The 70,833-nt window shown below is 43.5% G+C and overlaps 3 protein-coding genes across 4 annotated transcripts in view; 2 read left to right on the top strand and 1 right to left on the bottom strand.

The window, feature by feature from the left end:
* Window positions 1-1,400, top strand: part of RPIA (ribose 5-phosphate isomerase A) — an 18,410-nt gene extending 17,010 nt beyond the window's left edge. Inside the window, exon 9 of the mRNA XM_027667159.1 lies at window positions 201-1,400. Within this exon, the coding sequence (XP_027522960.1) occupies window positions 201-298 (98 nt within the window). The 3' untranslated portion in view covers window positions 299-1,400. The remainder of the gene's footprint in view (window positions 1-200) is intronic.
* Window positions 1,401-5,516: 4,116 nt separating this feature from the next.
* Window positions 5,517-7,918, bottom strand: LOC113958681 (proline-rich protein 18-like). 2 transcript variants are annotated; one of them, XM_027667158.1, is made up of 2 exons: window positions 7,711-7,918; window positions 5,517-7,621 (listed from the first exon to the last, which is right to left on the bottom strand). In XM_027667158.1, the coding sequence occupies exons 1-2, from the start codon at window positions 7,912-7,914 to the stop codon at window positions 6,881-6,883; spliced, it is 945 nt and encodes a 314-aa protein (XP_027522959.1). In that variant the 5' UTR covers window positions 7,915-7,918; the 3' UTR covers window positions 5,517-6,880. The 2 variants fall into 2 exon arrangements, with proteins under 2 accessions (XP_027522959.1, XP_027522958.1); XM_027667157.1 differs by having other exon boundaries at window positions 7,718-7,918.
* Window positions 7,919-23,099: 15,181 nt separating this feature from the next.
* On the top strand, window positions 23,100-40,758 carry SUCLG1 (succinate-CoA ligase alpha subunit). The gene is made up of 9 exons (XM_027667160.1): window positions 23,100-23,202; window positions 31,802-31,905; window positions 32,750-32,866; window positions 33,389-33,601; window positions 33,690-33,747; window positions 36,026-36,109; window positions 36,695-36,846; window positions 37,417-37,605; window positions 38,599-40,758. Exons 1-9 carry the CDS (start codon window positions 23,154-23,156, stop codon window positions 38,623-38,625), a joined length of 993 nt encoding a protein of 330 aa, XP_027522961.1. The 5' UTR covers window positions 23,100-23,153; the 3' UTR covers window positions 38,626-40,758.
* Window positions 40,759-70,833: the final 30,075 nt, after the last annotated feature.

Here is a 70,833-nt window from a genome sequence, read left to right as displayed (position 1 = left end):
CAGCAGGCGTTGGCTGCATGGGAAAGACTTCCTGGAGGCTCCCTGTGTGGCTGGTAGAACATCCCCCGGTGTTGGACACTTCTCCAAACCTCTGATGGAGGCACTGGTGCCTTTTAATGATCAAAATGAGGGGCAGAGCAGAGGATCCAAGTGAAGGGGTGGCTCTGGCATTAACCAGCACGTGACCTCTTGTTCCCCAGGTGTGGTGGAGACGGGGCTGTTCATCGACATGGCTGAGGTGGTGTATTTTGGGATGGAGGACGGCTCGGTCAGCGTGAGGGAGAAGCAGCCTCGCTGACAGGGCTCTGCTGGCTCTGCCTTGCCTTCAGCCCAGTTGGATTCAGCTGTTGTAAAGGTGCCAACCCGATGTTTTGCCTTAACAAGCAGCGGTTATCGCAGGAGACTGATGGGAAGCTGATCAGAATCCGCTGATGTGTTACTGAATGTCTTTTTATAAAAAAAAAACAGACAAATGAAAAAAAAAATAGAATCTATTTCTATATATATATTTTTACTTTACAGGAACGTTGTCTTTTTTTAATGAATCATTTAAACAAATTGCTTTAATGTTTTTATTTTATTTTCTAAGAAATACTTACCAAAAAAAGTACTCCCTGGTTTTGTGTTTGCTTTTTTTTTTTTTTTTTTTTTTCTTTTTTCTCAAAGAGAACTTGAACCCTTCTGGTTGCTCGGAGGGCTTAATGATTGAGGTCAGAAATACAATCCTAATACATCATTCCTAACCACCCTGACTGGGAGGGTGACGTACGTAACAGGAGCACATCCAGTTGGGACCTGCTGATGCCTTATTTGGAACCTTTTTGGTTCGGTATTTTATGCCTTTTATTTTTCTATACCACTGTTTTTTAATAGTTCAGGATGTCTAGTTGTCCTCTGTGCACATGACAATTCTCTGAGCCTAGGGTGGTCTCTACATCCCCTTCTCTGGGACACTAATAAGGGCCTTTTCCTGGCCTCTGTATGGAGGAGACACTCATCCTTTGAGCCAAATTCTGCTCTCATTGATTCAGTACCTCTGATTAAAGTCTGCCCTGTAGCTGGAGATGTTTGGGACTTCATCCTTGTAAGCAGAGAGCGGAACTGGGTCCTTGATCAAGTTTACAGGAGCATATTTTAGCAGCTTAGGTTCAGTGGCAAATGGTTTGGTTTGGAATGAAGGTTAATTATCACTCCTCACAGCTGGTTGATTTGTGGAAGGACATAGCAGAACGCACAGGAAAACGGAGTCTTCCTGCCTCAATTTTCCACATGTAGCAGGAGAGAGACACTCGTTAAATATCTCTTTTTCGGTGTGTAGGTGCTTTGCATGGTTCTGATGTTGAAATGCAAGCCCTCTTTTTGTGTTTTAGACACTGAAATAAAAGAGCTGTTATACCAGACTTGGTTGTAATTTGTTTCTTAAAGTAACTTATTTTGTGGACAATGGGGCAGATCATGGTCAGAATAACTTCTGCTGTAATTTGCCCTTTACAAGAGCCCCTCCTCACCCAGGCCAAATTCACCCTTCTGCATTTGATTTCTTTTTGCTTAAGGTAAATACATTATTTACAATTAACCAGATTATTTGGTTAACACTTGTTATCTGCAGTGCATGCCTCAATAGAGAATATCTTAAGTTTGCACATCCAAAACCTGTGCATCTAAATGCAGATCCTTTTTTTTTTACAAAAAGAAGCTATTTTTACATTTTTAGATCTTCCCCTTCCCCCTCCTGCACATCTATTCTGTTAATTCTGAAGCACTTGTAGAAAGTAACTGGGCTGCCAACAACTTGCTGGAAACACTGGAATATCTCTTCCCATAAGCCTGGTGCTCCAGGAGCCATTTGCAAAGCCTCAGTTCTTGCCCTGGGCTGTATTCAGATGCCTTTGGGTTCCTAATGTAACCCTGGGTAAACAGAGAGCAACCAAGCACAGCTTTGTGCCCAAGTGCCTTTCACTCAGTGCTGCTGGAAATGGGATTAGCGGGAGCAAACAATGCTGTTGACTCTCCTCTCTCTGAAATCAAACAGGTCCTTCTCAAAAAGCCAATAAAACCATTACTGCACCATTACTTTCTGGCCCTGAACCAGCTGTGATCTCACTCAGCTTTGTGCTTAGCAGGGTCTCCTTAGATCTAAGGCTGAAAGTGGCAGGTGTGATTCTTGAGCTGCTCTGGGTGCCTTGGGAGCAGGTAGCACCTGTGGGTGCTTTTGCAAGAGATTCCCCTGCTGGAATGGGAGTTTGAGTGGGCCTTAGGCTGTGGATTATGGGTACAGTGTGCCACTGTTCCACACAGATGGAATTAAAATGTCTGTGTGGAATTAAATTGCTGGAATGCCAGAGAAAATTTAGTGTCTGAGCCAGTTCTGGAGGCTTTGTGCAGATTTCTCTTGTGCAAACTGCCCCAGCCCACACTTGCAGAGTCAGTAGATAGGTTTTTGAGTTAAGGGACTCTTAAGGATGGTCTGATCCTTTCCCTTTGGAGGCTGCCAGGCTCTCTGACCTGTCATGACCTTCATCTGCCAGCACGTGTGGGGCACACTTAGGTGTGGTGCAGGGAGTCCATCCCCTCCTGGGGTGGCTTTAGCATGCCCTGTCCCTGACACAGCCCTGCTTATGCTGATGCTTAGCTGCCTAACCATGAGCATGTTTGATGAAAATTAAATGTATAGGTAGCAGAGGTATTTCTAGTCCCTGTTTTTTGCTTTTCTAGAAATTATTACACATGTTTTTTTTGAGAGCTAACAGTTTGTAGATGAGCATGCCATGGTAGATCTCCAGATAAGGGCAGGTACTGCAGACACCCATGACTTCCTTGGGTAGGAGCAGCTCAACTGTGTCCTCAGCTGCTCCCAGGAGCTCCTGGGCTCAAGTTTACTGAATTTGATTTTGCCACCTTGGCTGTTTCACTGTGGCATTTGTTCTGGACTTTCTGTTTTTTCAAGATGCTCTTCAAGGGAACCTTCAGAAGCCTTTAGAAATGGGGCTGCCAGTTCTATCCCACCCTGCCCCCTTGCACTTTGGGAAGAAAAGCAGGGACATATTTTTAGAGGATGGCATTGGGAAAAAATGGTATCAAAAGCAGGTGGAAGGAGGTGTCCTTTTAAAGCCCAAGGCAGCTGGTCATGGCTATTTAGAGTGCATTCCTGCAGTGGGTCCTGTTACCTGATGTGATCCAGCCCCTCCATGTTGCCTTTCAGGTTGGGCACAGAGGCTAATGCACAGCTGATTTACCATTAGCATTGAATTATGGATTAACTTGGCCCTGGAGGAAACAAACATTTCAAGAAACAGCAACAGCAGCGCTAAACTTAATGAGCAAGGGAGGTAATGAAACACTAGTTCCATTAAAAAAAAAAAAAGCAATATAAATATAGTAAGAGAGTGTACCAGATTCAATTTAATTAACCTGTGGTTTATAGGTTAAATAATTAAGATGAATTAATTAAACTAACTAGAAAGAAATTATGTGTTTAGTTAAACCAAATCATCTTGTTCCATGTTACAAAGCCAGTATTACTGTCTGTCAAGTTCTTATTATTGTCAGTGTAGGATGGGATTTATGATCTGACATAATTATTGTTCTGAGAAATGTGACATAAAAAGAGGTGAAAATAATTAAGCAGGCAGCATAGAGGATGTGTGCTCTGGGTATTAAACCAAATGATTAGAGCTGAAGTAATAAAGAAAATAAGCACAGCATAACTGTAATGAGTATTAGTAAACTGTAACAAGTATTAATATTTTTTAAACATAATGCCAGATCCATTTTTTAACCATGTGGATTTAACAAAAAATTTTGTAATAACTCTGGCTTTGGTCTAGTTGCACCAGGAAAGAAGGAGGAAATGGAGAGATTTCCTCATTTTCAAAGAGATGCTTCAAAGTTATCAAGCCTTATGAATCCTCCAAAACGTTTTTGTAGTCTTATTTCACTCAGTACATCAGCAAAAAGGTGACACATTTCAGACTGAAGATGAACCTAAAGACCTATAAACTGCCAGGTTTTTGTACTGAAAACTTCTAAAGTTTACTCATTTCCCCTTCCAGTAATTTTAATGGGAGTTGTATCATCCCTGTAACTCCGTAACCCTGATAACCAGGTTTTTATTGTTTTCAGATCACTAGACTTTCCTGTTTGCATTTTTACATCTACTGACACAAACATCTTTTAAACTTCCTTAATTACACTTTCACCCTCGTGAAAATCTTGTCAAATCATCGAGGTAAATGTAGTGAGCAAAAGAGTAAAGGATCAGTGACTTGGGTTTGACCATAAGAAATTACATATTACTTTTTTTAGTGAAAACAGAAGACTTTGTACAAGAATATCTTGGTGTAAATATTCTTAATCATGCTAAACTCAAAATTCATCTCATGGCATAGTTAAAAATGCGTGCATGTAACTTTGATCATTAAAAAAAAAAAAATCAGAGAAGCTGAAGTTCCTGCTAACTAGAATGGTCTTTACTGTGCACAAACTACAAGTTCCCTCCTAGTGGTCTTCCAGTGCAGGATTAATTAAAGAAAACACTGCATCAAGTATCTTTTCTATTATAAATGTCTCGCAGGTTTATGTAATCTCTTACTGAAGCTATTACTGGAATGCCTTATAGATCAAAATCACTAATTAAACATTAATTCCCTTTAAACATTTTCAAAGCTTTAATTTCAGTAACTTGCAAGTTATTTGCTTGCCACAGTACACTGTCTTCTTGCAATCAGTATTTAATAACCCATACAGTTTTAATCCCAAAGTAATGTATTTAGCAATGACAAATTAAATTGAAAAACCCCACTGTAAATCTAGATGGTACACCTGGATGCTTTTCTTACTATCTTAATTTCTTTCTGAAAAAAAGGACAGTCCTGCCTTCCTCTAACCCTTAAATGAGTGTTATTTTTTGAAGGGTAGATTATCATTCTCTCTTTTACTTTTATATGTAGCTTAGTGAGGGCTGGACCAGATGAGTGAAGAGTCAAATCCAACAGCTCGTAACTAATGTACCAAAATCCTGTATGATTGAAGAGTGAGCAGATATTCACAGTTTCTCTTTACTGAGATGGTCACATGGCTTAGGATATGATCCATAATATGAGCATCTTGGGAAAACTCAGCCACTTTGCTGCAGACCACCACTTTTTTGACAGGTTACTTGCAGGTTTCTCTGCAGGTCAGCTGGGAGCAGAAGGCTCCTGTGGTTGTGGGTTATCATTTATGAAAAGGTACTTTTTGTCTTTCTTTGAGAGCTCAAGCAACACATGGGGCTTTGAGGTCTGCACTGTGTGTTTTTGTTCAGGCTCTACATTTTTCCTGGTGATTTGCTGATGTGACCAGCCCTGCCTATCTACACCCTTTTCAAGTGTGCCCTCACACCAGCCTCCTCCCTGGGCTCTCCTGGGCAGGAAGATCCCCAGCAGCCCAAGGCCACTATCACTCTGTCACCTGATCTTTGGAAGCTCCTCAAGGAGCTGCTCTCCTGTAATTTGTACTCCATGAGGCTCTGCCTGTGGAGAAGCCCCAGGGATTTGCATCCCTGATAACAGAACTGGGACCCCACAAAGAGTCTCCTCCATCCCCCACCCCCTCACAGCACCCTTTTCCTCCAGGATGGAAAAACTGCTGAAAACCGTTAAAAAATTGACCTTTAATCAATAAGTTTGTTGTATGAGAGGTCATTATCCATCCTGGTTATCCAGGAGACCAGGGAGCTGCACACTCCCCACCCTCTCAGCAGGGACATCAGCCCATGGGACAGGTTGGGTTTAGGTATTGGTATCTCTGATGCCCACAGGTACCCGAGAGGCTTCATCTGGGTTCCTCATCCCTTCCTGGGATGCTCTGCCTGACCAACACCATTGCCTCAGCAATAAGGCTGTCCACGAGCTTTTTACTGCTTTTAAATCAAGTCAGCAGGAAACTTTTAGCAGATTGAACACCTTCAGTTGTAGAATCATTAGAAAAGTCTTCTCTGCTCACAGGATTGTGCAGCTGGATGTGTCAGCAAGGTTTTGCCACATGTGTTAGTTGCAGTCCCATTGAAACATTACTCATGGGTTTGGTATTTTTTAATCTATCCAGCCTGACCAATTTCTTTCCTTTACCACTTGGTTACTTAGTTGGGATTTTTCCCTGTAGTAAATCTAATATCTGAGCCTTAAAAGTCACGGATGTTCTAGAGATGATGAACAGAAATTTGGTAACATCTTCCCTATGCCAGGTCATCAGGGAATATTGCATCCAAGTTCCTTTTCTTTATCTCAAAATGACATTTTTTTGCCTAAAGTGCCGTGAATTCTGAACACCAGTCAGAGAATATTGTTCATTGGCATTGTGGGAGGCAGCAACTGGCAACCCAGCCAGGACATGACACCAACGAGACACCCCCAACCCAACCACCCTTGCCCTTGTGAGGGAATTCCACTGGCTGGATGTTAATTTGGAACACTACACGGCTGGAACAGACATGTCCAGGAGATTCCCAACACATCTGGATAACAACTTCCTGGTACAGGGCCTCAGGGAGCTGACCCAAAGAGGTGCCCCTGTGAGTTCATGCTTGTTCCCAGAGAGGCTCTCATGGGTGAGGTAGTGACTGGGGACTGTCTTGGCCACAGCAACCATGAAACCATCAAGTTTCAAATCTCTGATACTACTGAAACCTGTCTGGCTCCTGAGATGGACCAGGCCCAGGCAAGCATAGTTGGAAAATCAGCATCTTTTACTGACGTGTCACCTCCCAGGGGAAAGCCACTGGTTGTTTTGAGTCTCTGCACGGTGACGAAGGACAGTGACAACTCTCCAGAGGTCTTTGCAAAAATAAAAATATTTATAAACAACAAATGAACTGACTTGAATTCGAGACTGGCAGTGGGCACTAATCCTCTGGCTGTGCTGCCATACAGGAGCACCAGAACAGGCTGCAGAGAGTCTGCAGAGCCCGCCTGGAGTGGGAGGGCTGCAGCGTGTGGGAACCCTGCTGCTCGCTGGGGCTCTGGGCCGACAGCAGGGCGGACGAGGAACTGGAGGGGCAGTAGGAGCTGTGCCGGGCAGAGACCTGGCTCTGTGACCCTGCTGCTGGCACCTGCCTGCCCGAGTCAGAAGGAGCTGCTGCCTCTGCCTGTTCCTGGGAAACCGTGTGGGTTTTCTGCAAGAGCTCTGTGTACTGGGGGTTGACCCAGATCGTGTGGATGGTGATGCGTTCCCAGCTCTCATGTGGCGACCTTTGGTCGCTGCTGTCCTCGCCCTGGGACAGCTCTGGGTGTCCACTGAGCTCCCCCTCAGAAAGCTCTTGTCCAGTGTGGTCTTCCCCGTGCTGCAGCTGCCGGGGACTGCAGAGCTTCCTCTCTCCCTCCTCCTTGGCCAAGGCCCTCTCCTTGGTCTCCAGCGCTGCCGGCACTGCCCCTGCCCGCTGCCCCCCAAGGACATGGGCTGCCAGCGGGGTGGGTGAGGGGCTGGGGGGGCAGCAGGGGCTGTGTGGGACAGGGCCCTGGCTCTGTGCCCCTGCTGCTGGCACCTGCTTGCCCGAGGCAGGAGCAGGTCCTGCCTTTGCCGCCTCCTGTGCCTCGGGAGGAGGAGCTGGGCAGTGCTGCTCTTCCTGTGGCTGCCTGAGGTCCACCTGTGGGAAAGAGGAGGAGGCATGGGATGAAGGCAGCTGCCTTGGCACAGCTCAAGCCCGTCCCACCACCCTCCTGCCCCATCCCTCACACTTTGCCTCCTCTGCAGTCTTGGCAGCCCCTCAGTGGGCTGGGATTTGGGGTTTGTCTCCTCCTCCTTGGGCATCTCCGTTGTGCTCTGCCAGAGACACTCCCGGGAGCAGCTGCCTCCTGAAAGAGGGGCTCTCCTGGGAGTGGGTGCCCCAGGGCTCTGAACCCCTGAAACCCCCCTGGGGTCACAGTGACCTCTGGGCATGGCACAGCTCCCATATCACAAAGCGCCCTGGAATCTGCCTCTGTCACAAAGGGACACCCTGGCACCCCCAGCAATCATGGAAACACCTGGAACGATCTGGAACCAGCTAGGTCTGGCACAGGGCAAGCCCTGCTCTCCCATCCTGAGTGGAGAGAGCCCTGGTGCCCATGGCCCCCCAGAGACCCTCACTCTGGATTTCTGGCTCCTTCTGGCTCAGGACTGACTTGGCCTTGGGCCTTTATTTTATTCCCAGCCTTGATGGCAGCATCTCACATGGGGGCTCATATGCCATTTCTGTACGTGTCCTGTGTCTTAACACAGCTCTTACTCTCAGCTTCATAAAAGTGGTGCAGTCATTAAGTGCTTAAAGTGAGCACTTGTGGCTTATTTCAATCATCCAGGTTGAGAACGTTTTGGTTATAAATGAACAAACAAGCTTTGTTTGGTCAATGAATTCTTAGAAAACCTGAACATTTTTGGATTAAATAATACTGAAAGTTCCAAACTGAATATTCAGCAAATGAGATGGAAAAGCCTGACATCTTTCTAGTCTTCATTTGACTAAGATGAGAGAAATATATAAGATACAACCCATCTGAGAGTCCACATAATGCTGTTACTCTGTGTGGGTGGCTACCTTTCCCAAGAAAAATTCTGTGCAGAAATTCATGCCCTAAGGCCTGTATTTACTGCTTGAGGAGTAAGTTAGGTATTTTAGAGGTGTCATTTTTTACAAGATCAATACTGTTATTTAGCCAGATGGCTGAGCAAGCACAGACAAATACTGTCTGCTATAATACATTTATTTATCTATTGATCCATCTCTACACCCATTTTGCTGATCAAATAGATGGCTTGAGTAGGACTAGGAGCAACTTATTCCTAGTTTTACCCCATCAGTAACAGGATTTGTCTCATGTAACTTCCCACTCAGAAGCTACATGAGCTTGAGCAAATGTGGAGCCCTGTGGAAAGAGCCAAGTGGATTCACCTCACTTGGGTGTATTTTAGGCAGGACCCATCACCTCCTGGGAATGCCTAACCCAGATAAAAGCAACTCACATCCCCTCCTGCCTCCAAGTCTCTCAACATCAGAGAACTGTAATAACACTTTAGCAAAGTGTTGCACTACTTAAAATTCAATTTTAGGAGAGATGGGTTGAAGTGAAAAGGATGAATACAAGATTTTCCTGAGTTCAAAATATTCGGTGGAGGATGCAGAGAGATTTTTTTCAGATCTACTCAAGTATAGAGGACTTCATGTTGGTTCAAGCTGTTGCTTGCTTGCTAGGAAAGTGCAATCTAGTAAAAGGCTTCCACTGGTCAGAGTGTGACAATCCACAGCCCCTCATCTCCGCTCAAAGCAGGAACAACTCCAGTGAGGCAGGTGAAGCTCGTGAACCAGAAATCAGTGTCAGGTGTGGATGGATCCAAAGACAGAGAAGGAAGACATTTTGAAATTTTGAATGAAATGCAGTTTTAAAAACTACAGGTGATATATAGGAAAATCCCTGATGTGACACATTTATTGGACTTGTTCTATGCTGAGGCTGCTCAGGGGGAGGATATCAATATTCATGTGCTGAAAAATTCCATGAAAGCTGTGTTTGAGTGGGGGATGCTTTCTGGGAACAAGCCAGGGCATGGGAGAAACACAACAGCTGATTTTTGCAGATTGAGACAAAGGGCAACACCCCCAAATTTATGTTGTTACCTCTCCATCAGACGGATGGTGAAACGTGGCTGTGCTGGGGATGGGGCTGCTTGCCAGGCAACCAGACACTCCCTACATCCAGTGCTTGCCATCATATCAGCCCTGTCATTGCCTTCACCACCCACAAAGGTCTGATTTAATGCACTCAGGTGCCAGCAGACAGGTTGCTGAAGAGTATTTCTGGGTCGTGGCCAAGCCTGACCAGCCATGGGGTTGTTTTTTTTGCAATACAATTCCAAGAAGACAAAAGAGATGAGGGCTCTCAGTTTTCACCTGGCAGTACTAGTTGTCACCCCTGCTGATAAACAGATGGTTTGAAACCATCCTGTTTTTCTGGAGACAGACAAGGACTCTCAGACAAATATATGCAATGCTTGGGGAGGTCAGCCCATGCAGTGAAAGCAAAATACACAACAAACCTTTGGTGTCTTGAAGATGATCACCTGGGGCATGTCTGATACAGCTCCATCCCTCCTTGCCCTGAGGATTGCCTGGTCCAATTGGCACAGCTTGGGCAGTGCAACAATGTGAGGAAGCCACCCTGGGTCTCACATGGTGCTTCTCCAGGCTGACATGGGGCAGAAGAGGGGCTGTATCTACAGCTATGATTATTAATGCTTTCATGTAGGATTTTCTAGACTGACTTAGGAAAAGCTGGGCTACGTATTGAGGGTAGGAGGGGGAAAAAAATGCTCCCTTTTGCCCTCCTCTTCCCTTCTGGGCTAAATTATGGGCTGAGTTTCTCTTCCCTCCAGTCATGAAGGGCAGTTGACACCAGGCTTGGGTGAGCTGTGATTTGGTATTATGTCCAAAGAACGTGTCACTGGGTCTAACAGAGATGCTCATTTGGCAAAGCGTGTCAGCATGAGCAGACCTTCTGGCCTCAGTTGGTTTTAGGCTGCATATGAAGTCAGACAGACAAAGCATTGCTTCAAAGTGCAGAAGAGGAATTTGACTAAAATCCCTCTACTAAATAATCTCGTGACAGGCAAGGCGTGCAAATCAGGCGAATGTAGACAAACAGGGTGGGAACCATCTGTCCAGCCTTGAGATGGATGATGGCTTGATGATGGACTGAGGCAGTTCAGACAGCTTTGTGCCACTCTGGGTTCATGTTACAGTCCATCAGTGGAGAGCCATGGGCCACTTACCCCCCCGTGATCCATTTCCTAAGCTGTGATCCAGCTTCTCCTCTGCAGTTCACCCCAGCATGGAAGAAGCACAGAAGGACAGTGTGGATGAGAAAGGGATACCAGCCTAAGCTCAAAGGCAACAGGCAAGTGCACAGGAGGTGGACGTGGAGAACTAGAGGGAATGTAAGGGCATTGCTTCAGGGAATAAAGGTGTTAGATGGATATCCAGTGAGCAGATGACTTGGTCCCTGCCTGTAGGACCCGTGCTGGCTCTGCCCTCCCACACTATCAGATGATGCATCCCAAGTCTCTTCTGTGGCTCCATGTGCCTTTTCACATGTTAGAATTTATTTGTCATCTTTGGCTCATTAAGACTTTTAAGGTGAGGTCAAATTACAACCCTAGCTTTCCTCTACACAATATTTCCCTAATTTGCTTGGTCATAAGGAAGATATAAGTGACGGTGGAATCAGCCATTTAAAAACTTACCTTCCAAGTGTCTTTGTATCACCACACAAGGTATGATTTTCTTATTACTACACAAGTAAATTGAATCAAAATGATATTTTGTCACACACAGGTGTATGACGAGTGGTGTTTTGCTGCAGTCTCCCTCAGGTCTTGGGCTTGTCTCATTCTAAACCTGTGAATAATCCCTGTGAATTTCAACACTGCCAATATTTCTGTTTGAGGGTAAATGTCCCTGTGTGCTTCAGTGGAGTGTGAGGGCAGAGAGCTGACAATCCTCTGTGGTGCCCACCGAAGTGGTGTAACCAAGCAGAAACCCCACTGAGCTGAAAAATGCCCCTTGCTCAGGAAAAGCAGCCTCTACCTGTGTGCTTCTGATGCCCTGTGGTGGGGCATCTCCCAGAGGGGTGAGAGAGCTGAGGATGGGAGAGTGTCTGGTGGGTTTCCTCTGGTACCCACCACAGGGCTGATCCAGAGCTCACTCAAGGTAAGAGTCCCATTTGTTTTTGTGGGGTTTAAATCTTTTTTTCCTGTTAAATGCACTCAGCTTTTAGAAAAGGACAGGTGTCATATGAACGAATTTATATGAAGAATTTAAGTTCCTGGACTTTTCCACTTCATCTGCCTTGGAGGCAGAGTAGGAGCAGCCAGAAGAGTCAAGCCTGAAAGACTATCCGGGTAAATACACCAGGCTGGATGGTGTGTGAGGAATGATGTGGGCAGCTTACAGAAGAACTATATGGGTGTCAGTGTGGTCTGAGCCATGGTCTGAACTGTATACCTCTGGTGTGCATGAAAATTCATCAGTACTGGGCTGGGGATGGCTGCAAGTTATCCACACAAACTTTCCTGCTGCGGAAATGATAAAAAGTAGAAGCTGTGCAAGGCTGATGTCTGTTGTACCAAATGAGCACAGTGAGAACACTCCCACCAACATGTCCACTGCTTTTTGTAAGGTACTGTTGTTCTGACAATCAAACACTTTTGCCTTCTTTTTCGTTGTACTTTTTTATTTGTTTTAGTCTTTCTTTTCTTCCCCCCCCTCCCCCCCCTTCAGGGAATACTTTAATAGCAATTTCACAGGAATTCAGTTTTGGTTTTGTTGTAATAACTGTTGTCATTGGAGTGAAAAAGGAATCCACAGGAGCAATTACTGGTCATAAGAGAGCGAGTGAATGAATTAATTATCTTCAGCTTTGTTATTATTTTCATGTGAATAATGATGGCACAGGCTGGTGCACTGACTACCGTGTGTTTAGGGAAGGAAGAAAAATTCTCTCTGAAAGCCTGTGGGAGATAATTAGTTTGAACCTCCCTCTGAAAATGGTGTTTTCTGGTTTTTTTTTTTTGTTTTTTTTTTTTTGTGATGATCTCAGTGCTAAGTCCTGAGGATGAACAGGTTCCTACAGATGACACCACAGGAGACAGAAATCATATTACCCTGGGAACAGGGGAAGAATGTTCTTCCCTGACCTTCACATGGGCTGAAGCAACTGTGCTCACTCCTTCACCTTCCAATCATTTGCCTCTCTGCCACAAGGTGCTAAAATAGAGCAGAGATGCTGCCAGCCTCTGTAGCAGTTTGGCACTATAATTAGCTCCTTAAACAGAAAACACCCCGAGTTTGGCCTAATTATGTTCAGTTGATGTTATTGCTATTTCTTCACTGTTTCAGCAGGAGGAAGTGGGTGGGTGTTCACGTGTTCCAGGACCATCAAGCATCACAAACCACAGTGACAACACAAATGTCCTACACTATAACTAGAGAGAGTACAGAAAAGTTACTTCCAGCACCAAAATTACCAGGATAAAGGCAAAAGCAATATTCTGTGGTCACTTTGCTTTCCTGCCTTCAGCACAGGTTTTTTTGTGTCCCACTTCAAACCTCTTCTCCCCAATTTTCTGCCGTAGCTGCAAAGGGTCAGGGAGGCCCTGCACATTAGTTTCCTTCACGTTGAACAAACTACAGACTCTTTTTGTGCCCAAAACGAGAGGATTTGAGAAACACATCAAGAAAGGTCTTGAGCATCGTCCACGTCGTGAGGACAAAATCTTGGTTTTGTTTAGTTGCTCGGCCTTTGTGTTTTGGTCCTCGGGTATATCTGCGAAAGTCCTTTTCGAGCCAAGGCTGTTGAGGAAAACTGCCCTGGGAGAGCAAACAGCGAGGCAGTTGTGACATCTAGTGGTGGTTTTGGTTGTTACACTGCAGGGAAAAAAATCACGGAATCGTGGAATGGTTTGGGTTGGAAAGGAGCTTTAAGACCATCTAGTTCACACCCCCTGCCATGGGCAAGGACACCTTCCATTAGACCTGGATTCTCTAAGCCCCATCCAACCTGGCCTTGAACACTTCCAGGGATGGGGCAGCCACAGCTTCTCTGGGCAATGAAAAATATATACAAAATAATGTTAGGAATGCACAGATAGGTATATTTAGTGAAAGGTGATTTAGTGCTCTTAAGGATACATAGCCAGAGGGATCTCAAAGAGATCACAAGGTCTCAAGTGCTGCAATTGCGGTGCCTTCACTGCCGTTCCAAATTTAGCTACAAGTATGTGAAATGAGGATTGGGCCCTTTGGATTTAGTTTAGACGTTTGTCTGCATTTTGTAGCCATTCAAGAACTAATCATGAAGCAAAGAATTTCAGTAGAACATTAACTTGGTCCTGCAGAACTTTGCACAGTGACATTGCTGGTCAGCAAGATTTCAGCAAAATTAAAAACCTCAGAGAAAACTCTTCACTTTAGAAAGAATCTGGGTTCTTTTTATGTTGTAAGTTATTTTTGCAAGGACAAAAGTGACTTCAGCATAAAAACGGTCCAATTTGAGCAAAATCCTTTTTTTCTTTAGGTTCAGGACAAATCCTGTTTCGGGATAAATCTATATTTATATGTTATTGTGGGGTTGTTAAATCTCCAGAGAAATGTTGGGCAGAACTTCTACTCCTCATCAATTCCACAATGCCTGACAACAACAAAAACAATTTTAGCACAAGAACTTTCAACAGTTGTGTTTGTGAAGCTCCTGTAACCAACATTGGGATTTCCAGACTGCAGGTGATCTCTCTGACCGCTGCAAATGAGCCAATGGCATCCAATAAAACAGAGTAAAAAGGTGTAATTTGCCAGCTCAGACTTTCTTAAGGCTTCAACATATATTCAGATTGAACAAGGCTCTGAGCAACCTGGTCTTGTGGAAGGTGTCCCTGCTACTGGCAGGGGGGTTGGACTAGGTAGTCTTTAAAGGTCCCTTCCAACGCAAAGTATAAGAGCTGCAATTGAGCTTTGTTTGTGTTTTCATACCTGTGTTCCCAGGGGAGGTACATAGGTGAACATCACTGAAACTAAGAGAATAGCCCCAGGAGACTGTGGGAGGAAGAGGTTTGTCAGCTGGGGCTAATAGAGGTCACCAGTTCCTGCTCCACGATCACAGAGTCCAGCCCAGCCCAGCCCAGTGGTCCTGCATCTGAGTGACCTCCCCATGAAACAGCTGATGATGAAAATCATGGGGGTACAAAGCAAGATGGAAACAGCTGGATCTGCTGCTTTCTGTGGTGAAGGAGCTTGTTCCATGTGTTTGTGACCTCTGTGGACACTGGACCAGACCTGGTCTGTTGTGGGCTGTGCTAGATTTAACCAGTTTATCACACAGGGATTCAATGTTATTTAGAGGAGTCTCTTTCAGGGCAAAGAAGTACAGTTGGAGCTAGATGATCTTTAATGTCCCTTCCAACCCAAAGCATTTCATGATTCTATGAAAGAATTAACAGCCAAACTCAATTCCTTACAGCGGTGGGACAAGTCATGAGCAGGGGCTTTTCTGGCATTTAGATTTCAAGGAACTTACACCCCATTTTGCTCCTGCTTCTTCCTGGATGGCAGAGGTTCTGCAGGATCCTGTATCCTGCTTCAACACCAGGAAAACCCCGTGCAGGGCCTGTGAGAGCAGAATTTGTCCCAGTCTGTTGTTTTCCTGTTGTGAAACCCTCCATTCCTCGTGACCAGCAGTGCAACCTGATGATCTGGAAGAGCAGGTGTCCAGAATGTGACCTTTCCCAGCAGGGTGGGGCAGCCCCAGGTCTTACACCTGTGTTTTCAAAAAACGGGATTGCTGTGCTTGGCTGCCCTGTCTCCAGGAGGGAGAAAGGCAGTGGGATGTGTATGGCTGCAGCCCAGTGAACTGCTACAAAAAGCCCATCAAATGTCAAGCTTTTCTCTAAGACCTGGAGTTGCTGAAGCATTTCTGGCAAAATTTACTGAATAAAATGAGTAAGCTCTGATAAGCCTCTGATATGTGACAGAGCCAGGCTTGCTTCAGATCCCACAGCAAAGGATAAGAACCAAGTATTTAGATGAAGATGACCACAGGTCTTCAGCAGCATCTTCCTTCCTGGAGAAATCCAAGACACAATGGACCTGAAAGGGTCAGTCTGGGCTGGCAGCCCATGGGCACCATTTCAGTGTCCACCCTTTGACTTCCCACTAAAGTGCTTCCGATGTTGAAACTGTGACCCCAGCTGCTGCCAAGCTGATATCTGAGCCCCTGTTTGTGAAGCACCACAGAAATGTGAGGCTCTCTAGAAATGCTAAGCCATGGCATTGCTTAGGGGAGAAGGGGGCAGTGTTTCTGTGCTTCCTTATTTTCATTTGACACTACTAATACTAAAAAAAAAAATAAAAAGAATAAAATAACTATACTAATAGAAATACCACAAAAGTTTGCATGATGTTTCAGAATTAGAATTAAAAAAATGTTTGCTGAAAGCAGAATGGGCATTACACAGAAAAAGAGCAAGTGAGATGCTCCCTTTCTTGCCCCACCTACACCTATACCCACCTGCCATAACTCTCCTCTGGTCCTTATTTCTGCTCTCTGGAGTTATACCAGAAATCCCAGCAAGCCCATTTCTAACTAATTCCTTAGCAGGTGCTCTCAGCCATAGCTCTGTTACTGAAAAACCACAGGCTGTAGGGAAAAAATAAGGCAGGTTAAAGCACAAGTGTGGCTAATCCCTCCAGAGGGAACCCTCAGCTCTGAATTTCTCTGCACTCCTTACGAAGGAAAAAGGATAGAAGTGGTCCAGCTCCTCCTGGTGACTCTCCCAGGGCTGAGATACTGAGACTATTTTTACTTACAACCTGTAAATTAAAGTATAGAAAACCACAAACTAGTCTGGTTTTAGAAGGTTAAACATCCTTAGCTACTGGAAGCTGAACAGAGGTGAGGCCAGGGTTTAGCTTCACACTTGGTCCCTGCCTTGATCCTGGGGGTATGGCAGAGAATGACCAATTTGTTTGCACAGCCTTAAGTTCCAGTAATAGGAGATGATGATGCCACTAGAGCTAACAAGATGCTTGAAGATTTCAAAATGCAGGGTTGTTTTATTGAGGTTAAGATTGGGAGACAGTGATCAGACATCAGCTAATGCCAGGAGTGTAGGTCCAGAGTCATCAGCGATGTGAGTAAGGGCTAAACCAGCTGAAGAACTTGTCCCTGGTTTAGCAATTCTCTAAATACAGGCTTTCTCCCCAAGGATGGCCTTCCTGTTAAACCCTACCTCTTGGAACCTGAATTTGTTAAAGGAAAGTCTTTTAGCTCTGGGCAGCATCAGGAGACAGACCTGTTTCTGATTCTGAATGGGAAGTTTGGGGTATATTCTATGCTATTAAATATCTGCCCACAAAGTCCATTTTGTGGCTTTACCAACTGTACTGTTTGTACAGCTGCTGGGCTGAATACAACCCTAAGATTTTTAATGTGTCTGAGTTTACTGTGGGGATCAAGTGTGTAATTCTGTCATAGAATTACAGAATGGTTTGTGTTGGAAGGGACAATAAGACCATCTAGTTCCAAGCCCCCTGCCATGGACAGGGACAACTTCCACTAGACCAGGTTGCTCAGACCCCAGTCAAGCCCGGTTTTGAACACCTCCAGGGATGGGGAGTCCATAACTTCTTTGGGCAGCAGGATTATCCCAAAGGATTTCTGCTTGGCGTGAAGTTCACCACAATATTTGTGGTATAAGGGGCTGCAGTCCCAGGGCAGTGACCAGCTGGGAGGGAAATGATGGAGAAGGTCCTTGAGCAGAGCTCCAGACAGAATTGTTATCCTTGCCACACAGGAGGGAAATGCCACTTCTTATTTACTATTTAATATGCAATCAATATTTGGAAAACTTTGAGGTTTACCATCTTTATGCCATGATCAGGTACACATTCTGTTAAGAAGAGGTCTGCAGGAGCATGACATCCCTGAACAGCATTTCCTTCAGCTCAGAGATAAGTGCTGAGATAAGCCCAGGCACCTGCTATTCACGGGAAACTGTGCTGTAGGAAATGCTGAAAACCTTGGAGTGAATAAGGTTGTTTCAGTTTTGACCTTCCATTTCAGTACGTGGGAAGAGATTGGTGGAATCCTACAAGCACCCACACCAATCAGTGTTACAGAAAAGGCAGGAGGGTCCACTTGGTCGGAGCAAAGAAGAAGGCATCCTCCTTTGTACCACTCTCTTACGATAACGTTTACAGAGACATGAATGTATTGATGGGCCAGCTATGTCTACTGAAGCTGTCAGTCAAGGGCAAGGCTCAAATTCCTAAGAAACCTGTGGCAGCATTTAACCTCTGGCTGTGCAGATGTAAACAGCAAATGTAAACATGAACTATGATATGTGGTGGCAGCAGGATTCCCCCGGTGATCAGTGTACATTGTCACTCTCTGGCAAAGCAGTGACAGGGCTCCGAGTCATTTGTCATGACTGTGGGATAGGAAAAAGTGTCAAAAGCTTTATTCAAGAAAAGCAACTGTACTTTTAGTTTCATGCTGTAACAGCCCACTCCGCATGGTCTGCAGGCCCCATCATTTCACAAGCTTGGAACTGAACCTTTCCCCAACTACAGCACTAACCTGCCTGTCCCTGCCTCTATTATTTAGCACTGGGTCCAAAATACTCCTGGATGGGAGTCAGGTCCAGCTTCAGACGCCTCCTGCAGAGGTACCAACCATGGGCTGCTGCTGCGGGTGGGTTTTTAAATTCTTCTTGCAACCACTGGAGATTGTCCAGCTCTGGGAGGGCTCCAAGAGAGCAATTCAACCCTCTCCTTGCAGCAGACACCTAGAGATGGCAAAGGAAAGACTCTGTTGTCTCTGCTGACTGTGTGGACCAGGTTTGCATTGGCACAAAATGAGCTGGGATGGACACACAGACACACCTGCCATGCAGACACCTTCAGGTGGCTGAATTTGGACCTGAATTTCAGCCTCAGCTGTGCACTGTTCAGACAGCAAAAAACTCATATTAGGTGTCTAAATATAGGGGTCTAGTGCCATGTGGGGTGCCCTGTGGAGGGCTGGCTGCTGGGATACAGGACTAACAGGAAACCCAGGCTTTCCTGGAGAGGTGGGAGGAAGCAGGGCAGGATGCTGCTGGGTGGCTCATGCTGCACTAGATGCCAGTCCACGAGCCAGTGTCATGAGCTGCAGTTCAAACACCTCTCCTGGGTTATCTGCAGCAAGATCAAGGTCAGTATGAAACACAGAAGTGGAGACATGTGGATTCACACATGGAAATGTGCACAGGGAAATGAAGATGATGTGTGAGTAAGGGGATGAGTTCCTCGTGTGGATGAAGAAGACTGAGACTGGCAGGCAGTATCCTTGCCGTACCCATCAAGGCCTCGGGAGAAGAAAGACACAGGGGGTTGGTGCAGGTGACAACTGTTTGGGTGTTTTTAAGTGTCAGTGCTTTCATACCGTGGTATAATATCAAACCTGGACTCCGGGGTGTAAACAGGACACCCTGAAAAACCTGGATGTCTAAAGTGTTTTTGCTGCTTTTAGTCCTTAGTTAAATGCAGACATTTAAGGGGTTGGTAATTTATTTGCATTGCACATTTTTGGCTGATGATGGAAGTAAACAAAGCATTAGCAACAACACCTCAAAAACATCAACTGGGTGTTTGTCTTCTGCTGTGGCTGAAGCTGCTGGGTAAGTCAACATGAACATGATGTTCCTTTGGGCTTTTTACTAGAAGATCAAGTGCTCTGTGAGAGATACTAAGCAGAAAGTCCTGTGTTTAATAACAGCAGATCTGCTTTCAAACAGGATTAAAGCCCAACTATGAGTAAGAAAGCAAGAAAAATGTTTTCATTGAGTTTGTCCCTGGGTGTGTGGTTTTCATCAGGTTCAGCTCCAGGATCTGTGTTGCTCTTAGAATGAAGTTCCTTATAAAAATGCATTAGGGAGTGACCCCACAAATTATTTGAGCTTTGGGCTTGCCACAGTGGTTGAAAATTATTGTTCTTGGATTAAATCCCCAAATCTTTCTTAATCTTTTGGCTATGCCACTAGAACTGGGTCTGTCCTGAACTTTTGTAAGTCAGCCTCTGGCACTGCCACCTGAGTGTTGCTAATTGCTATATTGTTTCTCCCTGGGCTGAATGGTTTCTTTCTAGGCAGTTGATTAAATCAGCTAAATTAATGTTGGTGGGACAGAGTGTTCTCCGACGAGAACCAAACCACTGCATTAAAACAATTGAAAATAGGTTTGTTTTTCTTCAGTTCCATGTATGTCTGCTCAATTATATATTGTACAGCTGTTTTCCATACCCTGAAACTTCAACAGTTAGAGTGATGATGGCTGGCATTGATATTAATTACAGAGTCAAAATACAGAGTCAAAAGACTCTACATGCATTCAGGTTCTGAATGCAAAGGACTGAAGAAATGTCTCTGCTACTGAGGTTGAAAAAAAAACCAAAACAACAGAACTACCAAACAACAACCCAAACACTCATCTTACATGATTCTATTGAAAACACTAAAAAACTGCAGTTTTCCTTATTTTTTCATATTGTTTGACTTCAGGCCTGAGTTATTTTAAGTGCCTTTGGTATCCAACAGATGGACTTCTAACACTACATAGCTCAACACGAAAAGCAGAGCAAGAATAACTCACTGTATAATTTATTTAAGGCCAAAAGCTCCAGATCTCCCTGTTGGCAGGAGTGGGACTCAGAATTCTCTGACCTTTGGCAGTGGGACAATCCTGCCTGTCACTGCCACCTATAATCCATGGTTAGGGGATCACTTAGGAACAGTTGGGCTTCTAATTGTTCCCTTTGGTTCTCTGATACCCAGTCTCCCTAAATTCTTTGTGTGTTATTTTTCTACATCAGCTTCTCTCCCTTCCGATCCTGAAAATAAGAGTTTTGTTGAGAGACTGCTAAAAGCAAAATGTTCCTGCATATAGAATGACAATACAGTGGCATCTAAGTCAAATTCTATAATCCTCACAAGAGTCTTAGTGAAACCTTCAAGGAAAAATTGATTTAGAAATGGATCCAGGTATAAATCTTTTAGTAGAGAGTATGTTCCTCATAATATCAGTGTGTGTGTCCTCCTAGGGGTATCATAAGAAGCTGAACATTTGGATGCTCCATTTATTTATTACAGCCTTGGTTTTAGGGACACAAAATGAACGAATTAACTAAGAAAAAAATCAGAGTCTGACAATTCCTGAGGGAATACTTTGTCTCTTCTTGCCCCTCTCCCAGATACTCCAGTATTTGTACTGGATATATGCACAGGTCATGTTGTTTCTGGAGTCAGCTGATGGCACAGGAGATGAGCTGACCTGTGTCTGAAGCTCATGTGTATAAGTTAAAGCATTTAAAACCCCCTTATGTGAGGACTGATTGTAGAGTTCAGTGGTTTCTTGTGACACTGATCTGAAGTCAGTTTGCTTGTGGTTGCAAGAATTGCACATTCTTTCAATAAATGAGCTGACTTCACAGCTTTCCCTGATTTTTCTAACTTCCCTACAAGTCACAGGTACTGCATAGCCTCTGTTTGCTCTGTAGGCACTTCTCTGGTAACCATTGTCCCCGACACACACTCCTCTCAGGAATGTTTGCCTTGTCAAAAAACATGGAGCTGAGCCTTTCTTGTTGTTCGTTAACCCTCTTCTCTTTCAGAACAAATGTCCTCTAAAATTTACAGAAAGAAAATGATGTTGCTAAGAATCTCTGTATGGAGAAAACACTAATTATTGTTTCAGAAAATTGTTGTTTGATTTATTCAAATGCACTCTTTTCCTGCCCCAGGATCAGCTAGGTAAGTAAACTGTCCATGGTGAATGAGAGAGAGGATTGTCAGTTCTCTTTAATGTTTTAAAAAATAATTTAATCTCAAACCATTTAGCTGCAATAAAGCAGTAGGTGGTCAGGACTGCTGCTTATCAGATTGACTATCCTGGGACCACCAGACATGTCCTCCTCGTTCCATCCTTGTGGTCTTGGAGCATTTTCTTATGGTTCACTGGACACGGTTGGGACAGGGGTTTCGCTCCTTTTCTACAGTGCTTTGAGCAGATTACTAACAAAGGATGTCAGGTATCATAGGATCAGGATTGTTTGGGTTGGAAGGGAACTTGAAGATCATCCAGTTCCAACCCCCTGCCATGGGCAGGGACACCTCCCACTAGCCCAGGTTGCTCCAAGCCCCCGTCCAACCTGGCCTTGAACACTTTCAGGGATGGGGCAGCCACAGCTTCTCTGGGCAACCTCTGCCAGTACCTCATTGTAACAAAAAATTCTTCATTTTATCTAGTCTGAATCTTCCCTCTTTCAGAGAGGTAATACATTTCATTTGATCGGTCATGTAACTTGCATGTGGGATTATAAATTGTTATTGAAATTGGCAATAAGAAACCCCTAAAACTCAATTTGTGAGCATTAGTTGGCAGACATTCTTTTATTATCAGTGCTGGGTACACAGGAGGATCGCTCCTCTGATCATGTGTGTGATCCATTCTCGGCTCAGTGTAGCTAGTCCTTACTTACAATTTTACATATTCAGCAAATGTCTTGCGTATTCACTACTTCTCTTATAAAGTTCATACGTATGTTAATTAGTCCTAAGAAGCTCTTCATAAGTCCTTATTTGGTTACTAGGGGGTCTCCTGGTGATCTCTTGGTGGTCATTTGGAGCATGAACTTTACTTGAACTTGCACGTTGAGCAGCGCATTAACAGCCACTTGGTTATAGACCACCTTTGTGCAGTGCCTCTTATCCAAAAAGTGGATACTCAATGCACAACTACTACTATCACCACTACTTCAACTAAATCATAGAATCATAGAATCAGTCAGGTTGGAAAAGACCTCTGAGATCATCAAGTCCAACCCTTGATCCACTACCACGGTAGTTACTAGACCATGGCACTGATGCCACATCCAGTCTCGTCTTAAAAACCTCCAGGGATGGACAATCCACCACTTCCCTGGGCAGCCCATTCCAACGCCTGACTACCCTCTCTGTAAAGAATTTCTCCCTAATATGTAAACCTAAACCTCCCCATGCCCTCGTCTTACTGCTGGTTGCCTGGGAGAAGAGACCAACCCCCACCTGGCTCCAACCTCCTGTCAGGGAGTTGTAGGGAGTGATGAGGTCTCCCCTGAGCCTCCTCTTCTCCGGGCTGAACAGCCCCAGCTCCCTCAGCCTCTCCTCACAGGACTTGTGCTCCAGTCCCTTCACCAGCCTCGTCGCTTTCCTCAGAAACTCGCTTATTCCACAACCGCCTTAACACAAACTTCCGACAGAAAATTACCGAGCGGCGGATAATTATTGCTCTTATTTTTACATTGCGATAGGCTGGTGGGGAGAAAAAAAAGAAAAAAAATCACAGAACAACGGGGGATTATTGCTCTCAATACCAGCCACTCAAAGAGATAAAACACCACCTTCTCCCCGAAAAAATGCGACTTTTTTTTTTTTTTTTTTTTGGCTACGCCCTCGCCCCCTTCCCTTCCCTCCCTCACGGCGACTACAGCCCCCAGAAGGCGGCGCGGGGCCGCCTTTCCGCCGCCGGGGCGGGGCGGGCCGAGCCGGGGCCGCCGCCGCCTTTGCGGACGGGAGGGACGATGTCTCGCTGCAGCCCCGCCGCCCTCCTGCTCGGCCGCGTCCTCCGCCGTGAGTACCGGGACGGGCCCTCCCCGCCGCCCGGCACCGCTGTGGGCACGGGGCGGGGGGGGGGCAGCGCTGGAGCCCGGCCGGGAGGGGCAGGGACAGGGGCAGGGGCTGGGCAAGGTCACGGCCAAGGAGCGCGGCGCGGAGGGGCCGCGGCGGCGCCGGGGGTGTCCCCGGCGGGACCGGCGGTGTCCCCGGCGGTCGCAGCGCTGCTCCGGGCGCTGGCTGTGCCCTCCCCGGGGACCTGGCACTGCTCTGGCGGGGCAGGGGCACACCTGGCTGCGAGGAGGCTGGTTAATAAAATATATACGGGAAGTTTTTTTTTTTTTCCCGTGTGGAGGGTGGGCGCCCGCGGGGACGGGGAGCAAGGAAGGTTGTTCTTCTCCGCGTTGCGGCCCCGGAAAGAATAAAAAGGTCAAGGGCCAGAGGAAGCTGGTAGAGGTGGGTGGTGGGTTGGGCGAGAGGCCGCTTGAGGCCCGTGAGTTACCCTGTGGTTTCAGCACAAGGCGGTGAAGTTGTTTTTGTGTGTTGGCCTCTTTTTGTGAAGAGCACGAGCAGTCCGACACTAATACTTCGGCTTGAAGCATTTACTAAGTGTTGTGGAGAGCACGAGCAGTCCGAGACTAGTACTTCACCCGGAAACATTTAATATGTGTTATTCCGAACATCATAATAAAAAAATAAAATGCTTCCTTTTTTTATTTTTATTCCTTTTTTTTTTTTCCCCGTGCTTTTTTTGCTCAGTTAAAGTTACATTCTTTACTGAAGAGGAGACTTTGCAAGGGCTTTTAGTGCACAGAAGAGGGAATGGCTTTAAACTGAAATAAAGTAAGTTTAGATTAGCTTTAGGAAGAAATTATTGACTGTAAGAGTGATGAGACCCTGGCAGAGGTTGCCCAGAGGAGTTGTGGATGTCCCATCCCTGGAAGTGTCCAAGGCCAGGTTGGACAGGGCTTGGGGCAACCTGGGATAGTGGAAGGTGTCCCTGCCCACGGCAAGGGTTTGGAACTGGGTGATCTTGATGGTCCCTTCCAACCCAAACCATTCTGTGATTCCGTGAAATTAGTGTGGGTCACAAGAGCAGTTTCTTGGAATCTGAACTGGGGAAATAGTGCATTAATTTGGTTCTTGCAGCTGAAAATGAATGGACAAAGTTAAATCTACTTCATTTCACTCCACACGAAGTGTTTTTGTCTCGGTGGGATGGTGACTTGCATGTCAGGGTCTGGCAACAGGATCTCACAGCCATAAGCTGGTGTGAGTAGTTCCTGTGGCACACCTGCCGTCCAGTTGGGTATCCATTCCTGCCTCTTGTTCTCCGTGAACAGGAACAGAAAACTATTTTCTTACTATACAGTTAATTTCTGCCACTTTAGCTTTTGAATGGGCTCCCCTGAGCCTGATGAAAATTGGTTCTGATGGAGGGGAACAGATGGGAATGTAGCACCTTCCAATTTAGTTTAATTTATACTCCCAGCAAAGCTACTCTTGGGTGCAGTTTTATGTGTTAAAACTCCACATTGTTCCCTTTACAAATAGCAGTAAGAGATTCAGGGAATAGTTCTTGAAATTATTTTGAGGGATAGAGGAAAAGAAGAGATATAAGTGGCTCAAGAAGTGTCTTTCTGCAGCTGTTCATGAAATCTTTTATAGAAACTCATGCAAGATGGCACAGTCCTTCACTGGAAACCTTTGCTTGGTTTGATAGTCTTTACAAAATGTTAAAAAACTGCTGAAACCTTAAATTTGGACTTTGTACATACATTTTCACTAACAAATAGTTAGCATCTGTTTTTCTTAGTGATTTAAAATCGTGAGTTTCTGGTGTTGTTCTGATGCAAACTCTTATTTTTGTTGGTGCATTGCTGAGGGAAACATGCAAGGTGTGTATCCTTAAGGTTTGGATCAGGAAGTTGCAAAAAGGGAGTATAAATATGTCAATGAATGGCAAGTGCTGCTCAAAGGTGAGCTCAGAGCACTGGCTGTATGTGGACAGAGTGAGGAGAAACCTGTGCTGGTCTGTACCACACTTAGAAGAGTCTTTGTAGGCACCTGAACGGATTGGAGAGTCAGGATTAGGGATTTCATGTCCTGGGCCTGTTAGAAGGCTCTGGAGAGCTCTTAGATTAAAAGATTACAGTAATTATGTGAGTAACCCTGGCAAAGGATTGCTGCAGAAATAACAGCCCAAACTGAGGAATTCCTGAATTGTTTTTATGTCAACAGTGTGGAGGGAGGGAGGAAAGCTCACAAAGCTTTTCCTGCACGTGTTCTCAGTGGAGTGTGCCTTGGAGTGGGGAAAAGCAGCTTGTTGGTGTTAAAGAAATAGATGATTTGTGTTGAGAAGGAACTTTTGGTTTAGGAAAGAAAGATGTGTTGAAAGGGCTGAAATTTTTCTGCGTGTCATTTCCCATTAGTCCTAGTTTTGTTTTGATATGGTCAGTGTAGCAAGCACAGTCATTGCATCTGCCCTTTACAGCCTGCTTCATTTACTTAATTCTTCAACTCCTATTTCATGTTCATAGATTGGGGTTGCCATAATTAACAGGAATTTGGTAAGGGAAGAGTGAGAGAAGAGTGGCTGGGGACTGATATGTAGAAATGCTCTGAGAGCATAGTCCTCTTAAACAAAGGAGCAAGATATTTTGAACAATCCTTCAAGAGCATGAAAACTTCTTTGTCAGTAAGGATCATCTTCTGCTAATGTAACTGATAACCTCAAGGGTGAATTCTAGAGGTGGGCTTATGCTCTTCTGTGCTGTCAGAAGCTCCCCAGAACCATTCCTGCTCTGTCCTCCTCAGGCCTTGCATTTGTAGGCAGACGAAGGAGAAGGGAGATAGTCATAAAAGTGCAAATTAAATGTGTCCAAAATATCAAAAGGATTTCTCGGAAATGAGCTGAACGTCCATAAGTGATTGAAGATAAAGAGAGGGGTGGGATGTGTGTGTGTAAAAAAGGACTTCTTAGCATTTTAAGTAGCACTCCTTGTACCTCAGTCCTTCCCTGAGTTTCCCGTGTGGTGATCTCCATTTCCCCCATTTCACTGGAGCCCATAGGATTTCTAAGGCTTTCTTCTTTCCTTGCTTATGTAATAGAAGAGGAATGTCTTCCTTCATCCCTGAGTTCTGTGGCTTTTTCAAAGAGTAATAGAGGAAGAATTTCACTTATAACTTTTCACTCTTCTGGCAATGTGGGTATGAGCTCAGGTCCCTGTAGAATCTGCTGTTTCATCTTTCTATTATACTGTGCTTGCTTTATGAGCACCCTCAGATGTTACCTCACCTTCCAAATTCCATTTTTTTTTTGATCTGGGTTAAATGGGGGTAAAGAAGGGGGCATTTTGGCTGGATTCCTGTCCATAGGAAATCTTACGAGAGTCCTGAAAATAACAAGTTTTCCACTTTGTGTAGTTTGAGTGAGGAAGAGATTTAGCCCTTAGTATCTGTGCTGCCACCTGGCTTGCACAACCCAAATAAGTTGTGGGCTGGACTAAATGACCTTTAAAGGTCCCTTCCAATGCAAACTATTCCATGATTCTATGAAATGTAGCTCGGGTTGCATTGTTTTAAATGAGATTTTTGCCTGTGAGCTGTTGCTTCTCAAGGAGTGCCTGAAAGCTCAGTGTGAACACCAGTGTGCTTTAAAAGACCATGTAAATGAGTCAGTTTTCTTTTGTACGTGCAAATTCATGATTGGACTTCATGATAAATAACAGGGTATTTTTCAAAAAGATTTGTTCATCGTAATTCACAAGTGAGCTTAAAGCCCTGCTGGAGCCCATGGATAATGAGGTTTTTTTTTCCTGAGATAAATGTAGGTGGATTTTTCTGTTTCTTGAACTGCAGTGAGTTCTGGGCTTGGCTGGGGCCTTGTTTCTGGACATGCCAGAGTAACTACCAGCACAGTGTCAGTGTTGGAGTAACTGTAGTTTTTAGTAAGTTTTCTTTACTGTAAAACAATTGATGTTCCATACACAGGCTTATACCCTTTTGCTAAATTTAGATCTTGCTTTACATCTCCCCTGAGACAGCTGGAGTTTGGTATTTGAGCACTTTTCATAACTGCTTGGTTATCCTGTACAATGGGCCAAAGTAGGCTCTTGCCACAGTACGTCTCAGTTTTTAGCTATGTAGAAGTTAAAGGACTGGAAAGCCAAAATAAATGCATCTTGTTATTTGTATAACTTTATTTTTAAACAGAACAGAGGTGTGGCAGAAATGAAAGGGTTGCCTGGGGAAAGATTGTCCAGTCTCTTTTATTTTTAATACTCTTTGCTAAAGGCCTATTGCAGGCCTTCGTTCAACATGGTAATTTTATCTTAGAACTCTGATTTGACAAAATACAACATTTCCCCTGTGCTTTGTTAAGATTTGGATTTGATAAGACTTGTCCTTGTGCTCCAGGACTTCATCTGGAGCCTTCACCTTTGCAGCTTGGCCTGTAATTTAGACTTGTGCATTAAAATAGCATCACCAATGGGTTTGACTCTTGCTGGTTCACAACTGAAGAGCAAATTTTTTTTCTTTCTTTTTTTTTCCCGTCCTCCAGACTTCATGAAGCAACATGCATTTAGAGTCAAGCACCCAAATTTGTTCTAGTAAAAGCAATTGTCTAAACGGGTTTGGAAGCTGGGAGGCAGGTCCTGGGTGGAAGTTGAGACTTGGATTCTATTTCTGACTCCTACCTGCTGTGAACTGAGGCATACCATTCCCACTTTCCACCTGTTTCCTTCTCATCTTTTATCTGTCTTAACTATGTAAATTGCCAGCTGCTTGCACCCAGGACTTGCTGTTTGTGCCAGGTGGAGCAGAGCCTCATCCTGACCCATGACCTTGCTGCTCCTGCTGTGCTGATAACTGGGGCAAATGTTTCTGCTGCAGGCAGGGCCAGGAACACAACTAAAGAACTGTATCATCCCACTTTAAAACCCTCAGTAACTCAGACTCATCAATCCTGGAAACTGCAAGGTGATTTTTAGGGTTTTTTTCCTTAAACTTCTTAAAAAATGTATTGCTCCCTGGCCATGGGCCCATGCTAAGCTGCCTCTCTCTAGAGACAGCAGACAGCTCAAGCATATAGCCAGGCTTTTTTGAACCAGCTGCATTTTCTCTGAAGCAGGGCCATACAGTAATATAAGAAGCACATAGGGTTTTCAGCAGTAAATCCACACAAAGCTTAAATTTTAAGCTGCCTTTTAGATATCAGTGCTTAGATTTTTTTTTTCTTTTGGTAGCTTGGAAAATGCTCAAAAGCTTTTTATCCTTGAAAAATATATTTATACAGTGTTCTGAAAAGTGGGAATTGACAAACTTAAGCTCTCAAAAAAAGTTTTGTGCGAGGTTATAGATATCTGAAAATAGATCTGGAATGGACAGCTGAACTGAGAATGTAGAATTGCTTTAAGGTACAGAGAAATGAGTGACTATTTGTGAGTTTGTCAACAACAAAGAGGGTGTGGAGTCTCCCTCAGTGGAGATATGCAGGAACCATCTGGATACAATCCTGTGCAATATGCTCTTGGATGACCCTGCTTGAGCAGGGAGGTTGGACCTGATGCCCCACTGTGTTCCCTTCCAACCTGACCCATTCTGTGATTGTGTGATTTTTATTTTTATTTTTTCAAAGTACTGAAGTTGCTGAGTGACAAATGTGCGGCTAGCAAGCATCCCTCTCTTATTTTGCAGGTGGATTTGTCAGTGGTGCAGCACAGACTCTGTAAAACTTAGATTTGAATCGGTTTAGTGTTGCCTGTTTACTCTTTCCCCTTGCAGGCCCGTTTCCAAACATTCACTCCCATGCTCCTGGAAGCCCAGACTGTTCTCCCCAAGGCACTGCTGGTGGTGATGACTGTAACAGCTTCTTCTCAAGGGAGATCATCTTTTGCTGTTCTCAGGGTTGGGTTTTACCCAGTCAAACCTGCTGCCAGTGAGGGATTGCCTGAATGGCTGGGATCAGGCAGACCAATTCCCTGCTCTCCTGGCCAGCATTCCAGCTGTTTCTGTGCCTCTTTTGCCTCTCCTTTGCTGGGGGCAGGCAGCTGTTTGCCTACTGTGTGTTTGAGTGAGTTCATATTGCAGTGCAGATGCAGGACTTTGCAGCTTTGTCTAGGAAGGCCAAGTCCTTGACCAAGGATGAGGATCATCCTGTGCTGTCTTCTGCCTGCATCTTAACCCTGCTTGTTAAATCTCAGCCTCAGGCATATTTACATAGAGTCATAGAATGGTTTGGGTTGGAAGAGACCTTGAAGATGGTCTAGTTCACAGCCACTTGCCATGGGCAGGGACACCTTCCACTAGATCAGGTTACTCCAAGCCCCATCTAACCTGGCGTTGAACACTTCCAGGGATGGGGCATCCACAGCTTCTCTGGGCAACCTGTACCAAGGCCTCATCACCCTCAGTAAATATTTTTTTCTTAATATCTAATCTAAAACTACTCTCTTTCAATTTGAACCCATTCTCCCTTGTCCTATCACTATATGCCCTTGTAAATAGTCTTGCCCCATCTTTCCTGTAAGTTCCCTTCAGGTACTGGAAGGACACAGTTAGGTCACCCCAAAGCCTTCTCTTTTCCAGGCTGAATAATCCCAATTCTCTCAGCCTTTCCTCATAGCAGAGTTACTCCATCCCTCTGATCAACTTGGTCCCTCCTGTGCTGGGACCCCAGAGCTGGAGGCAGCAGTGCAGGTGGGGTCTCACCTGGGTGGGACAGAGGGACAGAATCACCTCCCTCGTCCTGCTGCCCACAGTGCTTTGGATGCAGCCCAGGATACGATTGGCTTTTGTGTGACTTTTTATATGGATTTGGTATGGACTTTGTCCATTACTGCTTTGTATTTCCTGGCATAACAAATTCTGCAACAGTATTTGTGCATAAGGTTGTGATTTAGGTTAAAACCCTGCAGGTCACCTAAAGTGCACTTTCACCACTTTCCTTACGAGTTTACTGCAGGCAAGTCTGTACCTTTCTCTACTGAGCTTTACTTCGTCTCAATCTGAAGTTGAGGATCTGCTGCAGATCCTTAGAGAATGGCAGGAGTGGTTGGAGTTAAGTCCTGGATTTGCCAGCACTTTCTAAGAACAGAGTGAGGACTTTAGATTTAGCAATAGCGCTGATGTCTGTAGACTGGTTCTGGTATGGTTTGGTTTCTCATCTCACTTTTTTTTGGAGAGAAGTAAAGCATAAAAGCAGTGTAGCACTAAAATTTAGTTGGCAAAAGTACTTGCGGAGGAGTCCCGTGTAGTTCTGTCATAGAAATGGGTATGTACATGGATCTTAAATTTTCTGCACTTTTTTACCATGCCATATAAATTGTTATAATGCGTTTTAGTAAATTCCGTGCATTAACAGTTTCTGTTGAAAAATACCTTTTTCTTTTTCCCCCCCCCTACTTAATAGTTTTTATTTCCTTCCTAAAAATAGAAAATAAATATCCTTCCCTTGTTCAGATGTGCCTGAATAAGTATATGGAGCAGTCCAGGGATCATGATTCAGAATCTCTTACTTTGATTTCAACTTCACTTTTTACTTCCTCAGATCTTAGTTGGAGGATCTTTAAAAGAGTTGAAGGGTTTTATAATAACATGCTGTTGTTGGTTTCTGCATTAGGATTGTGCCTTCCTGGGTTCACTCTATGCATAAAATAAAGTTTTTATGTAAAAGACTTGCAGGGAGTAAATTGGTTCTGATCCCCTCAAAACTCTGGTGTTTGAAAAAGCAATGGCAATAAATGTGTGCATCCTTTTTATACCAGAAGACCTCTCCTTCCTCCTCATCTCAAGCTTTCTTGGAGGGTAAAATTCTGCGCATTTCTTTTTTAGTCATTTGATGTCAACATATCTTTCCCTTCAGCACAGATGCCGTCATTCTCCTGAGCTTTTTGATATCAGCACACTCTATGCTCTTTTTCTGCAATTGTGTTCTTTTCTTTTGTCAGTATCAGAGTTGTGAGAACTAAATTGAAAATCATTGTAGTGGAGTATCTGGAGAGCTGTCTTTCCTCACAAGCCCGAGTGCATGTCCAGCAGCGATGTCTAGGTGCCTGTAGCCAGGAATCTGTTGGAAGAAAATCTCTTGCTGTACTATCTTGCTTGGCATTAGGTTTTACCTGGGCTGAGGTGCCCTTGAGCTCTTCATTTATCTCTCCTTGTCTAGTCTGGACTGTGCTCTGTTCACTGGAGGTGTAACATAGTACTTGTGGTGTCATGCCTCTGGATACTGGGATTTTAGTTCTGCTTTGCCACTTTGCTGAATTTCTGAGAGGATGCAGACATGTTCGTTTGCAAATGAAAATAGTGGTTAAGAAGTTCTTTCTGTCTGTCACTTGTCATGAGGAATCCTGATATTAAGTGCTTGATATGAGAAATGCTCCCCTGATTTCTAGTAAACTGGGTAATCACACGATAGGGTGAACTGCACGTGTTTAATATCTTAGAATGACAAGCACTGAATGCAGCTTCAGAGCAGAAAACATGAGCTGCTCGTGGTCTTTTGATACAAGCACTAATCGATATGCACTTACTTGATAGGACATTTTTTGACTCAGAGTCTGACAGAACAGTGGATTAATGGTTTGTTCTCTCTTCTGTTTTTTTTCTCTAGTTCAACAGAATGGAGTCCGACACTGCTCCTACACGGCATCTAGGAAAAATCTGTATGTTAACAAAAACACAAAGGTTATCTGTCAGGGTTTTACAGGCAAACAGGTATGCTTATGAGCTATTTCTTCTATCACCTTTTCAGTTCAGAAATTTGATTGCTTGAAAAACTTAATAATGTATGAAAGGGATTATACACTGTATTTATCTGTCTCAATAGGAAGCTGGACTTCCTTCACTGTCAGGAGGGTCCTTCAACACTATGGTTTCCTTTTTTTGGCCAAATACTTGTGCACAAGCTTGAAACTTGGTTTTGAGTCATCTTTATTGTAGTGCTTTTCATTTTTGCTCTTCATTTTGATCTTAAGACTTTATATTGCATACAGCTGAAAGGGTTTCTTTGTAAAAGGAGATTTGCAAAAAAACCCTGTAAAAACTTTACCATTTTAGAAGTGCCTCTTCACAAAAGCATTTGAGTATCAATGCCTATGAATTAAATTTCTGATTTTATTTCAGGATATTTAATAATTTTCTCAGATTCACTGTCTTACACATTTGCAAGGGGAGAAGGCTGCTTTTGTAAAACTATCAGCCAGTCATGGATGAGAATGCTAATTTCTTCTATTTTACTATAGTGTTTGTCATCTGCAAGACTTGATGTGGACAATAAATCGTGGCTGGTGTGTCTGCAGGTGTATTAGCAACACACAACAAAATATCCTTTAGCATGCAACTGCAGTGCTCTGATATAAAAGGAGAAGCAGAGCATATGAGCATATTCTGAGCTCATTTAAAAACATGTCGATCAATATACCTGATTGTATACATGTAGTGAAAACTTCCCTTCTCATTGTAAATTTAAGTGCCATAAATTACAGATAGCATCAGAATTTTAGGTTAATTTTATTTGCTATTACATATCTTTTAACTTCACTTATTTTCCCTCTCACAGGGCACCTTTCACAGCCAGCAGGCGTTGGACTATGGCACCAATCTAGTTGGAGGAATTTCTCCAGGGAAAGGGGGAAAAACTCATCTAGGTCTGCCTGTGTTTAATTCTGTGAAGGAGGTAATTTGCAGCGGTGACTGGAGGGCACACAATTTAATGCTGCTGAAGGGCTCCTTATGTCATTGCTCACGCTGAAGAGACAAATATTTGAGCCGTGGATGTCACTGGGCAAGGAGTGAAATAGAAGCTTTATGAAAGAGGGAGCATTCAATGTGGTCAAGTACAAGTTTGGTTTCCACTGTGAAGTTCACAGAGTCTGGATACACTTGCTTTATGCATGCAACTAGATTCTGATTGATTCTGGTGTGTATGATGAATTTTTAGAAAACTATTTTCTTAGAGTATTTATGATGGTGATCATGGGGCAGATCCTTTCCAGACAGTGGTCAGTTCTCAGTTCCCTACTTGCACTCTGTGTCCCATCTTCAGGGAATTTAACTCTTACTTTGATCATAGTCAATTCATACATATCCATTTACTTAATTTGTGCCTGAGAATGGATGTATTTTAAATGATTTGTTGTCAGGTGTTGCCTCCAGCCCCACTAAGTACATGATGTATTTTTTGTTGTGTCCATTGTAGGCCAAAGAGCAAACAGGTGCCTCTGCCACTGTGATATATGTCCCTCCCCCGTTTGCTGCTGCTGCCATCAATGAGGCAATCGATGCAGAGATGCCCTTGGTCGTGTGCATCACTGAAGGGATCCCCCAGCAGGACATGGTGCGGGTCAAACACAGGCTGGTCAGGCAGGGCAAGACCCGACTGGTGGGCCCAAACTGCCCTGGAGTCATCAATGTAAGTGGTTTCTGGGTTTGGCCCGAGGCTGGACCGTGCTTAGTGGTGGTTGGAATGTTCCATCTGACTTCTCCCACTCTTTCCTTAGCCTGGAGAATGTAAAATTGGTATCATGCCTGGTCACATTCACAAGAAGGGAAGAATCGGTGAGTTTTTGAATATTTATGCGTCATCTAGAACTTAAGTTTATTGCTCTGGTGTTCTGCCTCATGAGGCTGGGCACATCCTGCCCCACAGACAGTTAGTACAACTTGTCTGCCCTCAGTTTGTAAGTGAATTTTGGCATTATCAATCCTGAAGGCCAAAATCAAGAAGTCTTTCATAACAGGCACTGAGTACTCACGGTAGAGGCAAAGCAACTGGAAGTTGCCTTAGATAGTGTGATGGACTTGGTGTCTCCAAAGGAGAGTCTTAAGGAAACTTCCATTTATCTTGGCATTTGAGAGGACTAAGCTCCTCAATGCTATTCCTTCCAATAGCTTGGCTCCTTAGGACTAGGATCCCATACCTATTGTGAGCTCAGTATTACAGCAAAGAGAAGAGATTACAGGCAAGTTTATAACGTGATAATTCAGACAACTATTAAAACATCACAAGAGGAAGTGACAAATATACCCAGTTCTGAGGCAGTGTAGTTAAGGGCAGAAAGGCAGTGACTTGTTCATGTTAGTTACACACACTGTATATAATCACACTCTCTGTTGCATGCAGATCTTTTGTCCTGACTTTTGTTGACTCCTTGTGGCTAGAAATAACAACTTGATATTTTTAAAAAATAATGCAGTTCAGGAGCTATAGAGCAAATTCTTCCAAAATATAAATTTCTACTTAAATAGAGCTTCGTAAAACTGTTGTAGACAGTATTTGCTGTATATGTGTCTTGTCAGCAAGGTAACTGATTTAACTTGATCACTTTGCAACATTACTTCTTTTTTTTGATGAAAACTGTATTTTTTGTGTGAAAGCCTGTTCGATGCTGTTGAACTAAAGGGACTCAGTGCAGTTTTTCTAGCATGAGAAACTATCTTTTCCTCTTAACCACTCCTGATGTGAGAATATACTGCACCTAGGGAATGCTGGAAGATGTGTTAACACTCCTGTTACACCTCCAGCTTTCAAAAGTGCCTGTAAACCTGGAATTGAAAAACCAGATGGCTGCAATTACGCCCTTTGTGGAAACCATTGAGACATTGCTCTATGACTGTAAAAGGCAACATCAACCAATGTTGCCCTGAACTCCCTTTTCAGTCAAGGTTCTGTTCAAATTTTCTATATACCTACAAGAAATGTCCTGTAGTCACAAGTTATTACAATCTGAATGCAAGGCACGTCAAGTGCGAAAGAATATTTTAAATCCTGAACTCAGTAGCTCTGACATTGCTGGAAATGTTTTCAATGGTTTTCCAAGGATCAAGGAATAAAAGTGGAGCTTTGCCATCCTCCCAGCTTCGTCTAACACTGTGATGACCTTTGGTGATGTGCTCCCCAGCTTTCTATTACTGTGAGGCATCCAGGAATCATCTGAATATACTGCTATAAAAATAGCCACAGTCTTTGGACTCTTATCTGTAGCTTCTCTGGAGCAATCGGATCTTAATGGCAAACATAGCAAGAAAAAGCCTTTGCTAGTACACAGCTGTCCAACAGTATAAATAGTTGATAAAACTAAGGTTGTTAGTCTAGTGGTGTATTTTCTCCTCTGTTCATACAATAGACTTATGATATTCCTTGTTAGATGGCTTGAAGTAGGCAGAAGATTATGTCTGTTTTTCCTAGAAACCTTTCCTTTTGTAGCTTTAGCAGAAGTCTTGGAAAAATGAAGAAAAAACCATGCAAATATTTTGCCCCTGATCTGGGCTCTGTGTTACCTTCCACTCTGAATTTAAAACTGGAGTTGTGGTTTCTTGTAATACTGTCACGTAAATACCGAGTGAGTTTTGTAGAGCAGCAACAAATAAACTTAATAGTGATAACCTGCATTTGTGCAGCATATTTCTGTTCTGGAGGGTCTCTCCTGTGCCTGGCCTTACTGGGGATGTGATTAATACAGAATTCTTTTGTTGACTACTGAGCTGCGGCTCTGCCTCAAGTTCAGTGCATCAGCTACTTGCACACAAGATAAGAACTATATTCCTCTACTTTGTTTTCAGTTTTCTTTCCTGGTAAGGCTGTAGCATGATGAATTCTGTCTCAACCAGTGTTACTGAATTCCTGGGCAGGTTTAGTCTGTTGACAATTAAGTGTCAAAAAGTGACAACCAAGAAACAGTACAGATAGAATCTTACGGGGAGTTCTCACATTTTGGCAAGGACAGATGGAAAAGCTGGCATCTGGTGTTGTTTATTAAGGTGATTTTTGTGAATATAAGTGCAGCTGCCTCTAGTCATGTGCTTAACTCTGTTAATATTATCTTCTTTCCTAAAGGTATTGTGTCAAGATCTGGAACCTTGACATATGAGGCTGTTCATCAGACAACGCAAGTTGGATTGGGGCAGTCTTTCTGTGTTGGTAGGTTTCCTTGGAAACAACCTATTGGACCAAGACTAGTCTGGTTTTTCTTTACAGAATAAATCCAAAGTAATTCCTTTACCGGAGTGTAGAAGTTGCTGAATGGCAGTCGTGTTGAGAAATGAGATCCCTTCCCTCTTATTGTTTCCACATCAGGTTAATAAACCCCTAAAAACCAGCTTTGAACAGAGAAGTGCCAGCAAATATGATGTCAATTTGGAAACAGATTTTCCCAAGAAGTTTAGTATTATAAGGGGATAGGCATTTAGTTGGGTATGTTAAGTAAATTCAGTTTTCTTACAGCAAAATTCTAGAGCTGGGGTCTCAGTCCTTCTGTGCCCGTAATATTTTGTTTACAGTTTGAAAGGTGAACGTTCAGATATCAAAGCTTTCTGTAAATTGTGGGGGAGGTATTTGGAGCAGGAATTTGACACACTCAGACTTGGCAAGAGCCTTCAGAGCTACCTGTCTCATGAGCCTTTGGGAATACTCCTCATGCTGAAATTTACTTTGAAACTTTTATCATAAATGCAATGTCATTATCTTGAGTAAGTCTTTTTCGTGTGGTTTTAATTTTTTTTTCAGGGATTGGAGGTGATCCCTTCAATGGAACTAATTTTATTGACTGCCTTGATGTCTTCTTGAAGGATCCTCATACCGAGGGGATCATATTGATTGGGGAAATTGGAGGAAATGCTGAAGAAGATGCAGCAGCATTTTTGAAAGAACATAATTCTGTAAGTCTTAAACATGTTGCTTCCAGACACCTTTGTAGTTAACCAACTTCTTTTGCCACTTCAAGGAAAACTCAGTTCAATTTCTAATGTCTGCTTACAAAAACAGTGCTACAAAACAGTATTACTTTTATTAAAGAGAAAGAGGTGAAATCAGGAGCTTTGTCCAGATTAAATGTAATGGTTGGACTTGATGATCTTAGAGGTCTTTCCAACCTTAATGATTCTGTGGTTGTATGATTCTGTGAACTGGAGAACAGTGTCAACTTAGATTTTTATTCCTGTAACAATGCTCGTAGTGAATTTTTTTTTTTTTTTTTTTGCAGTATACATGGGTCTGTAGAGAGATTTAAAGTTTCTCTTTGCTTCTGCTTTATGATGGTTATCAGGAGAGAAAGTACTCCACACTCTCTCAGTCTTTTTGTTCGTGTTGTGTGAAGTTTCCAGCTGTTTAATATCCTTGCCTGGCTGGTTGATATTTAAATACAAAATAGAAAATAAAAAATCTGCCATCTGGAATTGCTTTTCCTCTCACCCTCCCCCTGTAACCGGGTGTCTTTTGTTTCCTCCCAGGGCCCAAATGCCAAGCCAGTGGTGTCGTTCATCGCCGGCCTGACGGCGCCTCCGGGCAGGCGGATGGGCCACGCTGGAGCAATCATTGCTGGGGGAAAAGGGGGAGCTAAGGAGAAGATTGCAGCCCTTCAGAGTGCAGGTGTCGTGGTCAGCATGTCCCCTGCTCAGCTGGGCAGCACCATCTACAAGGTGTGTCTCTAGAAATTGGTACACGTGGCCATCCAGAGCAAGAAACCACTTCTCAGGGAATATGAGTTGGGAGTGTATCTCTTACCCAGATACTCTGTTGCTCTGGACTTGGTTAAATATGAGCTCTCTTGACTGAACAAGCTGAAATTACTACTTGAAAGATATGTGCATGCAGTTTTATGTGATACTGTTTTATAGAAAAGTAAACATGGCAAAATAGAGAAGAGATTCCATTTTGCTTTCAAGTGCAGCAACTTGTCGAAATTGTTTTCTGGATGCAAAGAACCCAAATTAATTTAAAACATGAGAACATTCTCTGTAAGTAGGGTGTTTGAGGAAGGAGAGCCTTGGCATATAAGTCTGTTTTAAGTACTAATTCAGAGTTATGGTTGAATGTATACAGCTGAAAAACTGAGGTATGGAACAGGATTATTTGCATTTTCCTTAGTTGATATCTGAAAGAAGGGGTTGCTTCACAGCTAGAGGAAATGCATAATTCAGCTGGTTTAGGTATTTTTTGTTTCCCGTGGTGACTGTATAGTACAGCATCTCCACAGGGTGCTGTGGGATTCTTCTCTTCTTCTGTTGTATATTTTCTTTACTAAAATGAAAATCTTTATTTTGTTTCTTCTCTGGCTTGAGTCCTTTGCTGTAAGGATTCTACTGCAGCTATTACACAGCACTGGGGTTTTTCAAGCCCATTATGTTATGCCTGGGAGCAAATGGTTCCTTGACAATATTGCAGTCTGAGAGCATGCCCTGACTGCAGTCTGGCACTTTTCATAGCTGTTTTGTTAATGTGAGGTGGGAGAATGCTTATTCTCCTTTCCCCTAGCTTGCACACTTTATGCATTTTATATTTTAATGTTTAATTCCAGTTTCTAATTCTTAAAATAAGTTTTGCTAAGATAAACACAAAGTAGTTTAAAATAAAACAGTAATAGAAGCATTTTCTTTTTTTCCCCACTGGTAACATCTGTGTGCTTTTTGCAGGAGTTCGAGAAAAGGAAATTGCTGTAAGAGAAGACACTTTGGAATACTGTCTCCAAAACACCAGTGCAGCACCCGGCCTCTGCTTACCTTTTGTCTGCTAATCTTCAGTTGCCCAAATGACTGATGCCCAAATGACTTGGAAGCCATAAACCTCCTGGCTAAACCTGTTTTGATGTCTCCCTTGTTTCAGACATTATCACCTCGTTGTAAATCACAGCAAATTAATAAATCTACTACTAAATCTGACCCATCTTTTGAATTCCTGAAGCAGAGCTGTTTTCTTCAGTCATCATAAAAAAAATCCTTTGTAACTTAAGCACTGCCCATTTTTAAGGTAAAGTTACCTGTAGAGATGCTTTTAAGGATCAAGGCACTGACTTTATGCACATACCACACTTTGCTTTGTTTTTAAAAAACTCCAGTCCCACTTGTTTGTTGCTGGCAAGTATGTTTGAACAACAGGCCAAAGTTTCCGTCCATTAAACCAAAGCTGCTGGATCTGAAGGGATTGCTTGTTGATCCATGTAGCTGGATAAGCCTGAGGTCCAGACTTTCTCTTCAAGGCTGACTACCCATGCACAGTGCAGTTATCTACTGGCGAGGAATTCTGTCGGTTGTGTATAGAGATGGAATTGTTATTCACAAAAATTAATCTAATTTCACATGCAAAATATATATTCAAAATTGTCTGTATCTATGAAGATGGTTTGGTCTTTAGCTTACATTACCTTAATTGCCACTTTATCTTAACTAGAATTGCATTGCTGGTGTTCTGAAATTCTAATAACAATGCGACATAGAGGAGGAGAATTATTATTCTCTAAAAAAAAGGACTTAATAAGGTAACTTTCTTGTTAACCACTCCCAGCACTGTAATGGAAAGCCCTTTTTTTTTACTGTGGAAATAGCCCAAGTATTGTACCTATAAATAAGTGTTATAGGTTTTATCAAAGTGGACTAAACCCCAGATTGCTTTATATAGAGGACTGAAAGTTCATGTAACCTGGCACTTGTCTAGAGCTAACCTTGTGTTCCATAAAGGTGCTGTTACGAAAACTCGTGTTGTTATTTATTTAAAACTGTTCTTGGTTTTCTTACTCCAGTCCCTGTGGAATTTCTCTTCCTAAAGCAAGCAGTAGGCAGATGTCTCAGTGCTGACATTTACAGCTCCTAGAGCTAAGCCCTGATGAAATGCATAAAGGGACAGGTCATATCTGTGCTGCACTGAATGTCTATTAATGCACTTTATATATGGTCAGGCATCAGTCAGGTGATCCAGACCTTGGGACAGAGACCAGGTACTGTATTGTTCACCTTGGAGTGATTTACTCAGATGAACCTGACACCCTGCCACTGGATGGCTGAAAGCAGGATTGGGCAGTAAATCATTTGATAAAGTCTATGACAACAGATAAGGCTTTTTTAGTAGATCTGCTCGGTTTTCTGGTGGCGCCTGATTTAATCTGGAGCAAAAAGACCAGAAGGTGCCCTTTATCTAGAGAGATACTCGTGCTAAAATGTCTCAGTCTGTGCAAGAGGGCAATTCCTCAGCAGTGAGTGTCAGGGTATTGCAGCCAGTCTTCTTATAAACCCGATAATCAAAGTAACTCATCGAGGTGCTGTTCACAGCACAGTCTTTGGGATGGGTGGTGCTTCCTGGTGAGCTGCCCGAATTTCATTCTTGTCCTCACTATCGTAACAGATGATCTTCCAGGACAACTGAGGTGTAGTAAGTTTCCTGCTTGGGGTTGTTCCATGGAAGCTCCTCCAGAGGCACCAGGTATTTTAGAAGACAGCCATAAACTGTGATGATTGCTGCACCCTGAGAAAGCGTCTCCTTGTATCTTGAAACTTGAGGATGAGTTTAAAAATTCACCCTTGATGCCAAGGTTTGCAGCAGTGTCTGGTGCTGCACCTTAGCAGCTGCCTGGATCTGCTCCAGCCTGTGGAAGCAGTTTGTACTAACCTGCAACTGAATGTCACCAAAGGATGGGGAAGGAACCTGACCTTGCCTGATAGAAACGCTTAGGCTATGCAGTTTTCCTGCCTAAAAATGTGCACTTGACAAATATGAGCTAATTAATGACAATGACTCTTTGGAAAACATATTCACATCTGTTTAGTGCCGTATGTTCTGAATAAATGTTTTGGGTAATCTGATCTGGAAAATCGTTCATTTATTTGTCTTTTTAAAGGCAAAAGTTAGGTTAGTGCTGAGCCTTAAACCTGTTGCTATTTGATAACCTAGTAAGTAGTTTTTATGTGCAAGAGAAACGCTGCTAATGTTGCTCTTCTCGTAAAATTTTTCCTTGATCTACACTTGGCAGTGATGTCTGTCCATAAATCACTTTCAGTTTTGAGAGATCAATTCTAGAAGTTCATTTTGGTTAGGGAAGTTTATTTCTGATTTTCTTGAACAAAGAGAGCAGGATGTAGACCCACTTTTTTTTTTTTTTTTCTCTTACTGAACAATACTTGCCTTTGGATGATCTCCAATACTCTCATTGGTAGGTGCCCCTTGAGTTTGTTAATGTTGTTAAATTTTTTTGTGGTTGATTACAGAGGTTGGTCACACCTAAAGAGTACTGTGCCTTTTGTGGGTCTTAGAATGTGAATTCATGCCTCATTTTTTTTTCTTCTGTGTTTATGGTGTTTTGCAGGATGAGTGTTTCCTTATGTAATATTTTCGGGGAAGACAGTGGTAAGTTACTCTCAGAGAATCACAGAGTGTTTTGGGTTGGAATGGACCTTAAAGACCATCCTGTTCCAACTCCCTGCCATTGTCAGGGACACCTTCCACTAGACCAGGTTACTCAGAGCCCCATCCAGCGTGGCCTCTCTGTACCTTTGTCCTTAAAATTATGCTCTGGTGTGAGATTCTGGCAAGGGGATTTCTAAAGATTCCCTCTAGTGTAGCACAGGAATGAAAACAAAAGAAAATACTGATGCCAATAAGTTGGATCACATAAGGTCTCCTTTGTGCACTGAAGGTGGAGGGAGAAGAAGAGACTGCTGTAAGATGATCACCTCTAGGTTGCCCAGAGAAGTTGTGGCTGCCCCATCCCTGGAAGTGTTTGAGGCCAAGTTGGACAGGGCTTTGAGCAACCTGGGATATTGGGAGGTGTCCCTGCTCATGGCAGGGTGGGTTGGGACTAGGTGATCTTTAAAATCCATTCCAACCCCTTAACATTGTGTGATTCTGTGATTCTTGTTTACCTCGTTCTTTCATAGTGAATTGAAATTCTGCAACAGTGCTAATTAAAACCAGTGAGCTGCCATGTTGAGATGATCTGGGTGGTTTTGGTTGAATCAAAGATGCAACCTAATTTTGATGTGAAACAATATATTTCAAGCTTTAAGCTGAGGAGAGGAGCACTCATTCATGGGCCTTGCTGGTGTCAGGTGGATTGGAGGCTGTGCTCTGGCAGAAGGCTGATAATCAAGGAGATTCAAAAGTTCCTGCAAAGTCAGGTTGTCTGTCAGCCTGGGGTGGTGACTGATCCCTGCTCAGATTCAGATCCTGGTCCCCACAGGTCCAGTGATTGGATTCCCTGGTAGCAGCCAGGTGTCAGTGCAAATTGGGCCAGGAAATGCTGGGATCTGAGCCATGAGAGACAGATTTCAAGAAGTTTCAAGAAGAACCTCAGACTGACAACTGTGCTTATGGCTTCAAAGCGGTGGCCAACTTGTGATGTCCAAAGAATGAAGTCTTAATTTTGTTGAAACTGTGGAATTAAGTCTTAACTGTGGAATTAAGTCTTATGCATAAACATCATAATTTACTCAGTTTACCATCACCTTCACCCTCCCTTTCCTGCTGGTCAGGATTAGATTACAGCTTTTCCTAAGAAGGGCTGTCTGATGCCATGGGCAGGAGCCTGCAGGTGATTTCGGAAGGTGACAATAGGAGTTGTACTGCAGTGGATACCTGGCAGGCAGCAGATTCCAGGTGTTTTACACAGCAGGCTGTTCCTTCCAGAGCATCTGTATATGGCTGGGAGTGCTGAGACAGCCTCCAGCTTTGGGATGACCACAAATAGCTGGTGAAGAGGGAAGAGTCCAGGTTTGATGTTTTCCACAGAAATTTTAACATCAAAAAAAAAAATAAAAATCTCTTGGATATCAACTTCCAGCACTCCAACAGTGATTAAATGAGATTTATACTACATGTCTTTGGCAATATTGTTAAATAATTGGGTTTTTTTCTGAATTATTTATTGAGGGTTTGAGCTGTATTTCTCTGTCAGAGATATATATCTCAGCACAGGGTGGTGCACTTGGTCTGTACTTAAGGCTACAGGCAACAGCACATTCGGGAATTGCTGCTTGACTTGCATCCAAACCTCTAGTTTGTGCAGCCCAAGGCACTGAGGACCCTTCACAGAGGGTTGACTGAGGTGAGTGGTGGGGGAAGCACACTTTAGAGTAAGTATTTCACAGTTTACAGTAAGTAATGCACTATCCTGAATTTATCTGCCACTTCCTCCTCTCCTGTCCAGGCTGGATGAACCCTATGACGGAATGTACAATGGAGATGATTCTATGGTAATTCGGGAATTATAACTGTTAGGTACCATTTTTAGGGAGAGGTTGCTTTGATATGTCCCCTGTCCTTGTATGTCTGGCAATTTGCTTTAGTGTTGAATGGACCTAAAATCAATGTGAAGAATTTTGCAAAATTCAGAAATGCTGAAACACTCAGTTTTCATAAAGAATTTGTCAGCTTGTCCCATCTGAACTTGAGGTGCAAACAGGTTGGTTTCTAGACGTGGAATCCTGAGAGTTTTGCTCCAGTTAAAAGCTTCAGGAAACTTACTAAGAAGAGCACCAGGGTTGTGGGGCTTTTTGGGGGGTGTTTTTTTGGTGGTTCCAGTCTGGGTTTTCTGGCACCTCTTGTCTTGAGCCTGATATCTGTCAGACCTGCTGAGCATCCACAGCTCACTCGCAGGACCCAGAACCAGGCAGTTCACTGCCACTCAGAGCATCCAAAAACCCTCGTTAAAACTGACTTGCTTTACATGATCTCTGTTTACACAAACCACATAAATTTATAGAACTGGGAGAAAACAGTGCTATAATGACTAACCACACAGAGCAGTGTTTGTGCTGGCAGTAGGTGCAGTTGCCCATAACGATGTCTGTGCTGTGCAGATACATAATTAAGGGTCTCTTAAAACCTATTCTGTTGCTGTAAAAGACAGCACAGCAAATTTATAGTTTTCAGCACATCTGTAATGTTACGAGACAGTCGCTTCAAAAATCCCCACCAGCCTCCAAACCTGTTCCTTTCCATTTACCTTTTTGCTCTCTAGGTGGCAGATTTTGACTCCAAAACACTGTTTTGGTTCCTTCTCTGAACTGGGGCTCAAAATGTGCCAGAGAGATAGAAGATGAAAACAAACCACTACTACTGTATTTTTTCTCGGTGTTAGATTGATTTATGATCATGTCCTTTCATATGAGCTGGAGAGAGGTGTTAAAGAACCTGCCTGGTTTCCTCCCAGTGTTCTCAGTACACCTGTGATGTTGAAATTTCTTCTTGTTTTTTTCATGCTTGTGTGAGTATGTTGTCTGAATGGTGTGGGTTTGGCAGGCAAATGGGACCTGCCTTAGAGAAATACCTGTCTTCATTTTGAAGTAGACAAGAAATGGCTGGGACTGTTTTTTTCAAGGGCTTAGCAACTCTGACTTTCCTTTTTTCTTTAGTTCAGTTGCCCAAGGCTGGAGGGGGGAAGAGGAAGGGCTGTTAGGGAGCAGAGAAATGAATTGACAGGCTGAGAAGGATTTTTTTTTTTTTTATTTACAACAGGAAAAAACAACCCAAACACAACCAACGTGCAGTAAAAAAAACCTCCTATGAGATAGTCACTGGCTGCTGACTCTCTAGAGAGAAGCAGCAGGAGATTTTGCTTTATGGAAGAAGAACAGCGTCTTCCATGGGTCTTGTCCACCAGGCTCCATACACTGAAGGTGCCCAGGGCAATGGGTGAGCTGTGCCCAAAGGGCTTGGACCAGTCCCACTCCTCTGAGTGCCAGCTGGGGGACTGGACCAATTTAGTTTAGCGTAACCAACACTGTCTAGTGGAAGGTGTCCCTGCCCATGGCAAGGAGTTGGAACTAGATGGTCCTTTTGAGTTCTCTTCCAACACAAACCATTCTATGGTTCTGTGATTGAGGGTCTTAAGTGTCAGCCCTTGCCTGGCAAAGAGGCTGCAAGGGGTCTTGTGAGCTGGGAGTTCTGTTTGGAAATGGCTGCTGTGTATGTGGAGCCAGCTGTGTGGAGGCACCTGCACGTAGAAGTGTCTCTGATTTGCAGCCTAAAGGACTGTGTCTTACTCAAGGTCACCCTCTCCTTTCTCATTCTGCTTTCAGACTGCAAGTCTTATTATTAATTAGAGCAATAGCTGGAAGGAGGAGAAGCAATAGGCAGGAGTTTTAGTCTCCAGTCATTTCAGTCATTTAACTGAATGTATTTTATTTATCTTTCTGTAGGCAACTGTTATGCTTGTTCAAGCCAGACATTGAATTTTTTTTCTTTCTCAGATGTACAGATGTACAGAGTACAGACTTGGATGTAAATCCAGCCAAAGCTCACAGATTCCAGCCTTGACTGTGGTTCAGCCCTGTCCTGAAACATGGAATCTGGGGTAAGATCCATATCCACCTCCCAAAGTTTAGACATGTGACAGAAGTGATTGCCTGGGGAACACGTATGAGAAACAAGGCAAGGACAACAGAACCTCTGAAATGATCATGTAGACACATTTGATTATTGACCTCTAATGATTATAGCAGAAACTTAGACACCCAAGGCACACACCTTCACACCTGCGTGGGGGTGGCAACACTAGCAGGACAACTTGGTTGGCTCTATCTGGAGCTACAGCCCTCCTCACCTTGGCCAACTGACTGACCCAAAAATCATGTTGGAAGTTTCTGCCACTCCCACGTTTGAAATCACCTGAGCTTTCCTGCCAGTTTCTAGTTTACAGGATTATACTCAGTATGCGCCGTGTTATCCTCATTTCTGATGCACTGAAACACAGCAGCAAATCTGTATTTTTCAATTTGTCCTGTTTATGGTACAGCCCATTTCCGTTGCAAAAACGCTGTTAATAGTTTATTTAATGTGTCTTTTATAAATCATTGAGAATGCCAAGATCTGATTCTTGTACAGGGAATGAAATCATGCAGCATTAATCCACTCTTTTGTGCAATGATGGAAAACAATATAATTAGAAGCCATTCTTTCAGCCCGGAAATTGTAATTGGATTGTGAATTTTATAGCAGCAGCCTTCAAAAAATAAACAAGAATTAGTCAACTAGAGAAAATATGCTCAGTTTGTTTCCAAGAGGGGCTGTGTTACGTGATTAACTTTGGGGTTTATTTTTTGCTCATTTTTTTTATTTGCTCCTGGCAAATAAGGCATCCTTAGAGGTTTCAAACGTGGAATTTTTTTCCCTAGGAAAACCTTTTGTGGTGCCAGTCCCTTAGCCTGAAGCAGTCCTCCTGTCCTCTTTGCTTTCCACTTTGAAGTTTGCTTGGAGCACCTCTGGATGTGTTAGTACCCCTGTGGGGCACTATCGATGGAGAAGCCAGTGTTCCCTAAGTGAGTGTGATATAGCAATGGGCAAAAATGAAAGGAAAAAACTTAAACCCCTGTAAAATGGGGGTGTTGGAGAGCACCAGAGGCACAAGAGGGAAGGCAGAAGGGGAATGGTGGAGGGGGGAGAGTTGTCTGTATTTACTGCTCACCTATTTAACCTGCACTGAAGCACAGGAAAGAAATTGCTTGTCAAGGTATTTATTAGCTCTGCTCGTGATAAATGGTAGAAATTATCTTATGTGAAGCACTTAATGAGGACTGGGTAGAAAACAGGCTTCTCATCCAGTGGGAATCACAGAATCATTAAGGTTGGAAAAGGCCTGTAAGATCATCAGTTCTAACTGTTAACCCAGCATTGCCAGGTCCCCACTAAACCATGTCCCTGAGCACCACATCTGCATGTTTTTTGAACACTTCCAGGGATGCTAATTACACCACTTCCCTGTTCCAATGCCCAACCATCCTTTCTGTGAGGAATTTTTTCCCAATACCAATATCCACTCTATCTGGAGCTTCCTTATAACCCTACCAGCCCAACAGTAAAGGTGGTGACTGGATCTGCAAAGCTACGTAGGAATCTTAGGGCATCTCCTGCACAGTGTTTTGTGTTCCAGCAGCCTGTAAACGTGGATGTTCTTCCTCAAGGAACTCCACCATCCTCTTCTCTCCTTAACCTTGACCTCGAGTTTCCCAGAGGGAGAGCTGGTTCCAGCTCTCTCCAGGCAACTAAACACTTCATTGTCAACTTACACAGTAAGGGCCCATTTGAATTTTTTGCCAGACAGTGAAAAGTGTGGTTTGGTAAACACTGTGTGTTCTTATGGAGTCATTGTTACCTTTGGTTTATGGTTAAATACACCCAGTAACAAACAGTCCCTTGAAAATGCTCGTATCCATAAATTTGAGATCCTCCACTCTCCCCCCCAGCCCATGAGGCTTTGCAGTCGTCCTCACTACATCACTGTCCCACAGACAGGACCCTCCCGTGGCAGCTTTATGGCTGATGCCTGAAGAATGAGCTGTTACTCCTTGCAAATTATTTTCTAGATTGCCACCAAAGTATACATCATTGTGTCATGGGATGGCAACTATATTAAATCTGGTTAGATAGTTAGGGTGGGTTGCTGTCATAAATCAGCCTCTGCCTGCCTTGTTGTGGTGGAAATACAATCAGTAGTTGTTGCAGTGGTTTGTATAGTTAAAAACATTTCTTTTTGCAAAGCAAATTTTTAGTACTTCTCCAATCCATTAACATCCTGTCTATTTACCGCTTGGAAAAAAAACCCCAAACACATCATCCTTTTAGAACTGCATTGTCACTTCACTAATGCATCTGTAGGAACATTTGGAAGTCATTAAAAAGGGGAATTATTTCATCATGATAAAAAAAGAAGAATGAGAACAGCTCAGCTGAAAAGATTGCATTGTCAGTTCTGATTTAATGTGTGAATAATGCTAGCAGGATGAGGAGAACATCTTCTGCTGGATAGATTGTTTTTGTGTTGTTAGAGTCTGTGTGCTGGGATTTACAGCTCAGAACTAAGTTGGTTTTTTTTTTTCAGAGGCTGGTTTTAATGAACTGGGGTTTGTTTCATTTCTCCTGACTATAAGGATCACCCGAGTGCCAGTCATACAGAAGCTTGAAGGTGGTACGGATTAGAGGAAGTCAGCATAAAGTTCAGACCAAAAGCCCTACTGCCCTCTCTCAAGTTCTTGTTATGTGCCTTTCATTCTGCTCTATAAGTGCCCAGCAACAGTCCCTGCTGGGAGGCTGCCAGCCTATTTGCAGGGACTATATCTCATTTTGGAGGGGCAGTTTGGTAGCTCACACCCCAAGGCTGTGGAGAAAAGCCTGAAAACCTGACTTGCCTGCAACCTAAGAGCTCAGAAACTGAAATGAAAGGAACCACTCTGCGTCCTCTGGAGATGGTAGAGCTATAAACCCCTTTTGTAGAGTTCCTTTTGCAAAAACATAAGCAAGGAAACAATTTTTTAGAGGGTTTATGAGCTGGGGTTTTGAGGACCCTTCTACCCCTTGTGGCAATTTCCCTTCTTTGAAGCCATTAAACAACATGGCCAAGGCTTCCAGGGGGGATCTGAACATGGAAGAAATGGAAAAGTTACATTCCTGACCAAACCTCTTCAACTGATGTGAGTCAGCTACGTCAGGTCTGGGAGTTACAAGATGCCAAGAGATGGTTTTCTTGTAGAATCACAGAAAGGTTTTGGTTGGAAGGGACCTTAAAGACCACCTAGTTGCAACCTCTCTGTCATGGCAGGGACACCTTCCACTAGACCAGGTTGCTCCAAGCCCCATGCAGGTGGTTAAAGACAGGCTGAGATTAGCAGCTTGCTGGCACTCTATTCGTGAATATTTTTGTCCTGTTCACTTGTTAGGTTTATGTTATCTTTTAGGTTGGGTTATCTTTTCCCGACTAGAGAAGTGAATTCCGGCCTTAGGATTTGAAAATTATGTTCTCCACGAATGCAGCAGTAAAGATCAGCTCATAAGTGCCAATTATCCGAGGTAGCAGAAGGTCCTGCAACCACAGGAGGCCACAAAATCTGATGACTCATTTGAGCCGCTAGTGACTTCTGGTTCATCTCCTGTGCACATCAAACTATTCCTGCTCTCTTTCTTATGGTCTGGTAAAACCCTCTCATGCAAAATATTAAAGAAGCAGACCTAGATTTGAACCACTGCTTCCAGACGTTGGACAGCTTAAGTCATGCTTGTCAGGAATAAGGATATTGATATCCTGGTTATTAATGATTTGTTGAGTAATTGATTTTTTTCCCCTAAAGAGCCTGAAAGCTCTTTAGAAACATTACAAGCTAGTAAATGATTCCTTAGAGGGTATCTTAGGAGACAGTAAGATCGAGCAGAAGGGGAAGAGACATGTGAAAGTGTGAAGAGTTGGAATGAAATGGGAAGAGCTTTTGCTCAGCTCCAGGATTCAGGTACCTAAATCCAGCTTTTGACAAATGTAGAAGTGGGATTCAGCTTTCCACATGGAGATGCCAAATAGGCAAAACTTTTGTGTGGGGCTTCTGAATATGATGCAGCACCTGTGGAAGATTCATGGGCTAAAGGAGAGTGACCCAAAAAGAGTCACCCAGACATCAGCTGCTTGCTAACTTGCCCCTTAGATCTCCATTGAGAATTAGTTTAGAGAACCAGTTAACTCCTATATTTGGATGCCAAAATGTAGGTGTATCTGGGCCTGAATCTCATTTTTACTGTTACTAAAAATAAAAGCAGTGTGTGTGAATTTTCACACAGAGAATGCTGCATTCATTAATGAGCTTCCTCCTTTGTGTGTGTGTGTGTTTCTGTCTGTCTGTCTGTCTGTCAGGCTCCCTGTCTGACCAGAGTGACCAGCATCTGTGTTTATGTGCTCTACGTCTGGTGACAAGGTTTCTGTTGCCAAATCAGTCTGTCTTTTGTGACATGAATCCAAGTGCTCAGCTATTAACATATCTATTCAATTGGCAAAATGTTAGAAGTGTTTTCAAGTTTCTCCTGCGCCTGTGACACAAAGGGTATGTTGTTTCACTCTTCACCACCAAGAGATTTAAGAAATTGTTTGAGTCTGGGTCGGTCTCGCAGCTTTATTCCATTTGATGTGAACTCCAAACTCAGCCTTAATCCCAGGTTGTGAACCCTGTGAAGAAATCAAGGATGGATGGACAAGAAAAGTCTTTTCTCTGAGGTTCTAAATTGTTGTTGGGGTCTTCTTTTTTTTTCCTTTTGTGGTTAATAAACAAGCACCTGAGTCTGCAATAGGATTACAGTGACTCTTTCCCACACTGGCATTCTCTTAAGGGGTCAGGCTCTTCAGATATCTCAGTTTCTGAAGGTGTTCTCAGTGTTCTGCATTTATGAGCAAAGTGATCATGACAAAGAAGTGTTTGCTGCAGAGCATTGACTAAAATGCTTTTGCCTGTGTGTCCTGGAGGTCACACTCAATGGCCAGGACAGTTCTTTCTGGCTTTTAACACCCACACACCCATTAAATCATTTCTGTCCCACAGACTTGGATATACCATCCCAGGGCTCACTCCCAGTGTGTGCTTGGTTTTGTGTGAGACTACAAAGCATGTAAAACAGTGATTTGTGGCATGGATAACTCTTCTGAAAGGGCTTTAACCAAAGCCTGCTAACACTTTATCTCAGGCAAACTCAAGCTAGGTACACAACCCTGAATGGCAGAAGGTGAGTGACTGGGGGATCACAGGATAATACAACTGGAGAAGGGACCTCAGGAGGCCTCTAGCTCAGTCTCTGGCTCAATCAGGACCAGGTCACCACAGCAAACCCAGGCTGGCAGCAGCTTTTTTTTTTTTTTTCAGAAATTTGCTATTTGAACACGTAGCTACTCTTCTCTTCTCTGTATCCCCACTGTAATCCTGCACATAAATTTCATGTTTGCAGCCTGATTCTGCAGCACACACAGCAGAGTTGAGGCATTTTGAGCTCTTTGTCTTTACAGGTACTTGAATTGTCTCCTTTGGTAGGGCTTGGTGTTCCTTCAGTATTCATTGCCTGGTCTAGAAGCGGAGGGATTCATCTTCAATCTATGGGAAAGGAAAGGAAAAGAAAAAGAAAAAGAAAAGAAAAAAAGAAAAAAAATAAAAGAAGAGAAGAAGAGAAGAGATGAGAAGAGAAAGAAAAGAAAAGAAAAGAAAAGAAAAGAGAAAGGAAAATCCTACTGCTCTTACCCATCATGGTTAATATCAAAGTTGTGCTCCTGCTTCACAATCAGTTTTACTTCGTAGTCCCATCCTCTCTGAATGTGGCAAAATATGCCCTGTGAATGTCTTGTTTTTTCTTTCGTTTAGTTAACTCCACACCTCAGGAAGATATAAATGAGATATTAAAAGGCTTCAGACCAGTTTGGCATTAAGATTTCTGTTCCTCATCAATTCCATGCTGCCATCTTGCCTTCTATGTAGGTGCTTTTCCCTACCAGGACACTTGCACGAAGTGGAAGGTAGGAAGGAGGGAAGGAAGGAGGAAAGCAGGGAAGGAAGGAGGGAGGTAAGGAAGGAAGGAGGGAGGGAAGGAGGGAAGGAAAGAAGAAAGGAAGGAAGGAGCGAGCTCCTGAAGTGACAGTAGTGATGCAAGGACAGGTGGGTAGAGGCTGGACATGCGAATACTGAAACTAGAATTGGGAAGAAATTGTTCACGTTCTGGCTCACTCTGTGGTGGGAAATGAGGCAGGAGCTGCAAGAAGCCAAAACAGTGGGATGTGGAAAGCAGCATGAGCCACAGTTTCACTCTGCGGTGTAGTCCAGGCCCTTCATTCCTGGACTATCCTGAGTTGGAAGGGACCCACAAGGATCATCAAGTCCTTGTATAGCAGTTCTACACTCAATCTTCCTGGGACCTCCTATCACCTTTGCTGTTGCAACTATTCCAGCATTTTCTGTAAACAACCTTCATCTTTGGAACCATATTTATAATTCTGAAAGAAAAAATAAGGGAGACAGGGAGACAAAGGAGAGAGTGCAGAAGTTCTGTTTCATTTTCTTTCTTTTATCCCTCCTTTTTTCTCTCCTCCTTTGACATATTCCTGGCAGTCCCTGCAGGAGATTAGTCACTTGAATGGGAGAAAGTGCCACTTTGAGATAATTGTGAAGGATTACAACCACGATCATTGCAAAAGAGCTGAGGTGTTTAATTCAAAATCGCTGTGTTTGCAGAGCCAGGTACTGATCCAGCAGGTTCCCCGCTCCGGATGGAACCATTCCTGCAGCCCAGGTGGAGTGATGGGCTTTACAGCATCAGCCACCATGCAGGGGAAAAGCCTCTATTGTCATTATTGGCAGCTCTGTGAAAAACTTCTGCAATAAGAACAGCTCAGAGAAGAGTGGCAAAAAGAAGAGCTCAGAGAAGGATAAGAATCAGTCTCATGAAAAAGCCTGAAAGAATGAAGCCATGAAAGAAATGAATACAAGAAGACACCGTAAAAGGTGAGTCTATCACTCAGGGTTTTTTAGTCACCCTACAGCAAGGACTTTCCTAAGGAAACATGTTTTTAAGTGGTGGAAGCAAACACTTCTGCACAACTACAGAAGTACCTGGAAAAAAGTTCACCCAGGAGCTTTTCTTGAGAAAAGAGCAGTGAATTAAAAGACCTTTTTACCAAAAGTATAGTTATCACACAAGAACGAGACATTAGGAGGGCTGGTAGAGCTTCTTGGCTTGGGGACAGCTAGAGGGGAAGGAGCCAGCTGGAAAGGTGGACACAGTGGAAACCTCCTCTTTGAGGTGGAAAAGGTTTTAGTGAACCCAAGAATACTTTTCAACAGGCTTGGAGCCAGAGCTGGTTTTAACACCTTTTTATTTTAATGCCATTATTTTGACGAAACTGAACCACCTCCAACTGAGCCCTGTCTGAGAGACAGATGAACCTTTGGCATCTGAGTTAGGCAGCTTTGATCTGTCCTGGAAAGAGATCTTTCCTTCTCTGAGCAATGGTGTGTGACTGCCAGCTGTGCAGGTTATCTACCTTCACGCTTGATGCTGTCAGGACTGCCTTTGACTTGGCAACCCCTGCAGAACAGATATTCCCCTGACTGCAGGGGCACTGATGTAGCCCAGCTCAGATTTGGCTCACACAAAGCTGAGGACACTTTGTGCTTTTCTAACCAAACATCAGGTAGAAGTTCTAGGTGGCTCAGGAAAGGCTGATGTTGCCCAGGGCAAGAATAATTTTTGTCCCTAAGGACCAAAAATTTGTTATGGACGGTGCAGCAAGGATATGAAAATATTCCTGCCTACTTTCCCTTGCATATATACTCTGAATGCTCTTACCTGGGTGCTTGCCCTCTCCTTGGAGAACAATGGTATCAGGCTGGTGGACTGGCCTTGGCGTGGAAACTGCCATCCTGTCTGCTCTGAGCCAAGTACTTTCTAGAAAATAGTGTCCTGACTTTGTAAGTTTATTCTATTCATGGATCACTGTCTGCAAGGGCTGATTCCCTTTGGGACTCCTTGCAGCACCATCTCTTCTGCACCCAGACATCCAGTCTGAGAAGGAAGCTTGATGGGAAGGGAGGTGTAAAGCAGTTTTATAAACTGAATTATTTTCTCTCATTCTGAAGCTCTGAAAGCTTTTGGAAAACTTCATAAGAGCAATTCCTTATACAATTCCATCTGAAGCTCTTTCCAACTGTATGTTTTGCTCTCTGTTTCCCTCAAGACTTCTTTGTGGTTCCATTCCCTTAACCCTGTTTCATCTTTCTCTCAAGGCTCTGCCATGTGCAGTCTTCCTGCTGACATGGTAAGTTTTTCATTTGCCACTGAGAAATGACTCACTTATTACAGTGGGGGTCCCAGCTCTTCCCCAACTGTGTACAGATGCCTGTTGAACTGAGCTTTGAATGAGCTTCATGAATAATAATACAAGAATAACCCAGTGATGTGATTTGACTTTGGCTCTTGGAAGCCTATAAATCATCTTAAGCACAATCAGTTAAAAAAGGTCCACTGTGGAGAAGAGCATGGATTTGCCAAGCCAGAAATAGGCTCTGTGCAACCTGTTCACGAGACTTTTAAATCCAGACGAGTGGGGAAAGTAGGTCATCTTGGTCACATGTGGAGACTTGGAGAAGGCGTCCATTGCTCCGAGAGCTCGGAGGCATCCATATCAACACCGTGAGGATGTCAGAGTCCAGATGGCTCGTGCCCAGCAGGGAATGGCAGAGCTCAGAGGCAGAGGGTGTTGATGGATACTGAGCAGTCTGGGCTCAGGCTGTAGAAATCTTCTTGCTCAGCATGGCAGAGGGTCAGTGCAGGCTCATGCGAGCAGCAGGCGTCTGGAGCACCGTGCCATATGGCAGGAGGATGGCTTGGCTTCACCTCCTCTTTTCCCTTTCAGGAAGAGGGTGCAGGTGGAAGGAGAACGATGTTGATGGTTGGCTGGGCAGCCCCAATGGGGTAACCAAGCAAAGTTTGGGCTGAATCATGGGGCATTGAGGGGAAGAGAAACCCAGCAGTCTTGGCTTTACCTCATGTCCATGACCTTGCCCAGACCTCATGGACAGAGGAATGGGAAGGCTCAGCAGGTGTGTGGAGGCCCAGGAGGATGGGAAGATGGAATGGATAAATTTGCTCCACAGGGTCTGCTCTGTGCAGTGCAGCTTTCTGTCTTTATGTGCAGCTAATTTGTAAGCAACACTTCAGCCTCACTGGGTGTATTCTCATGGATGTTTTGGGGTTAATTTTTTCCTCTTCTTTTTCTGCACTGTTATTCATCAGTGGCTGACAGATTTTTTTTTGCTGTTTTTTTTTTCTTCGATTTGCCTTTCTGATTCTCTCTTTTCAACCATTAATTTTTTTTTTTTTTTGAGGGAGAGGGGAAACACTTCATGAGTTGCACATTTGTGAGAATAGTCAGTTTATAGCTCTCTTTTTTTGTGGGTGCTGTGCCAGCAGTACAACATCTATAATTCCAGTAGTATCTTTCAGGTTGGAAGAGTCCAGTATTACTGTGGGCTAAGAAGACATGGTGACACCAGTGCTACAGCAAGACGTGCTGGGTTGATTTTGTTCCTCTCAGACGACCACCTGATATTAAAGGCATGTGAAGCTGGTTTTAGGTGGTGGTGATGCTCAATAAAGCCTGGAGAAGTGGATGAGGAGGGGAGGGAGTTTCATGCTTCAGCCAGCTGTGAGGTGCAATTAGGAGGACTCAGGAATGAGTTGAGGTAAGGATCCCCTTGTCTCTGTGTTACTGGAGACATTGCAGCTCAAGCAGGACATGTATCTCAATGGGCAGTTTGAGCCCTGTCTGCTTCACCCTTCACCTGTACCAGAGTTTCTGCTGCACCTGAAGATGACCCTGAAGGAGCTTTGGTTTGCTGGTGAGTGGATTCAGGAGTCTGAGCCCTCAATAGTTACTCTATCACCTGGTGACACCTCCCAAATATCCTCTCTGTCCTCTAGCAGTCCCTCTCTGAAATGCATCGTGGGTCTTTCAGGGACTGAGGTAAAAGGAAAAGGAGTTCTCCTTGACGGTTAAAGCTACTTTTTCTCCTCTTTTTTTGATATTTACTGGCTGGTTTTTTTTGCTAGCGAGGAGTGGAGTATATAGCAGAGCAATGTCTTCCCTGTAAGAAAGCTGTGGGTGAGCACCATCTTGCTCTGGAGCTGGTTGCTGTTGCTTTGGCAGCATCTTTGGGAGCTGAATGTACAGCTGGTCTGGCACTGCTGGAGCCTGTTCTTGCAAAAATTCATCTTTTTATCCCCAGAGTGCTTATTCTTAGGAACTTTACTGGCTCTGCACGTGTGAAACAGGACAGTAAAATTTGCTGGGTAAACTAGGCTCTAACCATCATCACTGCAGATTCAAGGATCACTTACAGTCCGTTCTGTCACAGCCTGGTGAACACAACAGAGTTTGATAGAGACCAGATAAATTATGATGAATACAACTGTTCAATAATGGGCTGGTTGCATCTCTGCCAATGTCATAGATCAAATTTGGTTCAGCGTTTCAACATTTTGACTAAACTGAGATGCTGAAATATTGTGTCTGCTAATTGCGACTTAAATACTTGAGCTCAGTGGAAACTTGGTGGCTGACTGTGATTAATTGTCATATTTTAGTAGCGTTGATGTTATGGACTGTAAAGTTTGTTTCAACAAAATGCCAGCTAAAGGGAAAGTTAAGTGTATTAAATGGCAGGAATGGTAAAATGATCTGGGCAGAACACCAAGCTTGGGACTGGCACTTTTTTTTCCTTACTCTGCTGCTGAGTAGCTATAATAAATTTCTTAGGCCTTTTTTTTTATTTTGTTTTTTTTTGCCTACTTCATCTATACCCAGCTCAGGAAAGGGACTGTCTCTTGAAATCCATCTGTGAAGTGCCTCCAGAAATGGAGCTGTAAATACTGCATGTTCCTGTGGTACAAGTAATGGTAGTTCAGTCTCCCCACAAACATCTCTAAAACATGGTCATATCTTAGAGCACACACCACCTGAGGTGAGAGGAAAGACAGTACAGGAAGGTCATGGATGAAGCTTGGAGGGGTGAGGGAGATTTCCATGGTGACCTGGGAGCCAAACAAGATGATGATGGACACTGGTCACTGTCTGAAGCACCAGTGGAGAAAGGAGAGACATTGGCACAGTGAGGCCTGTCCTGGGCAGTGACACCTCTCCCAGGTGCTCAAGGGGTGACCAGTGGTTCTCTTGTATAGGAAAACATGGCAGTTTCATGGTGAGCTTGGTGCAGCATTTTGGGACACCCAGACCCTGCCCTTCACTTCTCTGATATCTTATTTTGGTTGTCCAGCCTGATCTTCTGACAGCCAGACAGTAATCTGAATCCACTCCTTATGCTTCTTCATGTGTTAAGCTCAAAATCACTTCTTCATGACCATGTATCTTGTTCTTTCAAAACTTTTTCCTTTTCTTGGCAGAGAGACCTCCTACTTCAGGTGTTTGTTCCCCTGTGGTGCTGCAGTTCCCTTCTCCATCATGTGATGGATCAGGTTAAACACAACCCCAATTTCATGGTATCTTTAGGGGAAAGGGGGACTTAATTGCTTTTTTTGTTAAGAGGAGAATATTTGGAGAACTCATTTCACTGAATTTTGAGAGTGTCTCTGGACTCCAGACCTCTAAAGATACCTCTCAGTAAAATGTTTTAAACCAGATTATTTTTAGGCGATACCATTTCTTGTGTTTGGGTAGTGATAAAAACAACAGGGAACAATATGGGAAATGGCTTGACCCTTGCTAATGTTCTGTGCTGTGTTATTTGCTTGTGCTGAGCGTGGGGATTACAGATACTGACTTTGTCCAACCACAGAGTCAGGGCAAAATCCGTGGAAACTGTGTAATTAGTCAACAGACATTAGAATCAACATGAAATAATGCTGAAGGCTGATCCACAGTTTATAGTGGAAAGCGAGGCAGGTTGTGAAGGAGCCATTGCTGAAAACTAGCAAATTTGCTAGCTGTTGGTATCCCTTAAATAGTTCCAGCTTATGTGCTGGTGGGCTGCAAAGGAGGTGCAGGAGAGAACATGGGCAGTCCCTGCACAGGAGGGCAAGAGGTTTCTCTGGCTTCTCAGGGCACAAATGGGTCAGAGAATGGTGCCATGATCCAGCTCCAGGGGACATCAGGTTACCAACAGACAGTAGGGTATGGTATACATACAGCTAAATGGAATTTCAAGCCCTGGAAGAACCAAACGTTGAATATGGCAGAAGGTATTTCTGTTTTCTGGACCCACCTTCGTGGTAGAGAGATGGGTCTGGCTGTGGCATGGATTGAGGAGATATTGATCAAGGAAAACTCCCTGGAGGGTTCAGTGACTTTTAAGGAGAGACCAGGTGCTATCCAAGATGTCTCAAATGTCCCATTAGACAGAAGGGCGTGGGATTCCCATAGGTCCTGTGTGGTTTGTGCCCACTCCAGGAGGCTGTCTGATGGCCCAGTGCATCCCAGATGGCCCAAGGTGCCAATTTAGGTTCAATTGTGCCTGTGTTCTGTCTCTTCACCTTTTTTACCTCCTGTAGGGGATCTGCACTTTGCTTCCCATGAAACATTTTGGGAGCTGGATAGACTCACCAAAATCTATGTTCAATGCTCATGAAATCAGCTTCTGTTTCATCACAGCCAACTCCTCTCTTCCCCACCAGAGCAGCTTTCAGAGGGTTTCAAGGCAATTGAAACAGGCTCTCTCATGATGTGCTATTTTAAAGGAGGACACAAGTTCCTAATCTGAATGTAATTTCATCCCTCTGGTGCTGGGCAGAGCACCATTAAATATATCACAGACATATTTTAGCTGTAGGAAGTCCTTACCACAAGATCTTAGACATTTTGGTTGCTTAAGCAATTCCTAAATGCCCCTATATTTCTATTGTTATTGTGTCTTTCCCCTGGTTGTTTTTACAGGAGATTTTTTAGGAGGAAATTGGCAATTAATTGCAATAAAAATAATGATGATTATTAGCTGTAATAAGAATAGGGATAGAACAGAGCTTACCCTCCATATAAAATGCCACCAAACTGAGATGAATGAAATCACTACAGAAAATATATGAGCATTAAATTCATAAAGTAATTTCCTTCAGTGTTGTTATCATATCTTCTACTGTAATCCAAGAAAATAGATGCTCACAATGCAGCTATAAATATTCATCTGTGCAACAAGCTTTTGGTCTCTCATCTGCTGCTATTGGTTTTCCACTGTCGGTAATGGTGTTGTGTTATTCTCTTCAAAGCTGAGCCTGAGAAGGCATCAGGTGCACAACAGCAAAGTCAGAGATAGCACTTACTGAAATTAAATTCACTCCTGTTGAATCCTGATAAACATTTCTTATCTCCAGAGCCACTCCTGTGAAGAAATGTTTTTATAATCTATTTGGCCATTATGAGGAATAAAAGGGCTCGTGGGCCTGTTTCATCCTGGAATAAAGGATGTGGACACTTGCAGTGCCCTGCACTAGGTGCCCAGGATCCTGCTGGCTGGCTCTGAGCTCCTGAGTTAATGCAAACAGTATTATGTTCCCTAAAGGAGTTTTATAGTTAGGAAGAGTTATATGGTAATAAGAGTTATATAGATGCAATACACCTGGGGTGCATAAAAATGCTCAAATTGCAACCCTTTCAAAGGAGTTATCATCCTTGGAAGCAGCTATAAACATGTGCGAGCAGGAGCTGAGGGCTGAAAGGGGGGAAAAAAAAGTCAGCTGAAGTTTTCTACTCGTGATTCCCCTGCCCCCTCCTATGAAATTGAAAGTTATATCAAAACCTATTGAAGTAACTCAGAGCCCTGCATGGTGGAGCAATACTGTCTTATGGGGAACCATAATGCTGGCAAGAAGCCATAACCATACAAATAACCCTCCTCGCCCTCAAAATAAGTGACCATAACAGCAACAAAAAAATAATCTATAAATGCAGCTCTACACACACAACTATATTTAATTTCTCTTTTTAAGAAACATGTCAGGAAGCCTACGGATGTTGTTTTAATTCATTTTATTATAGAGCTGTTTATTTTCTAACCCTCTGAGGAAAATAAAGAACATGTACCTGTACTTTTAATTTAAAATAAAAAATTTTTTTTCCATTCCACTTCTGCTTTCACTCTGCAATCTGTTCTTTGAAAAGCAAACTAGACTTCAGTATTTGCTTTATTTGAAAATTTCCTGCTGAAAAGGGATTTAAAGGTGACTACAAAAAAGATTTCATTGCATGACGTAAATTACTTTTGACAAAATCCTGTTTTCCAGCAGAAACAAACTGATGCCTAATCTAGTCACCCTCACTTCACATAGCAGTGAAGTCATGTAATCTTTCATACAGCATTGATTTCAGAGGTAAATTTTCTCAGTCATTTCAGAAGAATTAACATGGCAAGACCTTCACAAAAACCTAAAGCAAGATTTTAATGGAAACCATCAGATAAGCACGAACCCACTTCTCTTTTAACACCCAGGTGCATACAAGTCTTACTGATCAGCACAAGCAAGCTGGAAAATCTCCCTTCTAAAAGTCACAGAGATGGTAGTTATGCAAAGACAGATTTCCACCCCCCACCCCGTGTAACTCATCTGAGTTGTTTCAAATTAGCTTTGATTAAAAAAAAAATTAAAACAAGATATCATAATGAATTCTCTTTATGATGGGGTTTCTATCATATTTCTAACCCATTCAAGGCACATGCTGTTGGTGAGCTAATATGATGTCTGATTTCTTGTTCCATCTCATCTTTCTTAACACAGTAACATATACAGAAGATCTTTTCCAGAGACATAGGAACTTAGGCAGGTATTTTTACAGAGGAACAAGAGGGAAGGCAACTGTAGATATAAGGCAAAGTGCCTGTAAAACTGGTTGTGTGTATCTTAATGCTAATTATTATGAATGGCTTTTGTATAAACAGTAATAAAAAGTTAAAAAATAAAGTGAGCTCGAGAAGCAAGTCAGGCTTCTTTCATAAAGTTAAAAATGCTCTTGCCAACCTGATAGTTTTGAAACACATGAAATTATTCTAGGGGAGTTATGCTTGCACAGCAACAAAATAAGTAAAATTTGAGCTACCTGTTTTTTATTGCTAAAATCAAAGTCTCTTTCAACATACTCAAAAGCCTGGTAGGCTGGATGGAAGATGAATGACAGACATTGCAATGTAACCTTGGGGAACAGCTCTAGAGTGTTGTTCTTAACAACCCTTTTACCTCTAAACCAGGCAAAGCAATATCCATGAATTAACTGTTTATGCTGTGACTCAGCAGTAAATTTGGGCCACCATATTCTGTTGATTTAGCATAACTACAGTCACGTTTATGGCACAAAAACATGGAGTTATAATGTCGTATTTAACCTCACGTGTTGATTTCCAACAATGTCAAATTGAAACAGGTTGTCTTATGAACAAATTAAGAATTGAAGATGTCAAATAGCTTCTGTGATAAAAACTTATTCCTGATTTAACTGATGAATACATTTCAAGGCTTTTTACCTTATTGCCTTATCAAGGGAAGCCCAGATAACATGCGTTGAAGGTAAGTTGTTTGTACTTCACTATCCATACTGATCACCAAAGCTTGATTCTCATGTGACTTCTAATAAAACTCCTCAAAGGAAAGCCCTTCCAGGTGGGCAACACACCAATCTTTAGATGTATTTTAGTACATCAGTACTGGAATTGATTCATCTGCCTTGGTTTTTGAAAGAAGATGGGAGGACACAGGACAGGAGAAATGTGTGTGCAACCCTGTGGCTCTGAGCAGAGCACTCCTGGTGCTGCAGCTGAGGGGTTGTGAAATGCTGCTCAAATTATACAACTATCAGTGACACAAAGCCAGTGTTAGTGCTTCAGCGGGATTTTTCTGGGGCAAAACAAATTGAATGTCTCAAAGATCAAGGTGGGATTTTGTGGGGAATGGTCTTTCATATTCTTAGGCTTTACCTAACTCTACCTTTGCTTTCTGAGCCTAGGTGCTTTCACCTGAACTTAGCAAAGTGGGAGACTGAGGGAGCATTATTTTTTATGGCTTTGGAAGAGCAGGTCCTTGCCCTTTCTTTTCTCCTTGTAGTCAGCCCACTTTCATTCTCAGAAGCAGCAGTAATGATGGATCTGGGGTGGCTGTTAAAATTGATGGTTGAGTTTTTAATTTTGTAACCTGGTGCCTTGCTCCTTGGTCACTGACTACTTTGTGCACTAGTCAGGAGCATTGTTACAGAACTACCAAGAACACAAATAAAGCTCTCTGGATGGGAGCAGGAGAAACTGCTCTTCCTGGCAGCTGTGTGTCTTTCTGTCTCAAGAAATTGAGTTGGTTTGCAGAAGTGTCTTTCAACACTTTGTAAGAGCAAGCAGGATGGATTTTTCCAGCCAAGAGTTGATTACTGAGCTTGTGTTGCAGTGGGGCTTAATGATATACATTGATGGCAAGATCCCCTTGCAGTGGCCACAGCTCAGACACCCAGCTGATGTCAGCTGGTGCTGACCCTGCTCTGAAGTCCTGTGATACAAAGGCAATGGCACAAGAAACAGAACTGTTGCTCTTGGTCACACTCTGCTCTTTCTTACCAGATTGGAAACTGGAATCAGCTCCCTGACCACCCTGGCTGGCATGTCTTGATAGGAAAGTCATCTGTGTAATGAGCTCAGCTGCAAGGCCAGCCTTGGGCCTTTCCCCAGCTCTGCATCTGCTGCCAGGACTTCCCAGCAATGTGTCTCTATAGCTCCATTCCAGCTGCGGTAAATCCATCCAAGAGGCAGGGAGGGGAGGGGAGGAGAAAAAGGAGGCACCTGGTAGGAAGGAGGGCACACCTCTGGATAGGGAAAGCTTCCAACGAGGGAGTTTGAGCTTCTTTCTTCCTCTCCTCTCCCATGGAGCTCACCAGCTGGGCATGGGAGGAAGACCCACCTTGCAATAAATTCAACGTGGCAAAGAAGCAAATGGTTTCAGCCTCCTGTTTCGTTAATGCAGAGCAAACGCAAAAAAGATGGGTAGAGAGTTGTGAAGGGAAAATTCCTCATTTTGTTTGCTTGTATGCAAGTTTCTTATTCTGCTTTTAAATTGCACCTGATGTATTTTTATTGGACCAAGATGTAAAACCTGAATTTGATTGCAGTCGTGATTTCTGATCCCCTAAGTGTTACTGAGAATTATCTCCTGAGGCAGAGTAACTACTTAATACTGCATATCCCTTGTGTTCAGTTATGAAAGCTGCCTACAGGGTCTAAATTGAGTGATTATCTATTGGTAATTGCACTCTCTAGACAGTCCTGGAGAATAGACATATGGTTGGAAGAATGGCTCCATTTTTTTCTTCTTTCTTTTCTTTGACTGCTTACTGCTAATGACAGCACTTCAGCTGTTTCTAGACTCTGAAAAATGTAAAATCTGAAGGAATCAGGAAAAAAAATAATCACAAATGGCAGCAGCTTCCCTTAGCAGAAATGTTGTTACCCCTGTCATTTCAAGGTGTTTTTATGCCACACAACCAAGCTCAGCAGAGGAGAAGTCATTAAAATTAGCCTGGACAAAACTGGAAAATAGATGTTAGAGGGAATCTTGCACTGCCCCCAAGGAAGGCTTAATGACCTAGTCAGTCTTTTAATGCAGTGGCCATAGCTACAGAGAGAACATTTTTCCTGCCCTTGGTGACAATCAGCATGGCTTCACAAAGGGCAAATTATGCCCCACAAATTTGGTGGCCTTCTAGGATGAGCTTATGCCTTTGGTGGACGAGGGAAGAGCAGGTTTAGATCAGATATTAGGAAGAAATTCTTTTCTGTGGGCATGGTGAGACACTGGTACAGGCTGCCCAGAGAAGCTGTGGCTGCCCCATTCCTGGAAGGGTTCAAGGCCAGGTTGGACGAGGTTTGGAGCCATCTGCTCTAGTGGAAGGTGTCCCTGCCCATGGTAGGAGGTCAGAATTAGGTGATCTTTAAGATTTCTTCCAACCCAAACCATTTCATGGTTCTGTGACCTTGTAGCAGGGAGATCAGTCTCTGCAGGGGTAGGAGCATGTTAAAAATGCTGTAACAACCTGCCCATGGAAAGTGCTTGACTGTTGCAGCTACTTGTGGGCACGTGGTGTGGGAAGAGATTTCCCAAACTGAAGTAATTTCTCTGTTTTGATAGCCATCTAACCCAGTTAATCCAGTGAGAAACCCACCAAGGTCTAAAATCAAGCTCAGTTGTTTTTCTTCCACTGGCCCTACTAAACAGGTGCTCTGTTATGTGGACACACCTCCTTTCCAGTGTAAGTCTGTACACAAAGCAATGTATATGACTTTGCACCTTTAGTTTAAATAACTCTTTCCATTTGCAGAGTCTCGCCTCTTTTCGCCTTGTATACAGAATTTAGAAACAGCTTTTACACCCTGAGAAGTCCCTTTGTGTTTATAATAACTCTGATTTCAACATGACAGGAATGTGAATGGTATTGGCACACCTGATCCCAGCCATGTGGATCACTGAGTGTGAACTAGGGCAGCATGGCTCATGTGGTAGCTGCTGACCACAGTGAAGAGTGGTGGCAAAAGCTGTTGTACTAAAGGGTAAAGCTTCAAGTCTGTGGTCCTTACACGTGCAAAACTCTGGACAGCTCCTCTAGACTTACCCAACACTTTGGCTACAAGAGAATTTGCAGATTCCCTGGTAGTTATGAATGCTCAGGTACTTTTCATTGGCTGTGGTGGTTCTACTTTGAGACATAAATACTTTCACGGCCCAATTTAATACACAGAAAATCTGGAACTAATATACATATGAGTCCATGAAGTCAGCGTCCAAATCTTTATACTCATGGAGCATATTGTAGCTGTGATAACCTCACATCTACTGCTCCAGCAAGTATTTTGAGACGTCCCCAATTCTGTTCCCTGTGGGCAAGATTATAGGAGTCCCTTGAAGTTAAAGTCATCTTCTGAAGTTGTCACTGAAGTGATGCAGTAAGGGATGAAGAGGTTAATCAGTGTGGATAAGGATGTTGCAGTAGGTACTGCAGCAAGGGGAAGTTTTTCTCCCAAATATAGTTTGGCTGGAGATGTACACAACTAGGTAAATGCACAAAGCATCAGAACCTGTATCAAGGTCTGTGAACTGTTGGCTGTCCCTGGAATCTTGGAAAGCTGCACATGCCTTCATGCTCAAAAGGGATCTTAACAGAGCGTGAAGAACCCCTTGAAGGAACCTCTTAAACTCTCATGGCAGTGGCTTTTCCCTGCCTCTTGATATTGCAGATCACCTGCTTCTCTCTCTATGAAACATGATCTATGTTGGGGCTTATTTCTCCAAGGTGGCCTTTGAGACAGGGAGCTGCTTTCACAGAAGGACCAATAAAGAGGTGGTTATCTAGTGCTGTGCTGCTGATTTTAAACACAACAGTGTTTGGCATGTAGATACAAATTAAAGGATGAGAAACAGGTGTTTGGATCGGGAAAAGGCTTTTAATTATGAGGAATATTCTTGCTGGCTGGTAGTTCTGTGGTTAAATGGGTCTCTCATCATGCTCCTGGCTCTGTGAATAAACAACACCCAAACATTTAATATTAATTAGAAATGTTACATAGGCATATGCTAATATAGGAGCACAATGGCATGTTCACAGATTGCACAGCTGGAAAGAATTGTGAACTTCTGAGAAATACCATCCCAGCCAGAGTTGCTTCTCTGGGAAACAAACAAGCAAACAAAACCAACAAAACAAGCAAACAAACAAAACCCCCAAGGCGATAAATTTCCATGGATAGCAATTGTTCTGCAAAAGTTGGTCAGACTTTCCAATAGCTGCTTGGCCTGATGGTAGAGTGTGTGTGTCCAACAAGTGAGCTCCATGTCTTAAAGCAGATGATCCAAGATGTTACTGCTTCTCTCTGTCCCTTCCCCCCTGACATCCCTTTGGCAGAGGAACAGAGAGCTGTGGAGTGACACCTTCTGAAACCACCACAGGTGGTTGCTGCCTGGTGCCTCTGAGCCCTTTGTTCACAGCCATCCCCTGCCCTGCAACAAGCCTCAGCAGCCACTTCTTCCTCCAGCCCATCTGGTGTCTGAGACACATTAGGTCTCCCTCCCCCTGGCTCTGCATGGCCTCAGCACTACTGGTACCTTTGATGCTCCTTTTCCATTTGTTCCTCTTCCAAAGGATGAAGTGGTTTTAGGTCCTGGATTGTTCTGACAGCTGCCTTGACTCTAGAATCAGTGTTTTGCTCACTGTCTGGCCAACCTTTAATCTGTTATTGTGTGGCTTACAGAGCTGCGCGTGGGAACTGAAGGAAGAAAGACCAAGGGGAAGCAACTGAAGATAAAACAGGGATGTGGGCTTGAGTAGGAAGGGGAACTTGTAGGAAATCATAGCGCTCTGATGATAAATCAGCATCCCATAAGCCACAGGTGATCTACTGCTACTGGGGGCCACAGAACTACCATGATACAGACCTGACCTGGCCTTTCCTTCTGGTCCATTCCTCAGACTCCTGTCCATATGTCTTCAAAGGGTTTCTCTGCAGATCTTGTAAGTCCTCACTCTCTGTACAGAGACATGGTGGCCTTGAGATTCCTGGGATGCCAAGGGTGTCCCCTTGGTGCTTCCAACCTTTTTCCTTCTAACTGTTTGGATAGCTCTCATGTCTCAGTCCTAGGCTGTGATCTACTGTGATAGGAGGGAAATAATCATCTGGGTTTTGAGGTCCAGGAGGATTAAAAAACTGGTGGAAGGAAGGGGGAAATACATGGACATATCTCTGGAATTAATCCTCCAACTGAAATTTAGTTGTTAGTCAAAAAAAAAAAATATCCTGGGAGCTGAAGTGCAAATGACTAATGATTAACCTTTTAATCACTGTAATGTGTACTTTGCTCCAAAGAGCTTTGCTGAAGTGACTGGAGCCTGCACAGATGGATGAAGAGCTAAATCAGCCAGCAGTGGGTCACAACCCACCTGTAAAGAAAAGCAGCAGCACCTGAATTATAGGGACTTGTAGAAGGACTTGAGTAATCACACTTTGGAACTGAGTTAAAGGGTTTCATGGGGAATGGGAAGGGTTGTCTACCTTCCAGGACTCTCACCGGGGTAAAGGGTTGCAATAGTTTGAGTTTTTCCTTAAAAAGGAAGTTATTAGAAGGGAAGCCATTGCTACAGCAGGCTGACTCACTGGCCCTTTTGCAGGTCAGTCTGCTGGGAGCTGGCATCTTGTTTTTCCCATCATAGATGGATTTTTTAGCCTGGCAACCTGTGGCTCATTTGGCTGAGGGTGGCAGAACTGGCAGAGTTAAATCTGAATTTCTTCTCCAACAGTGCAACCACAAGGCACAATCAATACAACATCATCAGTGAGCCTGAGAAGCCCGGTTTATGTTGTGGCTTGTCCCTGGATTAGGTGGGCTGATGATTTTCTTTATAGTGTTATCTCAGTGTATATTTGACTGTTGTGATCTAGCAGGGTGGACCTGATTCAGTTTCTCTGTCTCTAAAACAAGCACTTTTATGTTGTCTGAGACTCCTTCTAATTCCTCCCCACACCACATCATTCTCCTCCCCAGCAGCCTTGTACAGTTAAAAGTTAAGGACCGAGAGGAATGAAAAACCTATCTAGCGAAGACAAATAAATGAACAACACACATGAAAACAGCTTGCCTTGAAACTTAGATTGGTTGCTAACTTTCTTCTGGTTTTGGCAGGGAAACAGATTATTTCCAGTGCCCTAGCCTTAGGAGCTTGGCTGCTTTTCAGTACCTGACTAGGGCTTCAGTGTTGGGAATTTTATTGTCTTCAGCACCTGCAAGAGCAAAGGTAATAAGTTACTGAAGCTTCAAGGTAGAGTTTGATGCTGTTGGGTTTGTTAATTGAATATTTATCCTGACTTCCTAAGGAGGCAAAGCTTCCTGGCTGTGTGCATGTGTCTTGCCATTAAATTTTAAACCAAAAGTTGACTAGGAATGATACCCAAAAAGCATAAGAATCGTCCAGTTAGAGATGAGAACTTATTCCTGCTCTGCAAAAGGGAAGAAAAAAAATGCAATGTTAGGGCTTCTTTGATTATTCCTGGGCAAATCCACATAGAATCATGTGGTCTGAGGGGTCCAACCCACCAGAGAGCCTCCACCCTGATCTTGCGCCATGTTCTGTTGCATTTTAAGCCTTTTTGTAAGCCATTTCAGTTGTGGGCTGAATATTTTTGATCCTTGTCATGGCAAATATCTCATACCTCCTGTGTGAGTGTTGGGTCATCTTCTTCCTGTTCTCCCAATTAAAAGAAATATTTTTGCCTGCTTTGTTGCATGCAGTAGGTAATAGTATCTTGTAAGAGGAACAGACAGTAATGTAAAAAAGTTGCACTATAACCAATGAGACACTAACTTGCAAGCTTTCCTACCTCTTGCAACAAAAAAATCCTTATAAAATGGTCAAGATCATGCTAAGAAAAAAACCAATTCACACAAATAATACACACCAGACTCTCAGCTCACCAGGGACTTTACACTTTGTTTCTATTCACATTATTGTAACTTAGGTGTTGGGCTGTTATACAGAAATCAGAATGAAACAGTTGGGTGGAATGAAAGTTGATTACAGCCCACTCAAGACATTTAGAAGAAAATACCTCACAAGTTCTTCTGAGAAAGGTCACACGAAGTGAGTGGTTCAGCTGCTTTTATTTTTGTGAACTTGGTCCTGAATCAACAAAGACTTATGCATGCACCTGGCTTTGCAAATGGAATAAATATCTGCTGCTTGTGCATTTTAAGCACATTAGCCTCCTAGGGAACTCTGCCCAGAGCACTAAGTTAATTCTGTGTGACTGGAACTTTGCAGAAATAGGTGGCTGCAAAAGCCAAGAGGCATCAAAACTGGGGAGATGATGTCTCTGAATGAGTTGAGCTGAAAGTCCCTGTCCTTCAGCTCCTTCTGCTTGGTTGGCTCTACTGTGCTTCTAGAGAAACTTTTGAGGATCATTAGAGGAGTATGTATGTCACCTTCTGGCACAGCTGTGTAGTCCAGTAAAAATTATATTTCTCCTTCCAGTAAGGAGATGCCAGTAAAATGCTCCATTGGGAATAGATTCTGGGTCTATGGTGGGAGGTAAAGCAGTAAGAAAGAACGTCATTGAGGTTCTGTGGGTCTGAAAATCAGAAACATCTGCTGAAGAATTGTTCAATGTATTGAACCAGGCAAGTTCCCTCAGTCCCTTTGTATGATTTGTACTGGTGTGGTTGGGAGCAATGGCTGCAGAGAGGCTTAGCAATCAAAAGATGTTGATATATTGATTTCATCCTCTGTATTTGCAGTTCAAGCCTTGCAGGTAGACCAGACTCAGTTTTGGAGTTTATTTTTACTCCTTCCCATCCCTGCCAAAGCTTGAGGATGATTCCTGAGAGGCAGGAGGATTTGGTGCCATTTGGTTTAGTGACAGTACTAGGAAAGGTGGAAAAGCAATTCCAGCAGTTAGTTTCTACAGAAATATCCATTTGCTTACAGCTGCTCTCGCTGGATCATTTTAGGTGAGAGGAAGCTGATGTGTGATGCTCTGCAGGCCCTAACACAAATGAGATGTGCGAGTGAGCTCTCCTTCATCCCTGAGAAAGAGCAATGACCCCATCTTTCTCTTTTCTTTGCCCTCACCCTGATGTGAGGGTGCAGAGAGTAGAGCTTCCAGTCTGCCCAAACTTCCAGTCACTGAGAGGGAGCAGCAAGGGACCTGGAATAAGTGAGTCTGGGTGCCTCTTTGTGGACAAATTAAACCAGGTAAATCTACGAGGGTGTGAACCAGAACTGCCAGTTGCCAGTGGTCCTTAAACTATCATCACTTTCCTATTTGCTGGAATAAAGTTTTTTTTTTTTTAGGTAGTTGATGTGAAGAGCTTTGCATCAACACCTCGCAGCAGAAGGGGTGAAGTGACAGAACATCCACTTTTGAAACACATTGTGCAAGTATTGCTGTTTGTGGCTCCATTACCCTCCCAGTAAACTCTGCTGCAGAAAGTCCGTGGCCTTAATTTCTGCGCAGAACAAATTCTGGTCTTGTGTAGATGTAGGAAAAAACTCTCGAACTTCAGATAAAATCCAAATCTACCTTCTTAAATAAATCCAGTTATCACGAGCAGACAAGCCAACACTTCCTTTAAATTGCAGCAATTAGTAACTCACATCCTTCGAGTTTAACGTCAGGATTAATACCAAACACCAAGTCTCCCCCACAGAGCTCAGAAGCGCAGGAATGCCGGTACTGCATTGTAATTAACACGTTTGAACAGCAGAGGGTAGTGGATTACACAGGAAAAACTTCCATCGGGGTACCAGCAGCTATTTTTGAGTGCTTTTCAGAAAACCAGAGAGATAGGAAGCATTTAAACTTGGGAGCAGGGCTGCCCCTCCCTGCCGCGATCCTGCGTGGCAGGGCTCGCTGTGTGCGAGCGTTGGATGCCGCATTGTTTAAAGATGATTTAATAGCAGTATTTGTCTGTAGAAGGATGTTTGTCTGACATTAAATGCTTAAAACTTCTGCACTGCACCGCGGTGTGATGCTGGATTTGAAGTCTGATTTCCAGGGGTACAGGCAAAGCATGTGGTATTGGAGCAAAGTTTTCCGGGGTCCTGCCCTCTTGTGCATCTCAGATGTGTCCCCTTCATGCTGGAAAGAGGTAAGAATATGCCCTGTCCTCATCTCACACATACCTTGGAAGGGATGACACAGCCCACTCAGGAGGTGCCCAGCCTGTTTCACCAGGGACTGTGCTGTAGGGCTCACACAAATTCATAGAACAATTAGGGTTTGAAAAGACCTCTAAGACCATCAAGTCTGACCACTAACCCAGTACCACCATGTTCACCACTAAACCATGACCCCAAATGCCACTTCCACACATCTTTTGAATGCTTCCAGGGATGGTGGCTCCACCACTGTCCTGGGCAGCCTGTTCCAGTGCCGGACAACCCTTTCAGTGAAGAAATCTTTCCTGATATCCAATTTAAATCTCCCTTGGCACAACTTAGGGCCATTTCCTCTTGTCCTGTCACTTGTTACCTGGAAGAAGAGACTGACCCCCTCCTGGCTACAACCTCCTTTAAAGTAATTGTAGAGAGCATTATGGTCCCCACTAAGCCTCTTTTTCTCCTGGGTAAACACCCAGAGCTCCCTCAGCTGCTCCTCATCAGACTTGAGTTCCACATCCTTCCCCAGCTTTGTTGCCCCTCTCTGAACATGAAAAATACAGGTGCTGCTCAGTGTAAATGTAGCTTTAAAGAATTCAGTCCTACGGGAGTTCAGAAAATGTCTGCCTGGATATAGTCTGGGTTAAATACTGTGAGGACTATCAATATAGCATCCTTTTCCCTCCTTCCATCTTCCCTGAAATGATTTACTCTGGCACTGAAGAGCAAATCTCTGCCTTCCCAAGCTGCTCCTGCCTTTTCAAGAGTATTTGAAGAATTAAAGTGGTGTATAAGCCTGCTTTGTGCTGCTTTTTCACTTCTAAACCTTTCATGGCTCAGGAAAAACCGAAGCAGTCCTGGTGGAGAACATCTCACCTTTTCATCTCAATGGCTCTGGAAAGGAGAACTCTAAACAGGTCATCAGTGATTACAAAATTTCTCTGCCTTTCTTGTAACTTGAGAGAATGAAATTTGGTGACTAGTG

The sequence above is a fragment of the Corapipo altera genome, unplaced genomic scaffold, assembly GCF_003945725.1.
Source record: "Corapipo altera isolate COAL_440 unplaced genomic scaffold, ASM394572v1 230, whole genome shotgun sequence".
Classification (NCBI taxonomy): domain Eukaryota; kingdom Metazoa; phylum Chordata; class Aves; order Passeriformes; family Pipridae; genus Corapipo; species Corapipo altera.
This window is presented reverse-complemented; position numbering and strand designations above follow the sequence as displayed.

Bases quoted from the DNA above. Each gene is read 5' to 3' on its own strand.
- LOC113958681 (XM_027667157.1), bottom strand. From the start codon at position 7,914: ATGCCCAGAGGTCACTGTGACCCCAGGGGGGTTTCAGGGGTTCAGAGC. The intron at 7,622-7,717 runs GCAAAGTGTGAG...TCTTTCCCACAG, and splicing joins CTGCCAAGACTGCAGAGGAG to GTGGACCTCAGGCAGCCACA.
- SUCLG1 (XM_027667160.1), top strand. From the start codon at position 23,154: ATGTCTCGCTGCAGCCCCGCCGCCCTCCTGCTCGGCCGCGTCCTCCGC. The intron at 33,602-33,689 runs GTAAGTGGTTTC...CTCTTTCCTTAG, and splicing joins ACTGCCCTGGAGTCATCAAT to CCTGGAGAATGTAAAATTGG. The intron at 36,110-36,694 runs GTAGGTTTCCTT...TTTTTTTTTCAG, and splicing joins GGGGCAGTCTTTCTGTGTTG to GGATTGGAGGTGATCCCTTC.